We start from the raw sequence: 72,089 nt of genomic DNA on the forward strand, positions 1-72,089 counted from the left end.
CCCGCGGTGTTACTACGACGGCGTATGTCCGGTTTTACAGTGTTCTTCATGTTTTCAGGTTTTAAATCATTAAGTTAGCATATCATATAGATATAGAACATGTGTTCTAGTGATTACAAGTTTAAACCTTCGAATAAGATAGCTTTATATGTATGAATTGAATGATGTTATGAACATCATTACTACCTCAAGTTTTCTGGATAAAGCTACTGGAAATGAGAAAAATGGATCTAGCTTCAAAGGATCCTTGGATGGCTTGAAATTTCTTGAAGCAGAATCATGACATGAAAACAAGTTCAAGTAAGATTTCCACTCGAAATAAGATTGTTATAGTTATAGAAATTGAATCAAAGTTTGAATATGAGTATTACCTTGTATTAGAAAGATATCTTACTGTAAATAATAAATATTTCTTGAGGTTGGATGATCACTCTACAAGATTGGAAGTAAGCTAGCAAACTTGGAAGTATTCTTGATTTTATGAAACTAGAACTTGTAGAATTTATGAAGAACACTTAGAACTTGAAGATCGAACTTGAGAGAGATCAATTAGATGAAGAAAATTAAATAATGAAAGTGTTTGTAGCTATTTTTGGTCGTTGGTGTATGGATTAGATATAAAGGATATGTAATTTTGTTTTCATGTAAATAAGTCATGAATGATTACTCATATTTTTGTAATTTTATGAGATATTTCATGCTAGTTGCCAAATGATGGTTCCCACATATGTTAGGTGACTCACATGGGCTGCTAAGAGATGATCATTGGAGTGTATATACCAATAGTACATACATCTAAAAGTTGTGTATTGTACGCGTACAAATACGGGTGCATACGAGTAGAATTGTTGATGAAACTGAACGAGGATGTAATTGTAAGCATTTTTGTTAAGTAGAAGTATTTTGATAAGTGTCTTGAAGTCTTTCAAAAGTTTATGAATACATATTAAAACACTACATGTATATACATTTTAACTGAGTCGTTAAGTCATCGTTAGTCGTTACATGTAAGTGTTGTTTTGAAACCTTTAGGTTAACGATCTTGTTAAATGTTGTTAACCCATTGTTTATTAAATCAAATGAGATGTTAAATTATTACATTATCTTGATATCATGATGTATTAATATATCTTAATATGATATATATACATTAAATGTCGTTACACCGATAATCATTACATATATGTCTCGTTTCAAAATCATTAAGTTAGTATTCTTGTTTTTACATATGTAGTTCATTGTTAATATACTTAATGATATGTTTACTTATCATAATATCATGTTAACTATATATATATATATATATATATATATATATATATATATATATATATATATCCATATATATGTCATCATATAGTTTTTACAAGTTTTAACGTTCGTGAATCGCCGGTCAACTTGGGTGGTCAATTGTCTATATGAAACCTATTTCAATTAATCAAGTCTTAACAAGTTTGATTGCTTAACATGTTGGAAACATTTAATAATGTAAATATCAATTTCATTTAATATATAAAAACATGGAAAAGTTCGGGTCACTACATCATTAAAGGTTTATTTTCAAAGTTTCAAGTTCACAAAATGCATTTTAAGATTCGGGAATCCAATTCACACATGTGATATGCCGTTTTGAAGGTAATGAAACATACATTACAACTAAACACTTACTAATAACATTTCATGGCATTCAAAACATCGAAAGTTCGTTTTAAGTCTATCAAACCCTAACCAAAATTCACAAAAATCAATAATCATGTGTTTGAAGTTTTCTTAATCAACCTACGCATCAAAACGAAGCTAGTGATACTAGTAACACAATTAAAACATGAACTTTAACAATTTAACAACATTAACTCATCCAAAATCAAAGATTAAGCACATCCATTTTAAAGTTCATGCTAGTTACTCCAAAACAACAAATCGAGCAAACAAAACATATAATTATGTTAAACTTGAGCCATAGATACTAACTAACACCATTTCAAGTATATAAAACGACATTAGAGAAATCTAGTGTTTTAGAAACGTTACCCAAACGATATGAAATTGGTATCAAATTGTAGAGGATGAAGAGAGGATTCCAAATATGTAATTTGTTTTGTTGTAAGCCTCCTAGATCGAATTTAGATGACGAATGAATGATTTGAGTGTTTGAGATCAAAAATGGAAGAGAGAAAAGAGAGAAAGAGATGAGGGAAGAATGAGTAGTGGTAGTGGTGGGTTGACTAGTTGACCTAGTCAACTAGTTTGCCCACTTGACGCCAATAGTCCCTCGATTTTAAAAGCGGGTGCGTGAATTTACCAAACGAATTATTTTAAAATGCTAGATTAAACGAGAGATGTTATAATTAAATAATGGGAAATATTATGAACGTTAGTCACCGAAAGGTACGAATTTAGATAACGGAAGATATTATAAAAATAAAAGACGGTGTTAAAATAAATTTAACGAAAAAATGCGAGATGTTACACAATGCTTGAGACCGCGTTATGGTGCAGTGTACTGGTCAACACTAGCCGGGTTCCATGGCCTTACTTAGCAGAGGTACAGCTTACAACAACCGCTGTGCTTCAGCATGCACATACGAAGTTTATATGCTTGGTGACTACACTAGCATGGTCTATGTAATACCCCGTCAGAATCCACTAACGGCGTATTAACTCTGGTCCTAATGCTTGGCTTGACTTCTACATAACAGCAATGTTCTATAGCGGAAGCAACTAACACCTGAGATAAAACATGCAAAACGGATCAACATAAAGTTGAGTGAATCTACAGGTTTGAGTAAATAGTTCTCGTATATTTCATAAAATAGTTTCCATAAATTGTTTGTCGAAAATCATTTCTCAAAATCGTTTATCCAGAATAAACCGCTAAGGTTTAATCTCAAAAGTTGCATATAGCAAATAGTAAGTAATAAACTGTTTGTAAGATGTCAAGTTTTATCTGTGAGTGACATCAAAAAGTTCTTTTCGTTTCATTTGTTTGTAGACATTACCATGTCCAGTTTCAAGTTTGTAAACATCATGTTTAAGTAACATTCATCGTAAGTTAGGCCACGAGATTTCTGAAAAGCTTCGTAATAATATACACTTAACATGAGCACTTGATTATAAAGCTTTAACCTTTGCGTGAGCCGAGCACACGTCTTTAGTTTACCCTATACTGGCGATACACCGATCAAGTGTATGAGTAACAACTATATAAGCACCTGTTTAACGTTGCGGTGAGGTTTGTCAAACCTAACGGTACCGTCCCTATAAGTCGAGCTTACAAAGTAACTAATATAATCAAGCTAAGGGATTTTTGATCTGAACTCATATGTATATTCTTTGTAAGTTACTCGTGCCTAATATGTAATATAGTTGTAAAAATAGTTTAAGAAATAGTTTCAAAAGCAGCATGTATCTCATCCCAAAAATGTTAAAGAAAATGGGACTGTAGACTCACCTTAGCAAAATCACCTGAAATATCTTAGCAAAACGTACTGTAGTCGAACAATCTCGACCGAACAACGTAACCTAATCATGTAAGTCATCTTAATTTTACACATATAGGTCATACTATGTTAACCCATAGTGTACGCAAAGTCCTAGTGCTCAGACTGACTCAACGAATAAGTAAAAGTCAACTAATCCAAGCAAGTCAACCCTAAAGTCAACTCGGTCAAAGTGGTCAACTAAAGTCAAAAATCTCAGTAGGTCATTTAAACATGGTCAACAAGTTAAACCTAGGTCAAGTATCACTTTACAAGTCATAGTTAAGCAAATTGCACATTCGCAGTTTAAAGCATGCCTTCGAAAAACGTACATCGTATAAAGATTCAACTATAGCTCATAGCACATAAATCATAAAATTATGAAAAACTCCAGATAATAACTACACTTAAAATAGATTCCAAAAAGTCCGGCCAAAGCCTCATACGATAATTAAAAGTCAGAAGTCAGAAGGGGTCTAGTTACGGTTTACTAAATCAGTTTCAGCACGCGCATCAGTTTTGAAATATTTCTCAGAAAATATAGAAAATTGATTTTGATGAACGGCCATTTGGAGTCATCTCAAAACATTCCAAATTTTTAGTGGTAAAATAATCAAAGACATCTCTTTAGCCAATTCGTACAGTTTAATCAATATTTACAGACCTTCCAGTTTTGTTCATCAAACATACATATCACTTGGAAGAGCATATATCTCATGGTAAATCATGTTCTCGCAAGTTTACATACAAATGAAACATGTCAAGGAACACTTAAAATAACATATTACAGAATATCAAAGTTTCAATCAATTCCTAGTTCACTCTAGAAATTTTTATGTAACTTTGAAAACCGATTCAGCTCACTTTAAGAACCAAATCTTCGTTTTGACATAACGGGAGCATTATATAACCTTTTGACGCAAATCCTAAGTCCAAATTTCATAAATTTTCATAAGGAATACATTAGTATACTTTTTATAAGCTAAAACACAAAACATGCAACTCAGAAAATTCGGATTACATGTGAAACCCTAACGAAACTTCGATTAATCATAACTTAAGCATCCGGTAACGAAATCATGCAAATCCAAAGTCCAAATTTATTAACTTTTAGAGATCTATACATATAGATATATTATATGATCAGCACATAAACTCATTTAATCAGATTCATGACCAATCAATTCGTGGTTCACACAACATACAACAATCGCGCAAATTAACGACTAACAACGACTATAATTGCAATCAATTGAGCACTAGACTCTTGTACACCATGTAATTGATCAAAATCAGATCTTGTGACAACCTGGAAATTTCCAACCAAATTTAAACTTTAATCTTTATATGTTTTCGACACGATAAGCAATATTTGTTAAGTTAAATTTCAAGAATTTTAAACTATGTTCATACATTCATTCAACCTCGACCAAGTTCCAACGATTCACGAACCATTAAACGAATATGATTATATATGTATATGTGTATATATGTTATAACTTGACACGTAAACAAAATATTAGATTAAATACTTTATATGATTGTATCTGTTTCAAAATGTTTATCAATGGAATTAGAAGATAAGATCAAATGATTGAATTATCAGATATATTGAATTATGATTACAAGTCTCTGTTGAAAGGCCCACGTTGATTTGAGAAATCTTTCTATTTTAACAATATTTGGAAAATGGTAAAGTGATTTATAAATAAGAACAAATTGTCAATCATTGAGAACTAGACAAAGGATAGTGGAAGATTGAATCTCATAAAGACTCGATTGATCTATTTAGTTTCAAACGTACAAAAACGTTTTCAGTTTAAAAAGAACTTTATTATTAAAACGTATATAACTTTTATAAATATCTAGAACCACTTTTGACAACTCATTACTTAACTAGTATTATAAAGATAACGATATTTATATTTTATTTTATTAAATATATATAATGATTTAAATTAATATTATATATATTTATACGCGTATTATACGTACATAGTTTTATACTTTTACTATACTTAAACTTTACTTTTACTTTATTTTTACTTTACTTTAACTTTAATAATTCACTTTAATAATTCATACCTTAATAATTCACTTTAATAATTCATACTTTAATAATTCACTTTAATAATTCATACTTTAATAATTCACTTTAATAATTCGTACTTTAATAATTCACTTTAATAATTCAAAAATCTATTATAAATAGAATTCAATAGGTTTCATTATTTCATAGAAACTTGAAAATATTTTTCTCTAAACTCTCTCAATCGATTTACATATATATATTTACTCCGTATTATTTCAAGATATTATTAGTATACATAAAATATTACGACGAAGTGCTGTCCGAGTGATTTCGAAATTATTTTTCGAGTAGGATAGGATTAAGAAAATTATGGGTTATAGCTATGGAGGTGATTGAGTATGGTTCACGGGTATGCTCGTGAGGTCAATATAGTGTTTATCATTTTCGTTGAGTCTACGTACCTTTCCTGCAATATTGAATCGCAATATTGATACGTGAGTACTCATAATTTAACTTTTACATACTAATAGTGTATCCCTGACTAGTGCTCGAGTATTTAGGATTATGCATACTTGTACTTTTGATATTGCCCTTAGACAGGTTAGGTTGAATCTTGAATTAGTTACACTTGAGGTTGAGATAAGGTATAAGATATGCATGTCCTTGGAAAGCTAGCGAAAAATTAAGAACTTTTCCTTTAGATATCGAATGGTTTCGATGAACGGATTAGAAGTTATAATCAATTGAATTTTCGATATTTTTATTAAAAATGATTATTATTATTATCGTCGTTTTTATCGTCGTTCTAGTTTTATCTTATTATTATCATTATTATTATCTTTATCAATAAAAGGGATTTATCATTAAAAATTGTTATTTTTTTTATTACTATCGTTATTATCGTTAAATTTATAATTAGTATTATTATTATTATCCGATTATTATTATTATTATTATTATTATTATTATTATTATTATTGGTATTATTATTATTATTATCATTATTAATATATATATCATTATTTAAAAATATTCATTGTTATTGTTATTATTATTATTACTATATTATCATTAAGATAATTATTAGTATTATCGTTAATAATGTTATAGTAACTATCATTATTAATATTAGTGTAATTAAAACAAATATTTGTAACACCTAATTATTTTGATTACTATTATTATCATTATTATGAACACGATATAAAAGACGATTACAAGCTATTAAACGAAACGATTAGGAAATAATGGGTAAGAGTTTCATGATGAAATTAAAATATTATAAGATATTTATTTAGATAAAATTATCGTTCTTATTATTTTTATCATTACTATTATTATTAAAAGTATCGTTAGTATTAAAACTATCATTTTAACAAAAATTATCATTTTAATAGAAATGTCATTGTTACTATAAAATATCAGTATTATTATTATTTTAAATAGAATTATTATTTTAAAGATAATATTAAAAATTATCGTAAATATTAAAGTTATCATAATTAGAATTATCTTTTTATCATAATGTCATCTTGGTAATTATAAATATTGATATTTTTATAATAATTATTATTATTACAAAATAATATAACTTTTACTTACTATCATTATAGATATTATTTTATCAAATAAATATGTGATACAAACATATTTTACTACGTGTGATAACTTACTTTAATAATACCTATCATATTATCTTTATGATATTAAATGAACCCTATAAATTTTATTACTTAAATATATATAAAAGTATATTTTATTATATAAATTTAATATAAAATTTTATTTATTAATAAATAGATTATATTATTTACTCTAATAAATCTTTTAAAAATATTTAAAAATATAAAACGACGATATTTAAACTATATATTAATCATGTATAGATTTTTGGAAATTATTTTGAGTCAAATTTACTTTTGTTGACTTTTGCATATTAGTCTCGAGCATTAGGATTGTGGTACACTATGACTTGACCTAATTTGTTAGACAAATATTGACCAACACATAAATATATATAATTAATTTAGGTTCGTGAATCCGAGGCCAACCTTGCACTTGTTCAATGACGTTATATGTATTTTTACTACGAAATACAGTATGGTGAGTTTCATTTGCCTTTTTACCCTTTATATTTTTGGGACTGAGAATACATGCGCTTTTGTAAATGTTTGACGAAATAGACACAAGTAATTGAAACTACATTCAATGGTTGAATTATCGAAATCGAATATGCCCCTTTTTATTAAAGTCTGGTAATCTAAGAATTAGGGAATAGACACCCTAATTGACGCGAATCCTAAAGATAGATCTATTGGGCCTAACAAACCCCATCCAAAGTACCGGATGCTTTAGTACTTTGAAATTTATATCATGTCCGAAGGAGGATCCCGGAATGATAGGGGATATTCTTATATGTATCTAGTTAATGTCGGTTACCAGGTGTTCACCATATGAATGATTATTTTTGTCTCTATGCATGGGACGTATATTTATGAGAACTGGAAATGAAATTCTTGTGGTCTATTAAAATGATGGAAATAAATGATTATGATAAACTAATGAACTCACCAACCTTTTGGTTGACACTTTAAAGCATGTTTATTCTCAGGTGTTAAAAAAATCTTTCGCTGTGCATTTGCTCATTTTAAAGATATTACTTGGAGTCTTTCATAGCATATTTCGAAGAACGTTGCATTCGAGTCATTGAGTTCATCAAAGATTATTATTAAATCAATTTATAGTTGGATAGTGGATATTATGAAATGGTATGCATGCCTGTCAATTTTCGATGTAAAGAAAGATTGTCTTTTAGAAACGAATGCAATGTTTGTAAAATGTATCATATAGAGGTCAAATACCTCGCAATGTAATCAACTATTGTGAATCCTTTATAATGTATATGAATGGGTCCTTTCAGATCTAAAAAGATTAGGGTTGATGGTTTTATACCTTCAAATCACAAATTGCAAGTAGATACGTGTAGAGGAGAACGAGAGGAATACGATTATGTAAACGATTAAGCAAACGAGCAAGCAATTGATGGAGATTGAAGGAGATGAAGATGGTGACCTAGATGATGAAGATGGGGCTGCAAATCACGAATGGGGGCAGCTACAAGTCGTTCCCCTTCTTTTGTTATTATTATTTAGGGATTAAAAGGCTTAAAGGGCTTAACTAGTTGGGTTTTAACACTAACGGACCACGAAAATAACATATGGACCATGGAGGGTGAAGAATTTCGGCCAAAGGTCTATAAAAGGGAGTCCATGGGTTCTAAAATGTTGCTAGATGATTTTCTATGGGATCCCGTTAAGAGCCTTTAAGTGTCGTTAACCGAAAACGCAAACCGGAACGTTAAACGTCAATTTCTCGCGTTTTTAATCTATATAAATTCTAATAAATTGAAAGTACTTTTAAAACATAATAATTACATAAAATAATGATTAAAAGTGAAATACCATTCGTTTCGTTATTTTCTTGTACACGCGTGGTCCGTTTCGAGTGTCGTTAACCGTACCGGATCTCCGGAACGTTAACTAGTCGTTGAAACGAATTCACGGGATTTAATTTAATAAATAAATAATAAATTAAATAAGTTTTTCATAAAGTCAATAATTATTAGAAATAATTATTTTATCGTTTTTCTGAGTTCCTTAAACTGAAAAGCTTTCTAGGCGATTATCTTAATCGTGTCATTTTCTAGGTATTTCGCTATCCAAAACAAGTTCATCAATTAATATAACCATATTAATTCAAGTAATCCACTAGGATCAAGTATGCATTTAATTTTGTTAAACACATAAAGTTCTAAGTAATCACCGTTAAATATTTAACGGACAAGTAACGATAGTAACGGGACAAAGTCGGGTTGTTACATTACCCACCTGTTATGAAAAATTTCGTCCTGAAATTTTAGTGTACGTCTGCCGTAGTCGTCTCCTCGGGAAACAGTTGCGGATACTTTGGCCTTATATGATCTTCACGCACCCTCGTGAATTCTGGCCATCTACGGCGCGTTCCTCCGATCTTTTACAATCGGTATGTTGCTCAGCTTCATACGTTTGACCTTACAGTTCGTAATTTCAATAGGTTCCTCTACGAAATAAAGTCTACCATCAACTTGTATCTTTTCCAAAGGAATTACCAAACTTTCGACCGATAAGCATTTCTTTAGGTTAGAAACATGGAAAGTGTCATGAACTTCACTGAGTTCTTGTAGTAACTCTAGTATGTACGCTACCGGTCCAATATACCTCGAACTTAGCTTGCCTCGCTTATCAAAATGCACTACACCCTTCCAAGGTGATATCTTGAGCGTAACCTTATCTCCAACCTGAAATTCTAAATCGCGCCTTGTAACGTCGGTGTAACTCTTTTAACGACTTCGCGCTGTTTTTAGTTTCTCTTATATCTGCACGATCTTCTCGATTGTTTCGTGTATGATCTAAGGACCAGTTAATTGACTATTTCCTAACTCAGTCCAACATACGGGTGATCTACACTTTCTGCCATACAGTACTTCAAAAGGCGCTGCCTTTATACTTGTGTGATAACTATTGTTATAGGAGAATTCTACTAACGGTGGATGTCTATCCCATCCATTTCCGAAATCAATAACACATGCCTTTAACATGTCTTTTAGTGTTTGGATGGTTCTCTCGTTTTGACCATCTGTTTGCGGGTGATATGTTGTACTCATATCTAAACGAGTTCTCATTGCCTCTTGCAATGCTTGCCAGAATCTAGATGTAAATCTGCTATCACTGTCGAAAATAATGCATATCGGCACTCCATGTCGAGAAACCACTTATTTTAGGTAAACATGTGCCAACTTCTCCATCTTATCCGTTTCCCTAATCGGTAGGAAATAAGCAAACTTCGTAAGACGATCAACGATAACCCAAATCGTATCATGACCTCCTACAGTCTTGGGTAACTTAGTGATGAAATCCATAGTAATACATTCCCATTTCCACTGGGGAATCTATAGCTGTGTTAGTAGTCCTGACGGCTTCTGATGCTCTGCTTCTACTTAAGCACACGTTGAACAATTACTAACATAGGTAGCGATATCTGCTTTCATATTAGGCCACCAATACAGTGCCTTAAGATCTTGGTACATCTTGTCGGATCCAGGGTGAATAGAATACCTTGTCTTGTGTGCCTCTTCTAGCACTAGTTCCCTTAATTCGCCAAACTTCGGTACCCAAATTCTGTCGATGAAATATTGGGTTCCATCATCTCGAGTAATGAACTTCTTATCAATTCCTCGAAGCGATTCGGTAGCAAAATTCTCTCCTTTCAACGCCTCTAACTGTGTGTCATGTATCTGAGAAGTAAGGTTCCTTCGAATTGTCAAGTTCAATGCTCTAACTCGAATAGGCTTAACTCTATCCTTCCTACTCAAAGCATCTGCCACTACATTAGCCTTACCATGATGGTAGCTAATGTTGCAGTCGTAGTCGTTCAATAGTTCAATCCAACGTCTCTGTCTCATATTGAGGTGTTTCTGATAGAAAATATGCTGCAAACTCTTGTGATTCTTGAAAACAGTATACTCAGTACCATACAAGTAATGTCTCCACATCTTCAGCTCATGTACCAAGTTCTAAATCGTGAGTCGTGTAATTCAACTCATGTATCTTCAATTGTCGTGATCCATAGGCAATCACTTTCTTCCGTTGCATCAACACGTAACTAAAACCCTTTCGTGAAGCATCACAATAAATCACGAAGTCCTCGGTTCGTTCGGGCAAAGACAAAATCGGGGCAGTTGTTAATCTCTCTTTTAACAACTGAAATGCGGACTCATGCAGCTAAGTCCATTCATACTTCTTACCCTTGTGAGTCATTGTTGTCAACGGCCGGGCAATATTAGAATTCCTCAATGAATCTTCTATAATAACCGGCAAGACCTAAGAATTTCCGAACATGCGTTGGCGACTTAGGAGTCTCCCATTTCTTGACCGTTTCTATCTTCGTAGCCAAAAGTCACACTTCAAAAGCTTCGCATACATCTACTCCTTCTTGAGCTTCTCTAATATTAAACGGAGATGTTGTTCATGTTCTTCCTCGTTCTTAGAATATACCAGAATATCATCAATAAACACAATAACAAACTTATCCAGATATGACTTACACACATGGTTCATGAAATCCATGAACACTGCTGGTGTGTTCGTCAATTCAAACGGCATTACGGTAAATTCATGATGTCTGTAGCGTGTTCTAAACGTTGTCTTCGGTATATCTTTCTCTTTTACTCTCATTTGATGGTAACCTGACCTCGGATCATCTTAGAGTGACATGCTGATCCTTTCAATTAATCAAACAAATCATCAATCCTCGGTAACGGATATCAATTCTTAATAGTCAGCTTATTCGGTTTCTTGTAATCGATACAGAGTCTTATAGATCCATCCTTCTTCTTTACAAAAAGAACTGGAGCTCCCCATGGCGAAGAACTCGGTCGAATGAATCCTTTGTCTAAAAGCTCTCGTAACTAACTAGACAGCTCTTTCAATTCTGAAGGTGCAAGCCTATTCGGTGCACGTGCTACAGGCGCCACTTCCGGCATCAAGTCAATCCAAAATTCTACGTCTCTATGCGGTGGAATACATGGTAATTCTCTTGGAAGGACCTTAAGGGAAATTCTAATGGTTGGGACATCTTCGGGTCTCTTAACTGCTGATTCAACTTTGCTCACATGTGCCAGAATCACGAGACATCCTTATCTCATGTACTTATGGACCTCCGAGCAATTAATGTAACGCAACGGTGTACTGATCTTCTCTCCGTACATCATCATTGATTCATCTTCAGTAAAAGGAATTTGAATGGCCTTCTGGTTGCAACAGCCTCGGTTGTGTCATCAGATAACCAGTCCCTTCGAACCACAAGGTTAAATAAAGAGATATGGTAGTCCAAGTAAAATAATTTAACTCCAAACATCACTCATGTAGATTTCTATTGTAATGGCTCACCAATCGTCGGAAAAAGTAATGTTCGGTACGGAAGGTTGTTATGAGCTCAACAGTATGGGTCTTAGCTTATAATTTGCAAAGGATTAGGAGCAATCGTCGATTAAAGTTTGGGGTGAGTTTCGGATGAGAGACGTTTACGACGGAAGTGTACGATCAAACTTCTTAAAGCAGGACCTCCTTAAACCAAAATAGCATCAATCTTTATGCGTTTTCTTCCCAGTTGATAGTTCCATAGAGTTTGCGCTGTCTAGGGCAGATACTGGATTCTAAATGTTGTGACGAAATTCTTTAGTGATAAAGTTTCTATTAGCACCGGTGTCAGTAGGATATAAGCATTATGATTGTTGAGTAAGAATAAACTCGTAATGAACTTCATTGAATTTGATGTTGATAGCAGGGTGAGTTATCAGACTTGTCCCACGTCGGTGGGGGGAAGAACGGAATACCCTTCATGAGGGAAGGTGTGAATACCTCTTCCGGTAAACTAGTATTGGAAAGCAAATTTGTGAAACTACGGGTGGCGAAATGATAGGTAAGTCAAAAGTCAAGTAGACAATATCTATTACGGTTTGTGTGGGCTGTTACATGGACTTCACCCTTTAAGGATATATCAGAAATGAGCTGTGATTCATAGTGGCTAGTAGCAAATCGTAGAGGTGCTGGTACTGATGAGTAGTATTTCGTAGTGGTAAGTAGCAATGGGTGGCATCAAGTAGTAATTAGTGATTACAAACAGTGAGAAGTAGGTGATCGGTCGAGACTAGCATTGAGAGGTGGCGTTGTGTAGTAGTAAGCAACTATAAGTGGTGGTATGAGATGATGAGTATGTTCCAAGCAGTGTCCTCGTAGTGTCAAGTAGTGTTCGATGGTGACGGACAGTGTTAAGTAATGACGAGTTGTGACGTGATTACACGCTTCTTATAGGTTATACTAACAAATAAATTCGCACATTGTAATATTTCTACTCATAGTGGAGATTATACGGCTTATGCTATAAACGGTATCTATCCAAGTAACCTACTTGACTCGCTCCCCATTCCTTATTTTGCAATGTCGAAACTTCTATATGAATTACCGTAATGTAATCCAGGTCATTACATTACGCTATCTCACATATCTATTCGACATTACTCCATAAGTTCAAGATAGCATAGTCAACTTAATTCTCTTAAGTGTCACGTCGTGTGTACGTATGTGATTCGTGATAACATATATCTCGTCCAAGTCCATATCATTACGGGTATAGATGCGTATATGCATGTGATGTCTAATATGTAGCCCTACGGGTAGCATAGTAGAGCAAACAGTGCAAGCATGGCGTATAACAGTCATTCTAAGTTCACGGCTATAGACTAGACCCACTAATGCGCCCTACGGTTTGCACACTAATGTATCCTAGTTCCCTATAGCCAAAGCTCTGATACCAAATGTAATACCCCGTCAGAATCCACTAACGACGTATTAACTCTGGTCCTAATGCTTGACTTGACTTCTACATAACAGCAATGTTCTACAGCGGAAGCAACTAACACCTGAGATAAAACATGCAAAACGGATCAACATAAAGTTGAGTGAATCTACAGGTTTGAGTAAATAGTTCTCGTATATTTCATAAAACAGTTTCCATAAATCATTTGTCGAAAATCATTTCTCAAAATTGTTTATCCAGAATAAACCGCTAAGGTTTAATCTCAAAAGTTGCATATAGCAAATACTAAGTAATAAACTGTTTGTAAGATGTCAAGTTTTATCTGTGAGAGACATCAAAAAGTTCTTTTCGTTTCATTTGTTTGTAGACATTACCATGTCCAGTTTCAAGTTTGTAAACATCATGTTTAAGTAACATTCATCGTAAGTTAGGCCACGAGATTTCTGAAAGCTTCGTAATAATATACACTTAACATGATCACTTGATTATAAAGCTTTAACCTTTGCGTGAGCCGAGCACACATCTTTAGTTTACCCTATACTAGCGATACACTGATCAAGTGTACGAGTAACAACTATATAAGCACCTGTTTAACGTTGCGGTTAGGTTTGTTAAACCTAACGGTACCGTCCCTATAAGTCGAGCTTACAAAGTAACTAATATAATCAAGCTAAGGGATTTTTGATCTGAACTCATATGTATATTCTTTGTAAGTTACTCGTGCCTAATATGTAATATCGTTGTAAAAATAGTTTAAGAAATAGTTTCAAAAGCAGCATGTATCTCATCCCAAAAATGTTAAAGAAAATGGGTCTGTAGACTCACCTTAGCAAAAGCACCTGAAATATCTTAGCAAAATGTACTGTAGTCGAACAATCTCGACTGAACAATGCAACCTAATCACGTAAGTCATCTTAAGTTTACACATATAGGTCATACTATGTCAACCCATAGTGTACTCAAAGTCCTAGTGCTCAGACTGACTCAACGAATAAGTAAAAGTCAACTAATCCAAGCACGTCAACCCTAAAGTCAACTCGGTCAAAGTGGTCAACTAAAGTCAAATATCTCAGTAGGTCATGCAAACATGGTCAACAAGTCAAACCTAGGTCAAGTATCACTTTACAAGTCATAGTTAAGCAAATTGCACATTCGCAGTTTAAAGCATGCCTTCGAAAAACGTACATCGTATAAAGATTCAACTATAGCTCATAGCACATAAATCATAAAATTATGAACAACTCCAGATCATAACTAAACTTAAAATAGATTCAAAAAAGTCCGGCCAAAGCCTCATACGATAATTAAAAGTTAGAAGTCAGAAGGGGTCTAGTTACGGTTTACTAAATCAGTTTCAGCACACGCATCAGTTTTGAAATATTTCTCAGAAAATATAGAAAATCGATTTTGATGAACGGCCATTTGGAATCGTCTCAAAACATTCCAAAATTTTATTGGTAAAATAATCAAAGACATCTATTTAGCCAATTAGTACAGTTTAATCAATATTTACAGACCTTCCAGTTTTGTTCATCAAACAAACATATCACTTAGACGAGGATATCTCTCATGGAAAATCACGTTCTTGCAAGTTTACATACAAATGAAACATGTCAAGGAATACTTAAACTAACATATTCCAGAATATCAAAGTCTCAATCAATTCCTGATTCACTCTAGAAATTTTTATGTAACTTTGAAAACCGATTCAGCTCACTTTAAGAACCAAATCTTCGTTTTGACATAACGGGAGCATTATATAACCTTTCGAACCAAATCCTAAGTCCAAATTACATAACTTTTCATAAGGAATACAGTAGTATACTTTTTATAAGCTAAAACACAAAGAATGCAACTCAGAAAATTCGGATTACATGTGAAATCCTAACGAAACTTCGATTAATCATAACTTAAGTATCCGGTAACGAAATCATGCAAATCCAAAGTCCAAATTTATTAATTTTTTGAGATCTATACATCTAGATACATTATATGATCAGCACATAAACTTATTTAATCAGATTCATGACCAATCAATTCGTGGTTCACACAACATACAACAATCGCGCAAATTAACGACTAACAACGACTATAATTGCAATCAATTGAGAACTAGACTCTTGTACACCATGTAATTGATCAAAATCAGATCTAAAAAGATTAGGGTTGATTGTTTTATACCTTCAAATCACAAATTGCAAGTAGATACGTGTAGAGGAGAACGAGAGGAATACGATTATGTAAACGATTAAGCAAACGAGCAAGCAATTGATGGAGATTGAAGGAGATGAAGATGGCGACCTAGATGATGAAGATGGGGCTGCAAATCACGAATGGGGGCAGCTACAAGTCGTTCCCCTTCTTTTGTTATTATTATTTAGGGATTAAAAGGCTTAAAGGGCTTAACTAGTTGGGTTTTAACACTAACGGGCCACGAAAATAACATATGGACCATGGGGGGGTGAAGAATTTTGGCCAAAGGGATGTAAAAGGGAGTCCATGGGTTCTAAAATGTTGCTAGATGATTTTCTATGGGATCCCGTTAAGAGCCTTTAAGTGTCGTTAATCGAAAACGCAAATCGGAACGTTAAACGTCAATTTCTCGCGTTTTTAATCTATATAAATTCTAATAAATTGAAAGTACTTTTAAAACATAATAATTACATAAAATAATGATTAAAATTGAAATACCATTCGTTTCGTTATTTTCTTGTACGCGCGTGGTCCGTTTCGAGTGTCGTTAACCGTACCGGATCTCCGGAACGTTAACTAGTCGTTGAAACGAATTCACTGGATTTAATTTACTAAATAAATAATAAATTAAATAAGTTTTTCATAAAGTCAATAATTATTAGAAATAATTATTTTATCGTTTTTCTGAGTTCCTTAAACTGAAAAGCTTTCTAGGCGATTATCTTAATCGTGTCGTTTTCTAGGTATTTCGCTATCCGAAACAAGTTCATCAATTAATATAACCATATTAATTCAAGTAATCCACTAGGATCAAGTATGCATTTAATTCTGTTAAACACATAAAGTTCTAAGTAATCACCGTTAAATATTTAACGGACAAGTAACAATAGTAACGGGACAAAGTCGGGTTGTTACAGTCTAGGACCGACAATGTACTAAGGGTCTAGTCAGATGTTTCACTACGAAAGAGTCCTCAGTCAGAATCCAAAGCTCGATAGACTTACTACAACCGGTGTGCCTTAGTCGATCTTACGTTGTATTCGATAGACTTCTCTTACCAAGGGGTGACACAGATAGTGTACTCTGAATCGGGGTTCGCGATTTCCCAATAACAGATCCTATAACTACGTTCTATTAGTTGGAAAAGCGATTGAGTTTAAAGCATAATCGGAAATCATTTCAACAGCATACACAGACCATAATATTATTTTGGCATTATAACTGCTTACATCATAGCAAACACTAAAGATAACTACTCGCTAATCATGGCAACAATATCATAAAACATTATATAAGATAAAGGATAGAAGTACCAATAGATTAAACGAGTTCCGAATACAAAAGTGACAACTTCAAGACTCCAGACCGCTCCTAATACAATCTTCAGCGTTCTTCTCCGGGTACTAGGTTTCCCGCACGGAGTCGAAGGCCTTGACAGTATGACTAATATTGCACAAGAGAGAGAAAGAAGTGAATTGAAGTGTGTGTTGGAATGAATGACAAAGACCCTTTAAATAGACTAGGAATTTGCCAAAATACGGCTGGCAGGCCGTATGGCAGCCCGTTTGGTGGCCCGTATTTGGCAGGCCATTTTCCTGGCGGCCCGTATGGCAGGCCGCTTGGTGAGCCGTATTTGGCAAGCTGTTTACATACTGACATGCCATATGGCAGGCCATTTTTGATGCTGGTCAGCATTGATTCATTGGATCGTAACTTGATTTCTTGCCTTTCACCGTTTTCGCTCTAGAATCTTCGTTTTAGCTCCGATTCTCTTGATTCTTTTTGCACCGCCTTCGTAATTACTTGTTCTTTAATTCTAACTGACGAAGTGGGTATCTTACCAATAAAGTTCGAATCTTTCTTGTTTTTGGGCCTTAATACCGGGGTGAAAACGTGGCTTTTTAGCCGATATCATGAATCTTTAATTGTCTGGATGCATAAGCAATTACCTTCGTTCATTGCATTAGTACACAACCGAGACCTTACTTTAAGGCATCACAATAAATCACAAAATCATCATTCCCTTCAGGCAATGACAATATAGGTGCCGTAGTTAACTTTTACTTTAACAATTGAAATGCTCTTTCTTGTTCTTCCTTCCATTCAAATTTCTTCCCTTTATGCGTTAATGCGGTCAAGGGTTTTGCTATTTTGGAAAAATCTTGGATGAATCTTCTGTAGTAACTAGCCAATCCTAAAAATTAGCGTATTTGCGTCGGGGTTTTCGGTGTTTCCTACTTCTCAACGGTTTCAATCTTTGCCGGATCAACTTGAATACCTTCTTTGCTCACTATATGGCCGAGGAATTGAACTTCTTTCAACCAAAATGCACACTTTGAAAATTTAGCGTACAATTTTTCCTTCCTCAACAATTCTAGCACTTTTCTCAAATGTTCATCGTGCTCTTGATCATTCTTTGAGTAAATAAGTATGTCATCAATGAAAACAATGACAAACTTGTTAAGATATGGTCCACACACTCAGTTCATGAGGTCCATGAACACAGCTGGTGCGTTTGTTAATCCAAACGTTATAACCATAAACTCATAATGACCGTAACGTGTTCTAAAAGCAGTCTTCGGAATATCATCCTCCTTCACTGTAACATCCCGCATTTTTCCGTTAAATTATTTTAACGCCCGTCTTTTTATTTTGATAATATCGTCCGTATCTAGATTCGTATCCTCCATTAGCTAACGTTCTTAATATTTTCGTTATTAGATTATAACATCTTCCGTTTACTCTCGTGTATTTCAAAATATTCGTTCGGTTAATTCACGCACCCGCTTTTAAACTCGAGGGACTAATGTTGTCAAGTGGGCAAAGTGGTGACTAGTGAACTAGTCAAACTCACCTTCCACCATTCATTCACCTCCCACCTTCATCTTCATACTTCTACTTTTTCTCTCAAACCCCAACTACAAAGATTCATCATTCATTTTTGATCTAGCAAGCCAACATCAAAACAAATTATATATTTGGAATCCTTGCAACTTCCTCTTCGAATCCATACCGATTACATCTCATTTGGGTAACTTTCTAAAAACACTAGATTTTGTGTTCTTGATGATTTTGACTTATAAAAGCATTAATTAGTGTCTATGACTCAAGTCTAACATGAATATGTGATTTATATGTTCGATCTTGTTATTTTTTAGTAACTAGCATGAACTTGAAAGTTGGTGTGTTTGATTTGTGATTTGGTTGCTTAAATGTTGTTAAATGTTAAAAGTTCATGTATTAAATGTGTTACTAGCATCACTAGCTTCAATTTGATGTGTAGGTTGACCAAGAAAGACTCCATAAACTTAATTGCTTAATTTATGATTTTTGAGTTAGGGTTTGATAGAAGTAAAATAGATTTTTGATGCATTGAATGCTTTGCAATGTGGTTTGTAAGTATTTAGTAGTATTGTATGCGTAATTACCTACGAAACGGCGTATTATATGCGTGTATTAAGTTCCCGAATCATCTTATGCATTTTGTGAACTTGAAACCTTGATAATGAACCTTTAATGATCACTTGACAAGAATTTGGTTATTGTAAATGATATTTTTGTTTTATGAAAAGTATTTAGTTGTATTCCTAGTTAAATTACCTTTCCGACAATATAAGATACGTGTTTTGAATGTTTACGGTTCATTAGTTATGGTTGTTTGAAGTTGAATTCGTGCATTAAGTGTTCAAACTGCCCAGATTGCTGAACAGATACATGGAGCGGCGCTCCAATATCTTGAGCGGCGCTCCAAACCCGGCTGTCCAAAAGTGCACATTTTCGTTTAATTCTAACTATGCTACGCACCTCTGATTAACATGAAAGCTGTTCTAACATGCTCATATATGATTATTAGACTTAGAAAAATAGTTCGGGACCCGACCCGAACGTGTTGCCTTTTTCGTTGACTTTGACTTGACCAAAGTTGACTTTTGTTCAAACTTAACCAATACTTGTTTAAACCGTTCTAATCTTCTCGTATACTTGTATCTTGCATGAAACTTGACAACGTGATTCACATGATATATAATCGAGTCGTAACGAGCCATAGGACTAATTGAACACATTTCGCCCGACCTTGTGTCATAACCGGTAATTGATATAACTTATTTGTTTAGTTCAAGGTTAAGCAACTTTCATTGCACAACGTTTAATTACAAGTACTTTGGCACGCAACTACGGTGAGATCATAGTCTCACCTTTTCAACAACTTTTTTTTAAAATTATGGGATGAGAAACATATATGTATCATACTTTTATGCTTTGAACACAAGTACGAGAACAAACATTCCACGTGCGAGTTAGAACAAAAAGGCCTCAATTCAATTATCATTAGTTACACTTGCAGGGTGTAAACGGAAACTTATGTTGTGTGGATCCATACGGGCTTGACAAGCCCTCATTCGGACGGTTCGCTACCGTTAGCGGATGAAATATATTTTCGAGTATATAGTGTAGTTTAACAACCCATCAAAATCCATTAACGGTGATGTTAACTCTGGTCCCAGCGCTTGGCTTGACTTCTATGTAACAGCAAAGTTCTACAGCGGAAGCAAAAATACCTGAGAATAAACATGCTTTAAAGTGTCAACCAAAAGGTTGGTGAGTTCATAGGTTTATCATAAACAATGATTTTGATAATAATAATAATAATAGATAACAAGATTTCAATTTCCATAAATATCCTTACACCGCAGTGTAATAAAAAGATTCTACAACCATGGGCACCTGGTAACAGCCTTAACGATAATAATATAATAATGAATACCCCTATGTCTATAGAGCACCGAATCAAGTGCGATAAATACCCTCGAAGTACTAAACATCCGTTGACTGCTAGCGCGACTAGCCCTGATGGGGTTGTCAAACCTGATAGATCTATCAATAGGATTCGCGCCTATGGTACAGAGACCAATAGATTACGTTACCAAGCTAGGGGAATATTTGTGATTCTAACCCACGTAGAATTAAGTTTAGTACTTGTATCTATTTTGTAAAACAGATTATAAAACATTGCATATATTCTCAGCCCAAAAATATATATAAAAAGGGAACTATGAAAACTCACAATACTTTACGATATTTCGTAGTAAATATTTGTATGATGGCACTGAACAAGTGCAGAGTTGTCCTCGGATTCACGAACCTATATCAAGTATATATATTAACACATATACTCGTAATCGAACAAGTTTATATACATTATTTCAATTGTTATATATTTCTATATATATACTTTTATATATATTCTATATATAAGTATTTATTTGATAAAATAATATTAATAATGATAATGAATAAAGAGTTGTATTATTTTATAATAATAATAATAATAATCATAATGATAATGGTAATATCCATAAAAATAATAATAATGATACTACTAATAATATTCTTAATGATAATACTAAATAAATTGATAGATTTAAAAATAATGATACTTTTAGTATTACTGATATCAATAATAATACCAACAATAATAATAACTATATAAAAATAACCATTTCATTATTAATGATAATAATTTTAATAATAGTTCATTAATAATGATACTCATAATAATAATGATAATGTTAATAATAATAATTATATTAATATTAGTAATAATAATAATAAAAATAATAATAATAATAATAATAATAATAATAATAATAATAATAATAATAATACTTAGTAATGATAATAATATTAGTAATAATAATAATTACTAATAATAATAATACTAATGATAATAATAACTATAATAATAATAATAATAATAATAATAATAATAATAATAATAATAATAATAATAATAATAATAATAATAATAATGGAAATAAAAATATAACTACCTTAGGTTATCAAGCTTTAATAAAAATAAACGCCCTTGCCCGGGCTCGAACCCGCGACCTCTTGCTCACCCGCAAACACTCCAAACCAGCTGAGCTAGCCTATTTATCTGATATTATTCGGATTGCATTTATATTTAACCCGTATTGTTTTCTGTTTCCACCACTTCACAAATTCAAATCGAACAGGGAACCAATTAACCTAACAACTAATCTATTTGATCGATTTAAAACTTCTATTTGACCCAGAAACATTCCATGTTAGTATTTGAATCAATCAGTAAGCGAAAAATAAAAAAAAACAAAAAAAAAACTGCTGACTGCTACAGCAGTTCGCGTAACAAAGATAAAAAAATATTGATTTTAATTTTAAGATGGTTTTGGCTTTTGATTTCTACATGAAAAAAGTTTTAAATCATCCCTATAAACTTTATGGATCCTCAATTTTATCAGAAACATCAAAATAATTAGGAATTTTTATGAAGAATAAACGGTTGACTTTTTGAAATAAAACTTTGACTCGGAAATTGAAACTCGATAGAAAGAATTGGATTTTGAAACTTCGCAAATAGTTTACATAAAGGATTCCTAACACAACTACGTTATTACATTTTGAAGATTGATTCGAAATTGAAGCTTTTGAAAAATGAATTAAGAACGGTTCAGCTCTTTTTTTTTTTATCTTTCTGTTTTTGATTTTTGAATGGAAGCAGCAAGGAATTATATAGAGGGATTGAATGATAATTGCTGAGTCAGGAATTGATTGAGCTTTGTATTGTTATGAAGATAGTGGTCGATCGAGTAGGTGAAAAAAAATATAAAAAATATAAAAGCAGATTTGATTAATAAATATATAACTGTTAGTACATTTTTTTGACTTTTTATTTTATTTTTTAATTAATATTAATTATTAATAAATATATTAATAATAATAATTTAATAATATTATTAATAATAATAAAAGTAATAATAATGATAATAATAATAGAAATAATAATAATAAATTATTATAATGATAATGATAAATTATTATTTATGAAAATAATAATAAATGGTATTATTTTTATATTAATAATAATAAATATGTTAATTTTTTTTAATGATAATGGTAATAATAATTATGATAATAATATTAATAATCATAATAATAACTAAAGTCAAAATTTTACTACTAATCATAATAATATTAATATTAATAATGGTATTAATAACTATAAAAATAATAATGCTAATAATGTAATAATTTACATGTATATATACAAATATAGGGTGGTTGATATATATATATATATATATATATATATATATATATATATATATATATATATATATATATATATATATATATATATATATATACAAATAGTTATTCGTGAATCGTCAGAAACAGTCGAAGGATAATTGAATCCATATAAATAGTTCAATATTTTTGAGATTCGGGATAACAGACTTTGCTTATTGTCTGAATTATGAAATCATTTATAGATTTAAGTTAAAAATAAGACGAAATTTTTCGGGTCATTACAGTACCTACCCGTTAAAAGAAATTTCGTCCCGAAATTTGATTGTGGTCATCATGTCTAACAATAAAAATGTTTTCAAGACGAATATGAGTTGATAAATAGAGTTTTATCACCTTTGAATAATATGGATAAAATGATTCGATTATAGGAAGAGTATAAACGAAGCTATCGTAAAAGATTGAAATGAGGAAATAAAGATTCGTCTTGACTTTTGACGTAGTCACGGTTGATTTCCGTAATTTAAGGGATTTAAGGAAAATCTTAGTAATTTGTATAAGATTTGATTCTCCGGTAATTAAGGAAATTAGAATTTTCTTTGATTAAATTTGTAATCTGCCTTGATTACTATGTCTGATATTTCCACTATAAATTAACCTCTTCCGTTTTATTATTTTCACAACTCCTATACTTTCTTCCTCAATTCATACTTCCAAAGATGGTGAAAATGCTTAATCCAGTTATGATCCTTGATATGTTCCTAATTATCGCAACAATCATTCTTCTTTTCCAACTCCCACCGGAGGAATCTGTTTACTTCTATTTCGCTCTTGGGGTGGTGATTTTTATAATTCTTCCTTGTATATGTCTTTCCATAATTATCTACATCCAGGGTAAATGATCTCTCCTATTTTTTGTGATTTATACTCCTATTTATTTTTCAAAGCTCATGCTTTTTGTTTTCTCTTTTTGACTTTAAGTACAGCAAGTAATGGTCCAGAATTCGTAGGTATGGAGTTTCAAATGAACCTAATGTTTTAAGCAGAAAGGAACGTAATATCACGATTTAATTTGTTAAATTACCAGAATTACTGAGGATAGAACTATCAAGAATATATGTTCTTGATATGTGCAGAGGTTAAGTAGAATGTAAGAGTCGTGTAACATGGCAAATGATGACGGTATTATTTTACGAATCATCATCTTCCATTAGAAATTTTGCATGACTTACTGTAATATAATCACGTTGGCCTGACGTCATTATATTATACTAACTCATGCTTCAATTCCCAACACTTCTCCAGAATTCATTCATAATTTATACTTATGTTTTACAGAAGTTTCCAATATAATGTAATACAGATAGCACGAAAAGGTATATAATTTCGAACGAGAATATTTATGAAAATATCTTCAGAAATATCGAAGATATTTATGGTGATATTTTGGAATTTCTAAGTTCGAAAGTTGATGAAGAAAAATTTTCCACAAGCTTTCAACATGACTTCGGAGCAAGATATTCTCTAAAGATTTCATCGGATCCATAATTACATGGATTCTTTGAATATATGGTTTGGTCCTTGTATTTGTCCTTGGTCTCCTTCATGGTTAGCTCAATCCGTATTTCAGTTCCAAATCTAAGCTTTTTTCAATACGTCATTCTTTATCATCAAACTTTTGACCATTAAGACCATCTATTGCTTTTGTTGCTTCAACAGCATTATTAGGGTTAACGAATCTGAATCGTTGGTTATCAATCGGAGATGGTTTCAAGAAATTTTATTTTTTAGATGATTAAATGCTGATTGTAATCGTCAACGGATCTAATAGTTGACGAATAGGCGTTGTTGATTTCAAAAGTAATGAATGATAATTTCGGTGGTTTGATGTGATAATTCATCACAGAATACGAATGAATATAATTCATGAATGTAGTGATCTTTAGGAAATAACATCTGCTAAAGCTTTACTTGAATTCTGATATGTCAAAATCAGAATATGTAATTGAATTTGTATGAAAATGATTGTGTATTGCTATGAAGGTAGTGAGTATTGTTAATGATTTATGAATCGAAATTGAAGAATGTACAATGTGTTAATGTGAGATATAAATATTTCTCGGGTATTACCTACCCGTTAAAATATTTTCACAATTAACAGTTTGTACAAAAGAATATTTAATTACAATCTTTATGAAAATATACGTACATATATTTTCCTTCAGATGTAATCATGGATTTAATGAGTTAATATAATATTAAACTCATTTGACTTACGATTGAAACGAGAATAAATAATCTCCAAAACTTTAGAGATTACATAATCATCACGGAATATTTCTCTAATGAAGTTATGAATCAATACTTCATCGTTCATTGTTATTGATATACCTCGGTATATGATGTTGGTGCTCGTGGAATTCTTGTGAAATTTGCAAGGCACGAATGATGTTTTCTAGAAAGTTTCGAGTACATTGAAAATGAAAGTATACAATCAATCATGTATTTGAGTAATATACTTGGTTTATTATGAAATGGAGTTTATTGTGTTGAAGCAGTGATTAACGACTGTTAAGTCATTAACGAAGGATGTACATCATAGCATATTAGTGATATGAATTAACCAAGTAGTACATACTAGTTAAGATTCACACGTAATAGCTTAGTACGAAAAGATTTATTATTGTTCCAAACCATATATATAAAGTATACATATATAATTCTTCAGGAAGATTGAGTCAATACATCTTAACTCATTATTACTAATATTCCTTGGTATCTAGGGGCGTATGATGTTGATATTTGAGGTACAGATTGTGGTGTTGAGGCTTGCGATGTGGTTGTTGTTGTTGTTGGTGGTACTGGTGCTGTCAGTGCTGGTTATGTTGCTGATGCTGCTGATTCTCTTAGATTTTGCACCATATTCTCCAGAGCCACTATTCGAGCGCGAAGCTCGTTGACTTCTTCTATTACACCGGGATGATTGGCGGTTCGAACAAGCAGATGAATGAGATCTAGAATTTTTGATATTATATATTCATGACGGTATATCCTGGAAATGATGGTGAAAATGGTGTTCCGGATTGGTTCGCCGGTAAGTGCTTCAGGTTCTTCGCCAATAGGTGAATTCGGTTGGTGGAAGGGATCACCTTCTTCTTGTCTCCATTGATTAAGTCGACTACGAACCCATCCCCAATTCATCCAAAATAGATGATGGCTAATTGGTTCATTTGTTCCGGTTACGCTGCCATTGAAGCTCGAGGAACCAAGTGAGAATTCCATATTATGTGATTGGAATTAGGGTTTGATATGAAATGAGTGTTGAATACTGATTGGTATATTTGTCTCCTCGAATACGTATATATAGCAAAAAAAATTCCGCAATTTACGGTGAAATTTAGGAAAAGTATCAGACAAAGTCTATTGGTATAGATAATATATGATTTGTCTATACTCCATTTATGCAATAATTGCAGTATGACGTGTCTAGATTAAAAATGATAAGTATGTAATTAGATAATCTTTCGATTAAAGACTTTCAATTCGTAATGGCCTATTCAGGTCTAGGGGCTTGAGCTATAGGATCCTTTAAATTGGTAATCCAAACCCTTCCATTCTAGAGTTTCGTAGACGCCACCCGTCAAGAAAGTTCAATGATAAAAAATAACGAGAAAGCAAAGATTTTGAAAGTAATGAATGTGAATAGTGATGACATTATAATGTCTTGGAGTTATCAAGAATCTTTATGAGTCAATAATGACATTTTCCGGTTCGTAAACCAATGCACAAAGGCATAAGGGCACATAGGTACGTGATATAACAAGGAGGTTATATACGTATGAGTATAAGTAGTAACTGACATAGAAATTTCAAAAGTCATGGATGACATTTCATGTAATACATATGTAATACACAAAACCATGATAGATGACATAGGGATGTCAAGAATTTCATAAATCATGAGTGATATCCCTCGGTTTCACCAACTGAGGTGATCTTATAAAGATAATGCGCGTGAGTTATAGAATGTTTTGAATCACAATGGGAGTTCCTCCCGGAGTGACAGAATAAAAGATATGTATATATATAATGCAAGTAATAATATTTTAAAACTACAGGTCAGGCTGTAGACTAGACTTTAATGTACCCTATAAATCTGGGTTATTCATGAGAATTTCAGCCAGCATGGCCTAGATGACCCACTCATCAAAATTTGATTTTATAAATTGACCCGAACAATTAAACGAGCGCGATCCGAGAAAAATACCACTACGCAAATTAAATACGCGAGAAGAATAATAATTCAAGAAATAAAACATTGAAATATTTTATTAACTCATACGACATCGGAATATCGTATTAAAATAATTCGGATTTGGAAATCTCGAAAGTCTAATCGTTGGTTTGGAAACCGAGATGATTCATCGAATAAAAACGTTATACGTGGGAACGTACAAACACATAGTCACACCTTTTTATTTAATAAATAATATAGGAATATTAGAATATAATTTAGTCACATAAAATGACTTCATAAAACCTTTCAAAATTTTGAGACTCATAATAACAAGTTTGCTTATCGAGTCGAAAGCGTTCAATCATATAGAGAATTGACTTAAAAATAAGTTGAAATTTTCTGGCAAGAAATGATAAGTAAAATTTAAAATAAATACATACGGTCAAAGTCTAGACTCACTAATGCATCCTAACAACTACCGGTTAGACACACTAATGCAAATTCTAGTTCGCTAAGACCAACGCTCTGATACCAACTTTAACAACCCGTCAAAATCCATTAACGGCGATGTTAACTCTAGTCCCAGCGCTTGGCTTGACTTCTATGTAACAGCAAAGTTCTACAGCGGAAACAAAAATACCTGAGAATAAACATGCTTTAAAGTGTCAACCAAAAGGTTGGTGAGTTCATAGGTTTATCATAAACAATGATTTTGATAATAATAATAATAATAATAATAATAATAATAGATCACAAGATTTCAATTTCCATAAATATCCTTACACCGCAGTGTAATAAAAAGATTCTATAACCATGGGCACCTGGTAACAGCCTTAACAATAATAATATAATAATGAATACCCCTATGTCTACAGAGCACCGAATCAAGTGCGATAAATACCCTCGAAGTACTAAACATCCATTGACTGCTAGCGCGACTAGCCCGGATGGGGTTGTCAAACCCGATAGATCTATCAATAGGATTCGCGTCTATGGTACAGAGACCAATAGATTACATTACCATGCTAGGGGAATATTTGTGATTCTAACCCACGTAGAATTAAGTTTAGTACTTGTATCTATTTTATAAAACAGATTATAAAACATTGCTTGTATTCTCAGCTCAAAAATATATATAAAAAGGGAACTATGAAAACTCACAATACTGTACGATATTTCGTAGTAAATATTTGTATGATGGCACTGAACAAGTGCAGAGTTGTCCTCAGATTCACGAACCTATATCAAGTATATATATTAACACATATACTCGTAATCGAACAAATTTATATACATTATTTCAATTGTTATATATTTCTATATATATACTTTTATATATATTCTATATATAAGTATTTATTTGATAAAATAATATTAATAATGATAATGAATAAAGAGTTGTATTATTTTGTAGTAATAATAATAATATTCATAATGATAATGGTAATATCCATAAAAATAATAATAATGATACTACTAATAATATTCTTAATGATAATACTAAATAAATTGATAGATTTAAAAATAATAATACTTTTAGTATTACTGATATCAATAATAATAACTATATAAAAATAACCATTTCATTATTAATGATAATAATTTTAATAATAGTTCATTAATAATGATACTCATAATAATAATGATAATGTTAATAATAATAATTATATTAATATTAGCAATAATAATAATAATAATAATAATAATAATAATAATACTAAATGCTAATACTTAGTAATGATAATAATATTAGTAATAATAATAATTACTAATAATAATAATAATACTAATGATAATAATAACTATAACAATAATAATAATAATAATAATAATAATAATAATAATAATAATAATAATAATAATAATAATAATAATAATAATAATAATAATAATAATAATAATAATAATAATAATAATAATAATAATGGAAATAAAAATATAACTACCTTAGGTTATCAAGCTTTAAGAAAAATAAAAGCCCTTGCCCGGGCTCGAACTCGCGACCTCTTGCTCACCTGCAAACACTCCAAACCAGCTGAGCTAGCCTATTTATCTGATATTATTCGGATTGCATTTATATTTAACCCGTATTGTTTTCTGTTTCCACCACTTTACAAATTTAAATCGAACAGGGAACCAATTAACCTAACAACTAATCTATTTGATCGATTTAAAACTTGTATTTGACCCAGAAACGTTCCATGTTAGTATTTGAATCAATCAGTAAGCGAAAAATAAAAAAAAAATCAAAAAAAACTGCTGACTGCTACAGCAGTTCGCGTAACAAAGAAAAAAAATATTGATTTTGATTTTAAGATGGTTTTGGCTTTTGATTTCTACATGAAAAAGGTTTTAAATCATCCCTATAAACTTTCTGGATCCTCAATTTTATCAGAAACATCAAAATAATTACGAATTTTTATGAAGAACAAACGGTTGACTTTTTGAAATAAAACTTTGACTCAGAAATTGGAACTCGATATAAAGAATTGGATTTTGAAACTTTGCAGATAGTTTGCATAAAGGATTCCTAACACAACTACGTTATTACATTTTGAAGATTGATTTGAAATTGAAGCTTTTGAAAAATGAATTAAGAACGGTTCAGCTCTTTTTTTTTATCTTTCTGTTTTTGATTTTTGAATGGAAGTAGCAAGGAATTATATAGAGGGATTGAATGATAATTGCTGAGTCAGGAATTGATTGAGCTTTGTATTGTTGTGAAGATAGTGGTTGATCGAGCAGGTAAAAAAAATATAAAAAATATAAAAGCAGATTTGATTAATAAATATATAACTGTTAGTACATTTTTTTTGAATTTTTATTTTATTTTTTAATTGATATTAATTATTAATAAATATATTAATAATAATAATTTGATAATATTATTAATAATAATAAAAGTAATAATAATGATAATAATAATAGAAATAATAATAATAAATAATTATAATGATAATGATAAATTATTATTTATGATAATAATAATAAATGATATTATTTTTATATTAATAATAATAAATATGTTAATTTTTTTTAATGATAATGGTAATAATAATTATGATAATAATATTAATAATCATAATAATAACTAAAGTCAAAATTTTACTACTAATCATAATAATATTAATATTAATAATGGTATTAATAACTATAAAAATAATAATGCTAATAATATAATAATTTACATGTATATATACAAATATAGGGTAGTTGATATATATATATATATATATATATATATATATATATATATATATATATATATATATATATATATCTATTACAAATAGTTATTCGTGAATCGTTGGAAACAGTCGAAGGATAATTGAATCCATATAAATAGTTCAAAAATTTTTGAGATTCGGGATAACAGACTTTGCTTATTTTCTGAATTATGAAATCATTTATAGATTTAAGTTAAAAATAGGATGAAATTTTCCGAGTCATTACATGTAGGTTCTAACACAATGATAACGGGGTACGTGAACAGTTAAGTCTTGATAATTGGGTGCTCCACAAACGAATAACAAATTTGGAATGTAAACAATTTAGATAATCAATGTTATGGAAATACAAAATCTTGTGGTTCAAAAACAACGTTTACATATACACCTATGATTTCACCAACGTTTTTCGTTGACAGTTTTCTATATGTTTCTCAGGTTCTTGATTGGCTACTTGATACATACTTCCGCACACTTTGATTACTTGCTTTGGGGTCAAACATACATGCATACGCTAGTGATAGCACCTTTGGATTCACACTTAAAGCATACATACTTACGCTATTTATAGCAAATCGTGATTTTCAACTTATATTATGTCGCAAGTCATTTCATTTATACTTTAACTTATGTAAACTAACTTTATCAAACCGTTTGGTAACTTAAAACTTTGCAAGTCATACACGTTTCAAATGAATGCGACATAATTTTGGTCAAACGCGTCTCATTTAGGACTATGATCACGTAACGGGACCAAAGTTAACGGCGCCGTCAATGGCGATTTTGTCGGGTCGTTACAGATGGTATCAGAGCGTTGGTTGTAGGGATCTAGGATATGCATTAGTGTGCCTGACAGAGTCGTTAGGATGCATTAGTGAATCTAGACTACAACCGGATAGTTAATCATTGCATTCTGACTTGCATTTGCTATAGATAGCACTTACTTGACTATGTGTGCATTATACTTGAATCTTTCTTAGATGAACTTCTTAATTGTACCTAACTCTCGTCATGCAAACCCGTACTCTGCCGCTTACTGGCAACACACGTAAATTCAAGATTCATACGCGTAAGGATGACGACGACTTCATTAGTTACACTAGATTGGGAACTTTGTCTCCCAGGTTGTTATTCACCACTTTCCCAGCTTACTATCCACGAGTACTATAAAGTTCCCACCACTATGGCAATCACTAACCACTATCGATGTTACACCGGTAACCTTCACTATCTCCCACTTCTTGTTACTACCACCACTACTCTAGATGAGTAGCTAAGGCTCCTTATAGGTTAGCACCTTCTGAAATCAGAGAGATGATGTCTCAGATACAAGAATTATTACACAGAGGGTTTATAAGACCGAGTTCCTCGCCGTGGGGTGCACCGGTGTTGTTTGTAAAAAAGAAAGACGGTACTCTGAGAATGTGTATAGATTATCGAGAGTTAAATAAAAGGACGGTTAAGAACAAGTATCCTTTGCCTAGAATCGATGATCCGTTTGACCAGCTTCAGGGTGCATCGTACTTTTCGAAAATAGATCTTAGATCTGGGTATCATCAGGTTCGAGTTGCAGAATCAGATATACCAAAGACAGTTTTCAGAACGAGATATGGGCATTACGAGTTCTTGGTTATGCCATTTGGGTTGACAATGCTCCGGCAGTCTTCATGGATCTGATGAACAGGGTTTGTAAGCCGTATTTAGATCAGTTTATTATTGTATTTATCGATGATATATTGGTGTATTTAAAAATAGAGGCTGATCATGCGACACATCTTCGATTAGTGTTAGAGTTGTCAAAGAAAGAGCAGTTATATGCTAAGTTCTCGAAGTGTGAGTTTTGGCTTCGAGAGGTGGAGTTTCTGGGTCATGTTATCTGTGAGACAGGTATTAAAGTGGATCCGTCGAAAATAGAAGCGGTAATGGGTTGGAATTCGCCGAAGACGCCGACAGAAGTTTAGAGTTTCTTGGGTCTTGCGGGTTATTATCACCGGTTTATAAAAGATTTTTCTAAAATAGCGGGTTCGTTGACCAAATTGACCAGAAAGGATGTAAGTTTTCGATGGAGTTACCAACAGGAACATGCCTTTCAGACTCTGAAACAGTTGCTGTGTCAGGCTCTAGTGTTAGCATTACCAGAGGGTTCAGATGATTTTGTGGTTTATTGTGATGCGTCAATTGTCGATTTGGGGTGTGTACTGATGCAGATAGAGAAAGTTATCGCGTACACTTCTCTTCAGTTAAAGACACACGAACGTAATTATCCGGTTCATGATTTAGAAATGGCAGTTGTGGTATTTACAATGAAATTATGGAGACACTACTTATATGGTACAAAGTGTGTAATATGTACAGACCATAAGAGCCTCCAGTATATTTTCACATAGAAAGAATTGAATATGTGACAAAGACGTTGGATTGAGCTTATAAAAGACTACGATTGTGAAATAAAGTATCACCCGGGCAAAGCAAATGTTGTTACTGATGCTTTGAGTCATAAAAAGACCGTGGAGACTATAAATTTTTGAAAACCGAAATAGTTTCAGACCTTATTGAATAGATAAGACAGGTTCAAGCCCAAGCTTTATTGGAGAAGAATTTAAAGACTGAATTGATGACCAAAATAAAAGACCATTTAACTGACAATTCTTGTGGACTTAAAACGTCTAAGAACCGAATTTCGGTGCCTATGGTTGGAGATTTAAGGAAATTGATCTTAAATGAAGTGCAAAATCAAGGTTAATTATCCATCCGGGTAGTACCAAGATGTATAACGACTTGAAACCGATGTATTGGTGGCCAACGATGAAGAATGATATTGTAGAAAAATGTCATATTTGTGCTCAGGTTAAAGCTGAACATCAGAAACCCTATGGTTCGTTACAGCAGTTGAAGATTCCAGAGTGGAAATGGGATCATATTATGATGGATTTTGTGACGAAATTGCCCAAAACTCAGAGAGGTAATGATATGATTTGGGTAATTGTTGATCGACTGACAAAGAGTGCACACTTTCTAGCAACAAAACAGACAGTCTCGTTGAGTATTTTGGCAGAGTTGTACATAAAAGAAATAGTTAGTCAACATGGGGTTCCGTTGTCTATTGTATCCGACAGGGATTCTAGATTTGTGTCTAACTTCTGGAACAGTTTACAGAAAATTTTGGGAACGAGGGTAAATCTGAGTACAGCGTATCATCCACAGACCGACGGTCAGAGTAAGCGTACAATACAGACACTAGAGGATATGCTCAGGTCCCGCGTGTTAGAGTACGGTGGTCCGTGGGATATACATCTTCCTTTGATCGAGTTCGCTTACAACAATACTTATCATTCGAGTATTGGTATGCCGCCTTATAAAATGTTGTATGGTCGCAAGTGTAGAACGTCGACTTGTTGGTTAGAAGCCGGTGAGAAACAGTTTGCAGATCCAGAAATAGTTCAGATAACAGCAGAAAAGGTAGCGATAGCACGTGAAAAGTTAAAAGCGGCGCGTGATAGATAGAAAATGTATGCCGATCCACGTAGACATCCAGTAAATTTTGAGGTGGGATATCGTGTTTACTTGAAAGTTTCGTCGTGGAAAGGAGTTATTAGGTTTGGTAAGCGGGGTAAGTTGGCTCCAAGATACATTGGGCCGTTCAAGATTATTCAAAGGGTTAACGACCAGACAGTTGTGTTAGAACTTTCGGAAAAGTTGGCAGGGATTCATAACACATTCAATGTGTGCTACCTTAGGAAGTGTATGGTCGACAATGAAATGCAACTGGTTCCATTAAGCGATTTGAGGGTTGACTTGAATCAAAAGTTAGTTGAAGAACTGGTTAGGATTATTGATAGAAAGGTAACAAAGCTGAGAAAGAAGGAGATCCATATGGTGCTTGTTGAGTGGAAGCATAGTTTAGTATTGAACCTTACGTGGGAGACCGAAGAGCTAATGAAGGCTCGTTATCCATGCCTGTTTGACAATGACCAGATTTCGAGGACGAAATCTTCTTAAGGGGGTGGATTTGTAACATCCTCGAAGCGGGTGTAGATGTAAGATGACCTTTTTGCCCTTAAGCATAATTGTGTGGTTAATTATGCTTTTATTTCAATTAAATGTTTAGTGTTATTATATTATTTAGTTAAGATCAGTTTGTGACAAGGGTCATAGAACAAGTTCGTTTATTTAATTTGGACTCCGTTATGGCAGTCAAATTAAGTACGAAAGTTATCACATAACTGGTAAATACCCGTGTGTGATGGGGTATTATGTTTAACACTGGTATATAAGCTAGACACCAGCTTTCTTCTCTCATCTTCTTGAAGCTTCTATATCACCCCGTACATATTTTATTTCCTACTTGAAAACCCTATTTTCTTAATCTCGTTTGTGGATTAACAATTGTGTTGTTAAGATTGTTACTACTGATTTTATGATCATTTCAAGGTAACAACTCGTGATTTTCAGTTCCAAATTGCTAGATTTATGTGGTTTTAAGTTAGGTTTTGTCAAAAGTGGATTTTGAGTCAAATTTAGCCAAATTGGTGTTGTTAATATTTAAAACTAGAGGGTTTAAGTCCCTAAACATTTTCCAAACATGTTGTGTGTGGATTTTGGGTCAAAAACATGTCTAGAAACGAGATTGAGTGATTTTAGTTCGAAACCCGTCAGTTTCTGCTACTGCTGCATGAAGAACACAACCTTACGGTTTCATCCTGCAACCGCACGGGTAAATTGTGCAACCGTACGGGTGCATGTGCAACCGTACAGATGCAGTGGTATTTGTGCAATCGGGCTATGAGTGTGCAACCGTACGGATACATGATGTAACCGTATGGATGGACTTGCAACCGTACGGATGTATGTGCAACCGTACAGATGTAGATGAGTGTTGCATTGTTGTATAATTTGGCTGTTTTCTAGCCGTTATGCTGTCCGCGTGTCTTATGATAATCAGGATGTAAATTCTGAAAATGCATAAGTGTTAGGTGGACTTTTAGTGGCGCTTTTTGATACTAAATTGATGTATTGTGCTGTTTAGTGCTAACGGAGAGAAACTAACTTGATTTGCCTTATGTTCAGGTGATAAGGATAAGGAAGCCACTCAGTGATAGATTATCTGAGCTAGTTGCTGGTATTCGGTGAGTGGGTCTATCTCCGGATAGAGTATTAAGTAGCTGTCACGCTACTTGTTCAGACTCTTTACTCTTATGTTTATATCCTGTATGAATACCATGTGTAGTTAGATATTGTCATGCTAGTTAGGGATTGCATGAATGATTATCTGTGATCTTATGTGCGCACTGTTAGTTGGACACCAACCGAGGCGGCAAGGTTAGGAACCCACCTAGGCGACAAGGTAGGGTTTGTGTGAGGTCGACCGTGGTAGCCTGGTCGGGTTATGATGTTACTGATTGTTCAGTATAGCACAGAAGGACGCATGTGTTGCGTCTAGACGGTTATACAGTGTATTTATTAAAGCGGACTATCGGTAGACTGTAGCCTAATCAGCTAAGTCGTGTGCTCGTACAAGCCGCCGATCCTCATATTGTTAGTTGTTGTTATATGCTAGTTCAGGACGTTAGCATAATTGTGATCCTTGCATGTTCAGTTGCTTATGCTTGATCTATTAGATAGTCTCCATTCACTTAGCAGTTGTGCTAATTCCCCCACATTTTCACCCATTGCAGGTTTAGGTACTGCTGTAGTACGGGTGTTTCGGGCGGGTTAGAAGACATGTTTGAACTACGAGCTTAACTCTGATGTTTTATTATCCTGTACTGTTTCACGTAACACCAACGTTGTTTAAGTTGTAATGAATGTTGTGACGACCCGGAAATTTCCGACCAAGTTTAAACTTAATTCTTATTTGGTTTCGACAAGATAAGCAAAGTCTGTAATGTTGAGTCTCAAAAAGATTTGAAACTATATTCATGTAATCAATTACCCTTTTGACCGTGCTCAACGATTCACGAACAATTGTGAGTAAATAAATATGTAACTATATATATAAATAAATCAATATAAATATAAGTGTATAGATAATATTTTAATTTAACAAAGTACACTTAATCAATTGGAATTAAAAATGTAAAATAATAATTAGAATAATTAAGTTACTATTAAAATGATTATATATATATATATATATATATATATATATATATATATATATATATATATATATATATATATATATATATATATATATAATTTTTAATCTTTTAAGGAGATTATCCTTCCAATATGTAAAGCTTTTAGTTACTATTGCTTGAGGACAAGCAACGTTAAAGTTCTGTATTGCTTGAGGACAAGCAACGTTCAAGTGTGAGGATATTTGATAGTGCTCTAAATGAACATATATTTAGTATCAATATCCTTCCAATATGTAAAGCTTTTAGTTACTATTGTTCTATTTTTATGTAATAATCGTTTAAATAAATAAGTGCGAAGACAAAAGAAGAAAACGACGATTTGAAGACGCAAATGACCAAAAAGCTCAAATGTACAAGATACAATCCAAGTGGTTCAATTTATTGATGAGAAACGTCTAAAAATGACAAGAGTATAAGCCACGAAACGCAAAGTACAAGATATCTATGCGTACGAAAGGACGTTCAAAAATCTGGAACCGAGACATGAACCAACTATCAATGTGCGACTCAACGAAGCTAAAATCACAAATTAACTATGAACATAAATATAATATAATATATAATTAATTATGTAAATTATATATATATATATATATATATATATATATATATATATATATATATATATATATATATATATATAGTATCTATTAAAATGCTAAAATGATGACATCATAAATAAATATTTTTCAAACATAAAAATAAATTTTAAAAAAAAAGAAAATTTTCTAGCCACTCTTGCTGATGTCATAAAAAATTTACTTTAAAAAAAATACATTAATAAATCAATAACATAAGTAAAAAAACGCCACATACGCTTTTTTTCCTCCAAATCAAAGAAACCCTAGAGCCAAATACGCTTAGCTGCTTCTTCTTCTTCCTTTTAGGGTTTCTTCATCTTCAGCCATCATCTTTTTCATTAACTACTTGAAGTTCCATTCTTATCGTTTTCCTTTCATTTTTATCTCTGTCCCAGGTAATACCGAAATCTTCATTCAATTTTGGGGTTTTGCAATTCATCATTATGTGATTTATGCAGATCGAAACTCATGGTAAAATTGGACAAAAGGTGTCTTTTTGTCAAACCCTCTGGTACAAACAAATGGTTGAAGATAAAATTCAGGTAAGCATTGATTTAAAATATTGTCTTTGGTAAGGGTAATTGTGATCATTTTTTTTCTCCTGTAATAAGCTGTTTGATAAAATGCTTGAATGAAAACTTAATTTGTTAGTATTGTGTTTGGTTTAAGATCATATTAGTATCATTGTAGTGCATTTTATTGAGCCTAGAAGTAATGACATCTCATGGATTAAAGCTTTCCAACAATTGGATTAAAGGTAAGTATAATTAAATTTGAAGGTTCGGTAATTCAGGTTTGAAGGTTTGTTGAATTCTTGATGGGTTTTTGTTTTTATGTACAACTTATGATTGAATGCACTTCAACTGTTTGATAAAATTTCTATGTTAGAGGTTTGTGGCTATGGTATGTTTTTTCAACAAAAATCATTTTCCGTCTTTGATGGATCGTAAGGTTGTATTTTATGATTTTAATCTCATATGCATTTCGTTGATTTGTTAATTTTAGGATTTTGTTGATTTTGTATCCATATTTTGGGTTATAATTTTTTATAGATTTTATTTGCTTGAGGTTTGATGGATCGTAAGGCTATTTTTTGTATACATGTAATTCAATATCAGTGATTCTATGTAATGAGTTATAATCTTGATCTTGATTAAAGATTAAAACTTGCTTATTGTCGATGGGTCTCCTTCCTGAATTAAAGTATTGCAGACTTGTAGTATTCACAATGTAAATTCTCATGGAAAAGTTGAGTACATGTTTATGAAATGACTGATTAATATTTTATGGGGGTGGTAGCAATTAAGTTTGAATTTACACAAGTTTAGATTTTTTTTTTACCCACACACAAGTTTAGTATTGTATAAATAGATTACATACTTGGTGTATATTTTGACCCATACTATGTAAGAATAAAAATCTGCATATACCTTTGGTAGTTCAGTATGTTTCATTTTATGATAATATTTTGAACAATTATTTTGTTCAGATGATAACCATGAATGGTTTAACCATGGCTATCGTGTAGATTTAAGAACTTTACTGATCTGATACTTTTTATTTGTTCTACAGGTGCGCTGTTACATTTGCATTGAGCTTCTAACCCATTATATGCTAATGAAATTGATTGCTGGATGATTCCTTCTATCATGCACCATAGATGTTACTGGATGTGAAAAAATGGGATGATTGGAGAGTTGAGCTACAATAGAAACATGGTCAAACCAAGTCGCCCAGGCCCAACGATATGTCCTAAAGTATCCACACTTTGAACATAATTGGTAGCCTAATATTACATCTCTATTTACAAATGTCTATGTTGTCATTGATCAGGTATACACATCTAACAAATTCAGTTTTATTGTGTATTGAGTAATATAAGGTTTATTGTTGTATATTTGCAGACAAGTTTTTGGTGCTTTGTAGACCCAACGCTTATGTATTGAGTAATAATTGAATGATAATGTATTTTTAATGTAGACCCAACACATATGTACCCACACATATATTAGGTACATGTGAACTTGTGCTTCAGACTTTGCACAATGATAACTGATTACTAACCTAACAAAGAGTTTCTCTATTTTAAGTTTGTAAAATCAACAGATGGATCTGTTTCATTTAAATAAACCCGTGATTTCACGGGTCATTTCACTAGTATATATATATGTATATATATATATATATATATATATATATATATATATATATATATATATATATATATATATATATATATATATATATATATATATATATATATATTAAATAAATAAACGTCGGCAAGCTAGGATCCAATTTCTGCGTGAGCTGGAATTCGAAGCTCCGCACTCGCGGAGCTGTAAGGCACAAAACCTCCGCACTCGCGGAGCACACCGGGACCCAAATCCCACTATAAAAGGCGATGCAATTCGACGAAATATTTACACCTTTTTCCAATCTCTCAATCTCTATATGTAATATATTTATATTATAATTTTAATTTTAATTTAAGATTAATAATAAATTATGGTTTAGTTGGGTTATTGTAAGAAATATTTTACGGGTTTTAAGTCAGAACTCTGTCCGTGTAATGCTACGCGATAAATAATCACTGTAAGCTATGTTCTTCACTTTTAAATTAATGTCTCGTAACTAAGTTATTATTATGCTTATTTGAGCCGAAGTAATCGTGATGTTGGGCTAAATATTAAGACGGGGTTATTAGATTTTGTACCATAATTAAGGTTTGGACAAAAGACCGACACTTGTGAACATTGGACTATTGACTATTAATAGGTAGGGGTATTGTCTAATTGAACGACAACTCATTGGAACCTGTCGAACCTATCTTCAAATTATTTAAACTAATAATTATTAAATTGATTACGAATGTCATATTTAGTGACGTTTATACGACATCTTTTACGATCATTTAATTAATTATTCGGGTTGGGTAATTGATTATTCATTCTGATCAAGTGGGTAAATTAATATTCATATCTCATTAAAACAGGGGTGGATTACATACAAGGATAATTGGTGTAATTATTAACAAAGTATTAAAACCTTGGATTACACGCAGTCGATAATCTAGTGTAATCATTAAACAAAGTATTAAAACCTTGTTGCAGTTCGAATCCCTAATTAGTTGGAATATTTGACTTCGGGAATAAGGTTAATTTGACAATCATTTTATAATTATGACCGATGGACTATTATGGACAAAAACCAAATAGGTATCAAATAATCCAGGACAAAGGACAATTAACCCAGTGTAATAAATTAAAATTAAAACGTCAAACATCATGATTACGGAAGTTTAAAAAAACATAATACTTTTATTTATATCTCATCTTACTTTCATTTACTGTCATTTTATTTCTTATCGCAATTTTAATTATCGCAACTTTAAATATTGTTATTTATTTTACGCATTTTAATTATCGTCATTTATCTTTACACTTTATTTAAAATCGACAAACCGGTCATTAAACGGTAAAACCCCTCTTTTATAATAATATTACTATATATAATTATATATATTTTATATAAATATAGTTGTTAAAAATATAGTACGTAATCACTAGCTCCCTGTGGAACAAACCGGACTTACTAAAAACTACAATACTCTACGATTAGGTACACTGCCTATAAGTGTTGTAGCAAGGTTTAGGTATATCCATTCTATAAATAATTAAAACTTGTGTAAATTGTATCGTATTTCGTAGTAAACAATAATAGTATTTCGTATACACCGCTACACACATCAGCGGCCCTTCAAGGACTTAGCAATGACATATTGCTAGCAATGGAGTCTTCAATCACATTGGCTTTCATTGAGCCAAGGGCGTTCGATATTAGTAGTCTTAGTAACTCAGAATCTTCTATAGTAATATTCTATTTTTAATTTTTTTAGATTTTCCCAGTAAGACTGTTAATAATGTACATAAGTTCATTGTATTGTACATGATATTTACATGATAATTTTAAAGTAGGCTTAACAAATATACAATACATTATAATATTCTATTTTTAATTTTTTTTAGATTTTCCCAGTAAGACTGTTAATAATGTACATAAGTTCATTGTATTGTACATGATATTTACATGATAATTTTAAAGTAGGCTTAACAAATATACAATACATTATGTATTTTAGCAAAAACTCTAAAAATTATTAAAAAATTCTTATTTTTAATTTTAATTTATGCTCCATCCAGTTGAATTTTATTGTCTATTCTTATTATTCTTTTGTATATTGTCTCATATTTCATTGTTCACTTTTATAAATAGATATTAATAAAGACGTAAGCTTTATTATACTCTTAATGTATGCATGCAAAGCAAATAAATAAGTAAAAAGTTAATGGTAAAACTGAAAAGTTACAAAAAACACCGTGTCATAACGATATTTTTTTAAATTAATTTGTGTATTTTATGATCGAGAATAATAAATCTTGATGAAAGTAGATAAATTGTAAGTTTTATATTTGTATTTAGTTTCAGTGACCACGTTGGCTGAATTCCACGGAGGTGTTCGTGCTCGCTGGATCTGAGTTGGTTTGATTTCTCTTGTTATAGGAATTATCGTTTGACATCCTCTCGATCTTCTTGGTGACCAGATTGTTGAATCTTCTTTGGATCTGGGTTTGTGTCAGATTTTTGATGTGGCTGTTTGTTCGCCGAATTTGTTGTGTTTGGTCATTTCCTTCTTGCTCGTCTGTCTTGTCTGTTCAAGTTCCAGGAGACGCGTACCTCTTTTGTCACTCTAGTTCTTGTTGATGGTCATATTAGGAGCTTTTCTTGTTAGTAATCGAATTTTTTGGCGTTTTCTGGTGGTAGTTGCCGATATTATTTTTCGCCTGAAGTTCTTTTTTCTTTCAGGTGTTGGCAGTTGAATTCTTGGTTCACTTGTAGTCGGGCTTCTCTGAAACACTTTCTTGCCTTGAATCTTGGTCGTGCCCTGTTCTTCGTTGGTGGTTGAGTCTCTATTTGCGACTGTTTTATTCTATAGCTGACCGGTGGACTGAATTTGGCTTTGTTAAATTGACGAGCGGTGTTCTCACGCTTGTATCCTTGTTAGTTTTCGATTCTCGTAGGTTTGGAGGCCTCGAAGTTTTTTCTATTAGCTTTTAGATCCATAGGAATGGTCAAGTATAGCCGGTATTTAAATTTTCAATTTGTTATACTTTTAGCCAGTTTTATTTTTCTTGTCAAACACATTTTCACCTTATTAGTTAATCCATTTGTTTAGGTGTTTTAGTTGTCTATAGGACTCATTTGTTGGTTTACTTCGGTATCGGTGGTACATGTTGATCTTCAGAGCGTTTTAATGTTATAATGTATGGTTGAAACTATAAATAAGTCATATACTTTCACTTTTGTCTTATTGTAGGCTATATACTCCAAATAATCTCACTTTAGGTTATAAACTTTAAAAAAGTGTATTCAAGTCAACAAATATTACATGTTATCGGTTGTACCGGTAAATTAATTACGTGACATTTTTACTTTTCGTTTAAAAATGACATTGGATGGATATAATTAAAGGTTAAAGCTGTAAATAGGCTATATTATTATTTTTTTTTCCAAATGTAGGCTATATATATATATATATATATATATATATATATATATATATATATATATATATATATATATATATATATATATATATATATATATATATACTCAAAAATATTTTTACTATAGGGGATGTAAATACCAACTCTAATCCTACGTGGAATGACAGCTCAATGCCAAATATGATGACACATCATCACGTGTTTTTGTTTCAGTTTAAAAAATTTAGTCGTTTATATTAATACATTATTTGAAAGTTTATAACTTACAACTAGATTATTTGGGGTATATAGTTTTAAATGAGACAAAGGTGAAATATATAACTTATTTGAGCTTTAAGCCTATAATGTATTATCACAAAAAATGTAAATTTATAGTTTTTTAGTGGTTATTTTTTATAAGTAAATTAAATTATTTTTGCAAAAATAAATAAAATAAAAAATTAGAGAGTTAAAAATGGAACGGAGGAGTAAGTCATGCTAAATGGGTTTTGTGACATGATATAATTTATCCACATTTTCTTCCATTTAAATATAGTATTAATTTTATTTTATTGTTCAATCCTTCTAATTTCTAAGAATATCAATGAACACCCTAAGTTTGAAGTAGCTTATCATTAAACTTTTATATCACTTTGATGCGTCCAGTCCTTTAATTTTTTAAGAACGACCCAGTTCTTTAATAGTTCAATTGACAAATATCAAAGATGACTCTCTGAATGATGATATGATATTATTCTCTTTGAAATACGCATAGACCCTTAATTGGATAGAGTGTGCGACAATTCAGTGTATTCAAATTTCTCATGTTATATATAATTTTTGCACTTCATGTATGACATCAGTTGCTTGCACCGGCGGGAAGTATGTGTACGCTGATGACCCTAATGACTAATTTTTTTTATGTTTACATATACTCTCTTTTTTTTTTCTTAAACTCTTTTAAAAAGCAAACCTTTATTGAAATATACGATAATTACAGTGAAGTTATGGTACACTGAAATATATAACACCAGACTACACTATACTAAAGTTCAAAGGAAAGATACATTCAGGTATATATGTTAATGCTCGATCAATATCCAGGTGAGATTAGCCAATTTCTTTTTTGTTTGTGATGGGGCTATCATATGTCAACTGATTTGATAGCCAAGTTAGCCAATCGAGGTTTGATTTTTTTTCCCTCAACACGAAATCCATTCGAAGCTTTTTAATTGTATCTTATTTAGCATTGATGCGCTATTTGCCCGATCTTTTCCAAATATGTAAGCATTGTAATTTTTTCCAGATTGTTTATCCGGTTAACTATGTTATAGCTTGCCAGAGTGCTGATCCATGTTGTGTTTTTATCCCAAAATTTGAACCTTTGAAAGCTTCAGTGATGTTCGAGATTTGGTCTTGATCTAGATTCTACCATTTTCAAACTCTTTTCCTTGTTTCAGTAGCAATTTTGCATGATAATAATGTATGACTGATAGTCTCGATATCATCATTACATATGTGACATCTTACCGAATGTAAATCTATATCAAGGTTTTTTAATTCTAACCTTACAGGGAGTTTATTTTATGTCAACATATACTGAGTGTTTTACTTTCATTTATGACACCAATTTCATGCAAAATGGATAAATAGAATCTCAAATGGAGTCTACACATACTTGCCCCTTCATTTCGAATATTCACTCTAGGAAAATAAAAAATAATAAAACGAAAGAAACAACACAATAATATAAGGTAGTGATAATTCCACCATCATTTTTTTTCTATATAAATTCATTATGAATATAAATGTGCATTATCATATTGTGCATTAAAACAATAATCCATGTGTTTTATTCGAAATTATATTGATAATTCTTATCTATTATAAGTTACACTGATCATCCCGACGTACTCAAAATTGCAAGTCTTATAATTCTTACCTCTAATAAAAACTCTATTAAATCTTAACAATTTGCAAAAGTACAAACTTATAAAAATAAATTTTCAACATAGAAGATATTGTTATCCAGGTATGTGTTCATACTAGATACCAGTTAGTGCAACCTACCATTTTGTTGGCGAACTTTATAAAATTTGTTTAACCTGATTGAAAAATGTCATTACTGAACATCAATAATACCAAAGAATAAGGATAAGCAATCAAAGCAATATTTGTAAGTTCGAGCATTTCCAATTGATAACCTGCGAAATGATACTTTTTTCGTCTCATTATAAGTGTCTACTATTAACTTTCGAAAGCTTCTTTTTTTTTTCCTTTCAATTTTGACTTTAAATTTCTTTTTATGTGTAATTAATATCTGATAGATGTTATATTAATGATAGCACAAGTAAAAACCGATTAATTCATATAACTTTTATTAAATAACACAAATAAAAATTTTAAAGTCAAAGATGTGAAAGAATGACTTTGAAAAATCAATAATGAACACTTATAATGATACAGATGCAATTTATTTTTTGCCTTTTGAAGATAGAATTCAATCTTTTTCTTTGATTTTTTAGTCGAAACACAATAAATACGATCTTGAACGATGTTTTTAAAAGATCTTCTACGATGAAAAAATCGACTAAGGATTGTAGTAAAATTGATCCTAGTAGACTTGTGATTATTTGACAGGTGAATACTTGGAGAGTATTTGTTTTAAATTGTTCATTGCTGTTATTGTCTTCGGTTCAGTTTGAAGACTTGATTTTGCTATTTTAAATTAATCAACTTATTGTCGTAAAATAGTAGTACATTTTTAAATTTACGAGTTTTTGCACATTGTTAGATTTAACGTACGTTAAATATAGTGATCTTAGAAATGCACTTTTGAGTATGTAAGAGATGATCAGTATAGTTTTTAAGAGTCAAAGATTGTCATTATAATTTGATGTAAAGTACTATCGATATTATTTATTTTATTAGTGATGATTGTGAAATTACTATCAATAAAGGGAGATGGTCAATGGCAAGTTCAAAAAGGCGGGTCCTTTGTTTGTTTTCGTTTGTACGTGGTTTATTTTGTGGTAGCTTAACTTTTGTTCTCTGTTATGTTAGTTTGGTTTGCGGTTGTCTCTAGTTCTTTTTTAGGATCATTGTTTTTTACGAGTTGTAGTGTTGTGGTTGAGGTTCGGTTTTAGATAACGTATGATTGTTCTATTCTGTAGCTTTCTAGTTGTGATCCTCATATCTGTCCTCTCTTGTACTTCCCAGTTGAAATCTTTTTCTTTGGAAAACGTATTCATTTTTATATGAGTTTCCGTCTTTTTAGCAAAACAAAAAGATCAATGCTATTATAATTTAAAATCGTAACTCGTAATAATGCAATAAAATAAGAAAGTATATAAATTAGAAAACATTATATGTAAAAGGACTAGATATGACAAATACACAAATTACCTTACGGCGCAATCAACAAGCAAACTTGAAATCACCAGAAAAATAATAATGTTATGCTCTTTGTAGAGAGAGAAACACAAAGAACCGTCGTTGTGAAGCCAAGGTCAAACTCATCAACAACAACACACAAACTTTGACAATCATTGACCAAACTTATCTCCGATTAATTCTCCGGCGAACTTCCATCATTTGATGCCATATTCTGCCGTCGATTATATCCAACGCTCGGCGGTCAGTGGTGGTGGTGGTATTGCCGGTGGTCATAACTACAATTAGTCAATTTTTATTGTATTATGAGGGGAAACCAAAATAAAGCTAATAATAATAATAATAAAATTGATAATAATAATGATAACAATAATAGCAGTGATAATCGTGGTTCTATAATTCCTAATTCGTTTAGATTCATTTCTTCTTATATAAAAACCGTTAGGTCCGCCGGAGCATCCGTTTCCGGTGACTCTTCCGATGAACTTCCTAAAGATCAGGTTTAATTTTTTTTTTAATCATTTATGTTATTCAATTTGATTACGTTTATTTATTTTAAAGTATGTTTTGAAGGTTTTTACTGCTCCTGTTATTATAATGATGACGTGTTTGAAGTTAATTTGATGTGTATGTTTACTTATTTTCATTTATTGTTGTAGGAAATTGTGTTCATTATATTATATATTTAATATTTAATTGTTATAGAAATATTATAGGATGAAAAAATGTTGTTATTGGTGAATAATTAGATGCAAGTGGATGATATACATTCCTAAATTTAGGTTTTATTTAGTTTGTTATGTTCGTGCGTATGGATTGTAAACAATAGATTTTGTAAGTGGATATGGAAGTTAGGAACCAATTGGGGAACATTTGGATATATATATAAAAAAATTATTCCAGAAGAAAAAAAGACAAAAGTTTTTATTAATTCTGTTTAAAAATTGGAACTTGCAACCTACATATGAGAGACAATGAGGAAATAATGAACTGAGGTGATTAAATTTGGGGTTACCTTTTAGGCTTTTACTCTTCACAAGTTGAAGTATTCGAGAACTGTAACGAAGCGTGAGACGTTATTTTTCAGAAGTTAGTCTCATTGTTGGTGTGTGTACTGTGTTTGATAAGTGAATGGGACGTGGGTGCCATTTTATCTGCGGTCCTCCAAAATTTCTATATGCTACGTGATATTTGGGATGTGCAGGGTAAGTCACATGTGTATGTTTTTGTATTCTTACGGGGAAAAAGTAAATGTAGATAAGGGAGTTTTTAGATTTTACTTACTAGACAGTATCGTACATGCCTTGAATGATAAATATTTCGATACCAAAGTCTGAAGAGTTAGGTATAAGTTAATTCTATATTTCTATAGTTGTTGTTGGAACAACAAATATCTTTCTATTCTAGTTTATCATCTGTTTACATTGTTGATAATTGTATTTTATTTGTCACATTAGTAACCTATACTATTTAACGAGTTAGGAACAAATCAATTGGTTAGAAATATGTCATAACTTAACAAGATTTTATCAATGAAAATCTAAATGGTTGTTAGTTATGAGTTTGGTCATTTAAATGATTTTTTCATTGCTTGGAATATGACACATTCCTTTCTTCCAAACTTGGACAAGTTTAGATCGGAGTTCTAACTTGTCACGTAACTTGGGGAATTGTGTTAATTAGCGACACATAGGATTACAATTAGGAATACAGAAGGTAGATTATGTATCTTCTTTTTCATCATATGTATTTGGCAAGTTTATAATGCTTTTATTAGCTTTCAATTGACCATTTTTTGTTAATCAGGTTATAGGCCAAGAGTGATCTTCTTTAGATGACTTTTATTCTTCTATATCTTCAACTTTAAAACAACCCCTAAGAGTGTTTTATGTGTAAGAACAGTTAACAGTGTTAATTCTATACACGTAATTATGACATCATACAATATAGCCCCCATAAGATTGCATATGCTTCGTTTTGTGCATATACATTTATTATCATGTCATACGAACGACCTACACTCTTTATATCCAGAATTCCTATATTTTTTATTTATATCCGTCTGACTTTTGAACTCCTTAAAGGTTCAACACCGTGCTATTTTTGTGTTTTTCATTTATTTTTCTCAAAATTTTATTTCAAGTTTAGAACCTGTTTTTCATGATTGATATGTATGATGAAACTCGAGGAGGCTTTTTAGAAAATAAATATACTAAGTATCAGGCTCAGTCTTAGGCTGTTTCAGTGGTTTAGTCACAATAAACCCAAATTTTCTTAATAGACTACATTTTATTTTTTACTGTATATTGCTATTGTTTTATATAAATGTTTTTCCTTTATAAATACTAGCTTTCCTTTATCAATAATTGTTTTCTATTCTGTCATGCTCACTTCATAATCATATGCTGACTCGAACAGGTTCTGTATTCCTGCTTTGATAAACTAGAGCTCAGTTCATCAATTATCAAACATGTCCTCTTACTTGGTTACTCCAACGGCTTTCAAGTTCTCGATGTCGACGATGGCTCTAATTTTCGAGAACTCGTTTCAACTCGTGATGATCCAGTCACATTTTTACAAATTCAGCCTACACCTGAAGAAAACAAGGGTCATGAGGGATTCAAAATGTCACACCCTTTGCTTTTGGTTGTGGCTAGTGAAGAGACAAACCTTTCAGGCCCTTCACACAATGAACGAGACGAATCTCAAATAGAAAGTTCCATCTCTTCTAGAGCTGTTCGGTTTTACTCATTAAAGTCGCACAGTTATGTTCATGTCTTGCGGTTCCGTTCAAATGTGTATATGGTTAGATGCAGTCAACGCATAGTAGCTGTAGGTCTTGCCTCACAAGTAAGTATTCATCTACTTTGATTGCTAATTTGTGTTGTTTTGTGTTTAATTCATTATAAAACTTGTTTGAGAATGGAGGTGTACTGAGTCTATACTTCACTTTTGGTTAAGTTAATGATGCCATAAAGTAGAGGTGACAAATTTGGGAACTTTTTTTAGCTCACAAATTTTTTATTTTTTTTTATTTTTCTTTTAATAGAACTACGGACGACTATTAACACTGTTGACTCATTTCTCTTTAAGATCTTAGTTTATTTTACGTGTTTGACCCATCAGAGATATAACGTAACTTGGATCGATCTATTCATGAATAGATGGGTTAAAATTGTCACATAGAGGATACTTAACGTGGAACCATGAAAATGTGTGTTTGTTCCTTTTTGTTTTATTTTATTTTATTTATTTACAATTGAAAACGGAATAGAACATTATATCACCGTAGAGGTGTCGACCAGTTTTTTCTGCCACATTGATGTTAGGTGGCTACAAGACACTTTTATATACAACTACAATGTCAGATTATTTTGGAATACGGGTTTCTAATGGATTATACGTTTCTTTTTTCATGGCAGATATATTGTTTTGATGCTCTTACTCTTGAAAGTAAGTTTAGTGTCCTCACATATCCAATATCTCAGTTGGGAGGACAAGGACTGTCTGGGATTAATATCGGCTATGGACCAATGGCTGTGGGGCCTAGGTGGCTGGCTTATGCTTCCAACAACCCATTAATGTTAAATACAGGACGATTAAGTCCTCAAAATTTAAGTTCTTCTCCAGGTGTTAGTCCTTCAACCTCACCAGGCAGTGGAAGTTTGATTGCTCGATACGCCATGGAGTCCAGTAAGCAGTTGGCTACTGGGCTCATTAATCTGGCCAACAAGAAATCTGGTAGGGCCGTGGCTCATACAACTGAAAATGCTAATGCTGGAATGGTAAGAATTTCGTTTATTGATGCTCAAGTAACCTCATTATTAATTTATATCCAAGTATACTATGCAAGTGTTTGTGTTTTTTTCATCCTATTTTTAAATGGGCTTGGGATTTTCGTGTGCACTAGAGCAATGCCAGACAAAAAGGTCAAAAGAAGTCAACTTTTGACCCACTTTGATCGACTTTTTCCGACTTTGACCCAGCGTTAGACCGACTAATTAGACATTTTTGGGCGAAACGGGACGGGCTAGTCACCAAACCACCAACGGCCACCACAACAGCTGTTTGCAACCATGACTTTAATTCAAATTCACTACTCCCTAGTTTTGTACAATTATTTTCCGATTCAAAATTTCCGTGCAATTGGATGTGGATAATGAGGGTTTGAGATTTCAGTGAATGGTTTGAATTATCCATGCGCTAAAAGTTCTGTAAATCATATCGGTGCAGGTTGTGATTAAAGATTTTGTATCAAAAGAGGTTATTTCTCAATTTAGGGCCCACACAAGTCCCATATCTGCACTTTGTTTTGACCCGAGTGGGACTCTTCTGGTGACTGCATCAGTACACGGTAACAATATCAATATATTCCGAATTCTTCCATCGTCCTCGCAAAACGAATCAGGCAACCAAACCTTCAACTGGAACTCTGCTCATGTTCATCTTTACAAACTCCACCGTGGCATGACATCAGCTGTGTGTTCCTCTTTCTCTCTTCTAATATTCCGTTTTATTTAATCTAATTTTTTTTTTTTTTGGTGATTATGCTTATCTGTTTCTGTAACAGGTGATACAAGATATTTGTTTTAGTCAATATAGTCAATGGATATCCATTGTTTCATCTAGAGGCACATGCCATATTTTCTTATTATCTCCTTTTGGTGGGGAGACAAGTATTCAGTTACATAACTCTAAAGTTAACAGACGTGCACTTTCGGCATTTGTAACCGTACCTTGGTGGTTTACATCGTCTTTTACGAAAGATCAATCGTTGTCACCACCACCACCAGCCGCCATCACTTTATCTGTCGTTAGCAGAATAAAAAATGTCAATTGGATTAATACGGTAAGCAGTGTTGCATCTGGAAAGACATCTGTGCCACCAGGCGCCATTGCCGCCACATTTCACAGTTCGTGTCGAAATTCGGAACCTGCGGTCTTAAATGCGGATACGTTAGAACATCTGCTCGTGTATACACCATCTGGCTATGTAATCCAGTATGAGCTATTGCCATCTATAGGAGATCAAGGTGAATCTTCTTTGAGGATGGGAAACGCTTCACAGGCCCAAGCCCAGGCCCAAGATGAAGAGATGCGAGTGAAAGTTGACCCGCTTCAGTGGTGGGATGTTTGCCGAAGAACAGATTGGCCAGAAAAAGAAGAGTTTATTGGTGGGGCGGGTCCCAATAGACACGGTCTTCCAGAAACTGTTTTTACTAATTCTGATGATGACGATACTAAACATCAGGAACGATCCCGTTGGTATCTTTCTCATGCTGAGGTGCAAATAAGGTCCGGGAGAGTTCCTGTATGGCAAAATTCCAAGGTAAATGTAAGTTTGTGATGTTCAATATTGTTTATGTAAAAAAATACTTACGATAACATTATGTTATGCAGGTACATTTTTATGTGATGTCCCCACAGTTATGCGAAGAGATTAGTGACGGTGGAGAGGTTGATATTGAAGCAATACCGGTGAACGAAGTTGAAGTCAAGCAGAAAGATTTACTGCCTGTTTTTGACAGCTCTCTTCTTGTTCATCCTGGTTGGACCGATGACCGGTATAAATAGAAATATATAAATTCTTTGCAATACATTGATTGCCATTTATATATACTTGTGCTTCCTAAGATTAGATTGTTTTTTCTGAGTTTCTAATATGGTTCGTATTTTTTTGAAGAGTCTTTGCTGCTGGTAGATATTTTGCTTCGTCTTCCAATGTTGGTAGCAATGACGAAAAGATTCCTCAAAATTCTTCAGTCTCTCGTGGTTAGACGTTTTTTTTTTTTTTTTTTTTTTTTTTTTTTGTTCTGGTTATGCAAGTTACCTGTTTTTAGAGGTGGAGAATGGGTGGGTCGGATGGGGTTTGTAACTACTAACTACCCATATTTGGAAAAAAGTTGGGTTGGGTTGGGTTGATCCACGATCTATTTCGTTTTATTTATATATATTTTTCAAACCATCATTTATAATTAATTGTGCTAGTTATATGTACAAAAGTTACGTTGTTACAATATTGATCTAGAGTTTTGAATCGCTGTTGACACATAAAATGGCTCAACTTTTTGACACATTTGAGTTGAAATACAGCCCAAATTTGACACTTTTAAATTAGTCGAACTGCCACCGCTGCTTCTTTTTGATGTAATTCTCATCTTACAGCCATTTTTTTTATTCAGGTTCATCACTGGTAGCTGCACACTTGCAAAACTTAGAGCAGACAGAACCAAAACTATCTTATCCTATTCTCGCTTCAGCTGTAAATAATAACTATGGGGTGAATAGGCTAAGTTCTGTTACTGGAGTTGACGATACGTTATCGTCTAGTCTTGATGACATCATGAATTCGCCATCTCCCATTGACGGCTCAATTGCTCCTGCTAGAGTAGTTCTATCTTCAGAAAGCATTGTGACTAGTGACACCTCGAACCCAGGTTCTAACCGTTCTGATTTGAGTATGAATATCGTTGATGAAGTTCCAATGCATGAAGATATGTTAGAATTTGGTCATGATTTTCAAGAAGAATATTGCAAACTACCGACTAAGGAAAAAACTTATGTTGATGGCAACGATAGCCTCCATCAGAGGAACGAATCCGAGAAAGATGGTGATAGTGATGATATGCTTGGAGGTGTGTTTGAGTTTTCTGAAGAATGTAAGAATTTCGTAACTCAATTTAATAATTTGAATTTTTTGTACTCTTCCCCACTCGAGCAGAAACAATATACGACCTGAAACTTGAATCTGTGTCATGTGATTCCAGGTTGATCGACACGTCAAATCATGTGATGATCTATTGAAGTATGAAGTGCAACTAATTGATTGATTTGATTTGATTTGAGAGGTGAACTGTTTGTTGTTTCTTGGTGCTTTGTGGTCGAGCTCGAGCGACAATTGTTAGTTTTCTCTGTTCTAATTCTTGTGTACATGTTGTATAGTAGTACCCCCATACTGAATCATTTGTGTAACATTACCTTACCTGTTCTTTTAAAGTGAAGAAGAACAAATCTGGACATTCTTTTATGTGATTGGTGTTTTACTTTGTTCAAATGCTCATTCATCCACTATTTATTTGCAAGACTTTGTTAATAGTTGTAACAGATTCATAAACCTGGAATGTAACTGTAATGCTTGTGTTGTGATGGACTGTAATATTGATATCAGGGGGTGCCAAAGTTAATGTAGTAATTGTTGGTCACATGAAATACTTGGTTCGTGCCACTAATGATAAATGTCCGCGCCGTGAACACTGGTCAAAAACCTAACCTATTGAGTAAAAGCTCAATCTACATAATTGAAATCATTTTAGGTATTGAAGTCTGTAGATTTCAGGATGGTAGTCTCAATGACATAGACTACAAATATTATTTTACAGACTGAAGATTAAGACAGATTTTTCAAGTTTAATCTTCAGTTGGACTTCATCTAATTATGAATATTATGCGTAACAAATATTCAATACGAATATTTGATTTTATCGAAGATGAACGTAATCGAACGCAAAGAAACATATTCCTAATGGATAATAAGCCAACTCATTTGAAGGCTACGAAACATCGGATTCGAGTTCTCAATTAAAAGACAGTCACTAGGAATTTGTAATTTACATTTTGTCTTCTAGGATATGTATAAATATATAAATATAAAATATAATGATTAGAGATTACGATATAGTTATAACATTTGATCGATTATTTTGAAATAAAACATACAATACAATGTAGTTATGATGTATGTTCACTTAGTTTATAGATTGAAAACATATAAATTACAATTTGGAAAACACACGTAACTTATTATCTTTAGTGGCAGATCCAGAAATTCATTTCAATGGGGGCAAAATTTTTTTTACTATAAACTTGATATTAGAAAAATGGTACGAAACTTCGTTAAATTGTTACTCCCTCCGTTCCACTTCAAATGTCCACCTTTCTATTTTGGGACGTCCCATATCAAATGTCCACTTTGTATATTAACCAATGAAAAGATGTTATTCTGGAGAGAGAAGATTTCTGATTAGTGAAGAATGAAGTTAGTGAGATTTCCTAAAACTGTGTGTAAAAAGTAAGTGGACACTTGTAATGGGACGGAGGTAGTAATAAACAACAAAATAGCTTAAAATGACCAATTTTTACACATTTATTTTTTCTTATTATTTATAGTTTTAAAACAAACTAGTTTTCAAATCTATGTAAGTCTAGAATATTACTCTTTTTTTTTTTTTTTAAGAAAACTATATAATTATATAATAAAACATCATATTACATTTTTTCAGAAAATCCAATGAATGGATTTACGAGTTGTAAGTCTAAAGCACAAAAATAATACTCCGTAATCGCTTATATAAGAGTAAGAGTTATATTAATATTAATGCCCAAAATATATTTGTTTTATAAATTTAACAACAATCATTTTGAAAAGGGTTTATGTTTAAATTTGATCATCATTTGGTAGCAAAAGATGAGTATGGTTCGTTTCTATAGTATTTTTTTGTTGTTGAAGGAAATACTCAAGAATGGGACGGCAGTGGTTCGCCGGCAAGCTTGTTCTGATCTTGCACGCACGTAGGTTAAAATACTTACCTTTTTAAAGTTAAAGATTGGATGGTTATTCTTGTCATAAATGAAGGGGTTAAATGATAAATCTTTTGAAAAAGTATAAAGTTACATTTGTATCCACACATTTTACTCATCTTTTTCTTTATAATTTTTTGTACGTCATCTTCCTCACAGCTCACTCATTTCCTCCATTGTTCTTCAAATTTTATGCTTATCATCTTCACATTTTAACATTAAACTCAAAAAATATATATAAAAGAAGATTCAGATCGTCGGGGGCGGCTGACCCCGCTTGCCCGACACTAGATCCGCCCCTGATCATCTTGATTATTGTTGTTTTGCATCGATGTAACACCACGTCAAAATGCGGTTTGACGTGGCATGTTATCAAGAGGTCAAAGTCCAGTCTTTGTAATCTATATGCTTTAATCCTTAGTTTCTATGCTTGACCTCTAACATTTCTTTTATTGCAGAAGCATAGCAAAAGTAGATTACCTGCGCATAACATGCTAAAAAAGTTTAAGTTTAACTGTATGAGCATAGACCACAAGTTTGTTTTCATGCTCGCAAGCATCGTTAATAAGTTCAAAAAAATTCCACAAGTTTTGAACACCCGGTAACTAAGTTTAACGCATATATAAAGTATCCATGTTTTTAAATACACTTAACCAATATGTACATACTCAAATAGTATACGTCCGTTTTGTGCTAGCGCGACTAGCCCGGACGGGGATGTCAAGCCCTATGTGAAACGACCCGTCCATATTACTATAAACGTAGTACGTTATTCATTGGTCTCATAGCGAGGTATTTGACCTCTATATGATACGTTTTAGAAAATATTGCATTCGTTTCATAAAAAGCACACCATTATTATACATAATGCATGTTTTAAACAATTGGGCGATTATTTAAGGAATAATCCCCATAATACATCGGTTTTCAAATACTACACACGTGACATAACAGTCGAATATAATACATGACAAAGGTTTTATTGAATGCAACACTTTATTTAATTAAAAGCATGAGACTCCATGCACAGCTTGCTCAGATAATGCAACAGCGGAAGACTTTCTTAAGGACCTGAGAATAAACATGCTTAAACAGTCAACACAAAGGTTGGTGAGATATATAGGTTTAAAGCTATCATCGATATAAATATAGACCACAAGATTTCATAGTTATAAATATTTCAATAAAGATATTATATAAGTTGTTGAGCGCTTCGGTAACCATACTTAACCATAAATGTAGCATATTTCCTTTATTATGAAATCTCCCTACACTGTACCAAGTGTAGTAAAAACGAAGTACTATGCAACCGTTTACGATACTAGAGCAACTAGCCCGGTTGGGGTTGTCAAACCCGATAGATCTATCAATGAAATGTCCCGTTCTTATTGATTAAAAACGTTCCATATTAATTGATTTCGTTGCGAGGTTTTGACCTCTATATGAGACGTTTTTCAAAGACTGCATTCATTTTAAAACAAACCATAACCTTTATTTCATCAATAAAGGTTTAAAAGTTTTACGTAGATTATCAAATAATGATAATCTAAAATATCCTGTTTACACACGACCATTACATAATGGTTTACAATACAAATATGTTACAACAAAATAAGTTTCTTGAATGCAGTTTTTACACAATATCATACAAGCATGGACTCCAAATCTCGTCCTTATTTAAGTATGCGACAGCGGAAGCTCTTAATAATCACCTGAGAATAAACATGCTTTAAAACGTCAACAAAAATGTTGGTGAGTTATAGGTTTAACCTATATATATCAAATCATAATAATAGACCACAAGATTTCATATTTCAATACATATCCCATACATAGAGATAAAAATCATTCATATGGTGAACACCTGGTAACCGACATTAACAAGATGCATATATAAGAATATCCCCATCATTCCGGGACACCCTTCGGATATGATATAAATTTCGAAGTACTAAAGCATCCGGTACTTTGGATGGGGTTTGTTAAGCCCAATAGATCTATCTTTAGGATTCGCGTCAATTAGGGTGTCTGTTCCCTAATTCTTAGATTACCAGACTTAATAAAAAGGGGCATATTCGATTTCGATAATTCAACCATAGAATGTAGTTTCACGTACTTGTGTCTATTTTGTAAATCATTTATAAAACCTGCATGTATTCTCATCCCAAAAATATTAGATTTTAAAAGTGGGACTATAACTCACTTTCACAGATTTTTACTTCGTTGAGAAGTAAGACTTGGCCACTGTTGATTCACGAACCTATAACAATATATACATATATATTAAAGTATGTTCAAAATATATTTACAACACTTTTAATATATTTTGATGTTTTAAGTTTATTAAGTCAGCTGTCCTCGTTAGTAACCTACAACTAGTTGTCCACAGTTAGATGTACAGAAATAAATCAATAAATATTATCTTGAATCAATCCACGACCCAGTGTATACGTATCTCAGTATTGATCACAACTCAAACTATATATATTTTGGAATCAACCTCAACCCTGTATAGCTAACTCCAACATTCACATATAGAGTGTCTATGGTTGTTCCGAAATATATATAGATGTGTCGACATGATAGGTCGAAACATTGTATACGTGTCTATGGTATCTCAAGATTACATAATATACAATACAAGTTGATTAAGTTATGGTTGGAATAGATTTGTTACCAATTTTCACGTAGCTAAAATGAGAAAAATTATCCAATCTTGTTTTACCCATAACTTCTTCATTTTAAATCCGTTTTGAATGAATCAAATTGCTATGGTTTCATATTGAACTGTATTTTATGAATCTAAACAGAAAAGTATAGGTTTATAGTCGGAAAAATAAGTTACAAGTCGTTTTTGTAAAGGTAGTCATTTCAGTCGAAAGAACGACGTCTAGATGACCATTTTAGAAAACATACTTCCACTTTGAGTTTAACCATAATTTTTGGATATAGTTTCATGTTCATAATAAAAATCATTTTCTCAGAATAACAACTTTTAAATCAAAGTTTATCATAATTTTTAATTAACTAACCCAAAACAGCCCGCGGTGTTACTACGACGGCGTAAATCCGGTTTTACGGTGTTTTTCGTGTTTCCAGGTTTTAAATCATTAAGTTAGCATATCATATAGATATAGAACATGTGTTTAGTTAATTTTAAAAGTCAAGTTAGAAGGATTAACTTTTGTTTGCGAACAAGTTTAGAATTAACTAAACTATGTTCTAGTGATTACGAGTTTAAACCTTCGAATAAGATAGTTTTATATATATGAATCGAATGATGTTATGAACATCATTACTACCTCAAGTTTAGTAGGTAAACCTACTGGAAGTGACAAGAAATGATCTAGCTTCAAAGGATCTTGGATGGCTTGAAAGTTTTTGAAGTAGGATCATGACACAAAAACAAGTTCAAGTAAGATTTTTACTCGAATTAAGATAGTTTATAGTTATAGAAATTGAATCAAAGTTTGAATATGAATATTACCTTGAATAAGAAAGATAACCTACTGTATATAACAAAGGTTTCTTGATCTTAGATGATTACTTGGAATGGATTAGAAAGCTTGGAAGTAAATTAGTAAACTTGAAGGGATTTTTGAAGTATTCTTGAAGTGTTCTTCCTATGATGATTATAGCTTGATTCTTGAAGTGATTTTTGATGAAGATGATGATTAACTACTGGAAAAATACGTTCATAATAGTGTGGGTGTGTTGAGAGAGAATTAGAAAGAGATTTGGAAGTGAAATGGAGTGAATGATGAGTGTTAATTGGTGAGTGGTGAGTGGGGTTAAAAGGAGTTCTAGTTAGTTGACTAGCTCATGGTAGAAGTTAAAATTGATTAGTCATACATGACATAATCAAGAGTGGAATCCCATGCTAGTTCCTATTGGTATATACCCATAGTAAGTACGTTTTGAAGCTGTGTATAATACGGGTAAGAATACGACTAGAATTCTTGATGAAAGAAAAGAATGGGAAAGTAACTGTAACCATTTTCGTTAAGTATGAGTGTTTTGATATATGTCTTGAAGTCTTCCAAAAGTATTTTAATACATCTAAATACACTACATGTATATACATTTTAACGGAGTCGTTAAGTCATCGTTAGTCGTTACATGTAAGTGTTGTTTTGAAACCTTTAAGTTAACGATCTCAATTAATGTTGTTAACCCATTGTTTATTATATCTAATGAGATGTTAAATTATTATATTATCATGATATTATGATATATTAATATATCTTAATATGATATATATACATTTAAATGTCGTTACAACGATAATCGTTACATATATGTCTCGTTTCGAAATCCTTAAGTTAGTAGTCTTGTTTATATGTATATAACTCATTGTTAATATACTTATGGAGATACTTACTTATCATAATCTCATGTTAACCATATGTATATCCATATACATATCGTCAAGTCGTTTTTACAAGTTTTAACGTTCGTGAATCGCTGGTCAACTTGGGTGGTCAATTGTCTATATGAAACATATTTCAATTAATCAAGTCTTAACAAGTTTGATTGCTTAACATGTTGGAAACATTTAATCATGTAAATATCAATCTCAATTAATATATATAAACATGGAAAAGTTCGGGTCACTACAGTACCTACCCGTTAAATAAATTTCGTCCCGAAATTTTAAGCTGTTGAAGGTGTTGACGAATCTTCTGGAAATAGATGCGGGTATTTCTTCTTCATCTGATCTTCACGCTCCCAGGTGAACTCGGGTCCTCTACGAGCATTCCATCTAACCTTAACAATTGGTATCTTGTTTTGCTTAAGTCTTTTAACCTCACGATCCATTATTTCGACGGGTTCTTCGATGAATTGGAGTTTTTCATTGATTTGGATTTCATCTAACGGAATAGTGAGATCTTCTTTAGCAAAACATTTCTTCAAATTCGAGACGTGGAAAGTGTTATGTACAGCCGCGAGTTGTTGAGGTAACTCAAGTCGATAAGCTACTGGTCCGACACGATCAATAATCTTGAATGGTCCAATATACCTTGGATTTAATTTCCCTCGTTTACCAAATCGAACAACGCCTTTCCAAGGTGCAACTTTAAGCATGACCATCTCTCCAATTTCAAATTCTATATCTTTTCTTTTAATGTCAGCGTAGCTCTTTTGTCGACTTTGGGCGGTTTTCAACCGTTGTTGAATTTGGATGATCTTCTCGGTAGTTTCTTGTATAATCTCCGGACCCGTAATCTGTCTATCCCCCACTTCACTCCAACAAATCGGAGACCTGCACTTTCTACCATAAAGTGCTTCAAACGGCGCCATCTCAATGCTTGAATGGTAGCTGTTGTTGTAGGAAAATTCTGCTAACGGTAGATGTCGATCCCAACTGTTTCCGAAATCAATAACACATGCTCGTAGCATGTCTTCAAGCGTTTGTATCGTCCTTTCGCTCTGCCCATCAGTTTGTGGATGATAGGCAGTACTCATGTCTAGACGAGTTCCTAATGCTTGCTGTAATGTCTGCCAGAATCTTGAAATAAATCTGCCATCCCTATCAGAGATAATAGAGATTGGTATTCCATGTCTGGAGACGACTTCCTTCAAATACAGTCGTGCTAACTTCTCCATCTTGTCATCTTCTCTTATTGGCAGAAAGTGTGCTGATTTGGTGAGATGATCAACTATTACCCAAATAGTATCAAAACCACTTGCAGTCCTTGGCAATTTAGTGATGAAATCCATGGTAATGTTTTCCCATTTCCATTCTGGGATTTCGGGTTGTTGAAGTAGACCTGATGGTTTCTGATGCTCAGCTTTGACCTTAGAACACGTCAAACATTCTCCTACATATTTAGCAACATCGGCTTTCATACCCGGCCACCAAAAATGTTTCTTGAGATCCTTGTACATCTTCCCCGTTCCAGGATGTATTGAGTATCTGGTTTTATGAGCTTCTCTAAGTACCATTTCTCTCATATCTCCAAATCTTGGTACCCAAATCCTTTCAGCCCTATACCGGGTTCCGTCTTCCCGAATATTAAGATGCTTCTCCGATCCTTTGGGTATTTCATCCTTTAAATTTCCTTCTTTTAAAACTCCTTGTTGCGCCTCCTTTATTTGAGTAGTAAGGTTATTATGAATCATTATATTCATAGATTTTACTCGAATGGGTTCTCTGTCCTTCCTGCTCAAGGCATCGGCTACCACATTTGCCTTTCCCGGGTGGTAACGAATCTCAAAGTCGTAATCATTCAATAATTCAATCCACCTACGCTGCCTCATATTCAGTTGTTTCTGATTAAATATGTGTTGAAGACTTTTGTGGTCGGTATATATAATACTTTTGACCCCATATAAGTAGTGCCTCCAAGTCTTTAATGCAAAAACAACCGCGCCTAATTCCAAATCATGCGTCGTATAATTTTGTTCGTGAATCTTCAATTGTCTAGACGCATAAGCAATCACCTTCGTTCGTTGCATTAATACACAACCGAGACCTTGCTTTGATGCGTCACAATAAATCACAAAATCATCATTCCCTTCAGGCAATGACAATATAGGTGCCGTAGTTAGCTTTTTCTTCAATAACTGAAACGCTTTCTCTTGTTCATCATTCCATTCAAATTTCTTCCCTTTATGCGTTAATGCAGTCAAGGGTTTTGCTATTCTGGAAAAGTCTTGGATGAACCTTCTGTAGTAACCAGCTAGTCCTAAAAACTGGCGTATGTGTTTCGGAGTTTTCGGGGTTTCCCACTTTTCAACAGTTTCTATCTTTGCCGGATCCACCTTAATACCTTCTTTGTTCACTATGTGACCGAGGAATTGAACTTCTTCCAACCAAAATGCACACTTTGAAAACTTAGCGTACAATTCTTCCTTCCTCAATACTTCTAACACCTTTCTCAAATGTTCACCGTGTTCTTGGTCATTCTTTGAGTAAATAAGTATGTCATCAATGAAAACAATGACAAACTTGTCAAGGTATGGTCCACACACTCGGTTCATAAGGTCCATGAACACAGCTGGTGCATTAGTTAAACCAAACGGCATGACCATAAACTCGTAATGACCGTAACGTGTTCTGAAAGCAGTCTTTGGAATATCATCTTCTTTCACCCGCATTTGATGATACCCGGAACGTAAGTCAATCTTTGAATAAACAGACGAGCCTTGTAGTTGATCAAATAAGTCGTCGATTCTCGGTAGTGGGTAGCGGTTCTTGATGGTAAGTTTGTTCAACTCTCGGTAGTCGATACACAACCTGAATGTACCATCTTTCTTCTTGACAAACAAAACAGGAGCTCCCCACGGTGATGTGCTTGGTCGAATGAAACCACGCTCTAAAAGTTCTTGTAATTGGCTTTGCAGTTCTTTCATCTCGCTGGGTGCGAGTCTGTAAGGAGCACGAGCTATTGGTGCAGCTCCTGGTACAAGATCTATTTGAAATTCAACGGATCGCTGTGGGGGTAATCCCGGTAATTCTTTCGGAAATACATCGGGAAATTCTTTTGCAATGGGAACATCATTGATGCTCTTTTCTTCAGTTTGTACTTTCTCGACGTGTGCTAGAACAGCATAGCAACCTTTTCTTATTAGTTTTTGTGCCTTCAAATTACTAATAAGATGTAGCTTCGTGTTGCCCTTTTCTCCGTACACCATTAAGGGTTTTCCTTTTTCTCGTATAATGCGAATTGCATTTTTGTAACAAACGATCTCTGCTTTCACTTCTTTCAACCAGTCCATACCGATTATCACATCAAAACTCCCTAACTCTACTGGTATCAAATCAATCTTAAATGTTTCGCTAACCAGTTTAATTTCTCGATTCCGACATATATTATCTGCTGAAATTAATTTACCATTTGCTAATTCGAGTAAAAATTTACTATCCAAAGGCGTCAATGGACAACTTAATTTAGCACAAAAATCTCTACTCATATAGCTTCTATCCGCACCCGAATCAAATAAAACGTAAGCAGATTTATTGTCAATAAGAAACGTACCCGTAACAAGCTCCGGGTCTTCCTGTGCCTCTGCCGCATTAATATTGAAAACTCTTCCGCGGCCTTGTCCATTCGTGTTCTCCTGGTTCGGGCAATTTCTAATAATGTGGCCCGGTTTTCCACATTTATAACAAACTACATTGGCATAACTTGCTCCGACACTACTTGCTCCGCCATTACTTGTTCCGACACCATTTGTTCCTTTCGTTCTGTTAACCCCTGGTCCGTAGACATCACACTTCGCCGCGCTATGACCATTTCTTTTACACTTGTTGCAAAATTTGGTGCAGAACCCCGAGTGATACTTTTCACACCTTTGGCATAGCTGCTTCTGATTGTTGTTGTTGTTGCGGTTATTATTGTTGTTAAGATGATTGTTGTGGTTGCTGTTGTTGTTGTTGTTGTTGTTGTTGGGCCGTTTGTTGTAGTTGCGATTGATGTTGCGATTGTTAGGATAGTTGTTGCGATTATTGTTATAATTGCTGTTGTTATTGTATTGGTGATTCTTATCACCGTTTTCCTCCCACTTTCTTTTGACTTGCTTCACATTGGCCTCTTCAGCAGTCTGTTCTTTAATTCTTTCTTCAATCTGGTTCACTAGTTTGTGAACCATTCTACATGCCTGTTGTATGGAGGCGGGCTCGTGTGAACTTATATCTTCTTGGATTCTTTCTGGTAATCCTTTCACAAACGCGTCGATCTTCTCTTCCTCATCTTCGAATGCTCCCGGACACAATAGGCACAATTCTGTGAATCGTCTTTCATACGTGGTAATATCAAATCCTTGGGTTCGTAACCCTCTAAGTTCTGTCTTGAGCTTATTGACCTCGGTTCTGGGACGGTACTTCTCGTTCATCAAGTGCTTGAATGCTGACCACGGTAGTGCGTACGCATCATCTTGTCCCACTTGCTCTAGATAGGTATTCCACCATGTTAACGCAGAACCTGTAAAGGTATGCGTAGCGTACTTCACTTTGTCCTCTTCAGTACACTTACTTATGGCAAACACCGATTCGACCTTCTCGGTCCACCGTTTCAATCCGATCGGTCCTTCGGTTCCATCAAATTCCAAAGGTTTGCAGGCAGTGAATTCTTTGTAGGTGCATCCTACACGATTTCCTGTACTGCCAGATCCAAGGTTATTGTTGGTATATAGCGCAGCCTGTACTGCGGCTATGTTTGAAGCTAGAAAAGTACGGAATTCCTCTTCATTCATATTCACGGTGTGTCGAGTAGTCGGTGCCATTTCCTTCAAAATAGTTAATTGGAACAAGTTAATCATACAGAATATTAAGAGTAGTTAATAGTATTTCGTAGCATAATATGAACTCATTTATAAAAGCTTTTTCTTCATATTAGCGTTTTATAAGTTTAAATTCGGGTAGTACCTACCCGTTAAGTTCATACTTAGTAGCTAATATACAATTCAACTACTACAATTCTATATGAAAAACTGATTGTAATAATATTTCGCGTTCAAACTTTTACACAATATTTTACAAACTTACAATACCGCTTATTTTACATATAGCATGAAATATAGCACACAATAAATTTGATACAAGATGGTTGTGAAGATAATTCTAGCTAGTACACAAGTCGTTCAGCAAAGGCAATAAAGACACGTAATTCATACGTCCAGAAACAAGTCATGCATTCTGGTTTTACTAGGATTACTTCCCATCCTTGGTCTTGTGGAACATAACCGTTATGGCCGTTGATAAGACAGCGTGTTGTAACGTCGTCAAAGGGACGAGGGTTACGTAATGATCAACAGTCTCGTAATAACCTAAAAACCTCATTTCTTACCCCAATTACCGACTCCGTCACTTGAGGGAACGTTTTGTTTAATAGTTGTAGCCCGATGTTCTTGTTCTCACTTTGGTGAGAAGCGAACATTACTAACCCGTAAGCATAACATGCTTCTTTATGTTGCATGTTAGCCGCTTTTTCTAAGTCACGAAGTCCTATATTTGGATATACTGAGTCAAAATAATTTCTTAACCCGTTGCGTAAAATAGCATTTGGGTTCCCCGCAATATATGCATCAAAGTAAACACATCGTAACTTATGGATTTCCCAATGTGATATCCCCCATCTTCCGAACGAAAGCCTTTTATAAACCAAATCATTCTTGGAACATTCTTTGAATGTCTTACAAACTGATCTCGCCTTAAATAGTTGTGCCGAGGAATTCTGACCGACTCTAGACAAGATTTCATCAATCATGTCTCCGGGTAGGTCTCTTAAAATATTGGGTTGTCTATCCATTTTGTGTTTTTATACTGTAAAATAGACAAGAGTTAGATTCATAAAAAAATACTTATTAATACAAGCAATTTTTACATATATCATAAAGCATAAGCACACTATATTACATATATTACACCACACGAATACAACTATCTTATTCCGACTCGCTTGTTTCTTCTTCTTTGGTTTTGGTTCGTTTTCCCAAGTTTCTAGGGATATATGATATTCCCCTAATACGAGCCGTTATTTTCCACATTGGTTTAGAAAAACCTGGTGGTTTAGAGGTTCCCGGGTCATTGTTACAACTTAAGGACTTCGGGGGTTGACGATACATATAAAGTTCATCGGGGTTGGAATTAGATTTCTCTATTTTTATGCCCTTTCCCTTATTATTTTCTTTTGCCTTTTTAAATTCAGTTGGGGTAATTTCTATAACATCATCGGAATTCTCGTCGGAATCCGATTCATCGGAGAATTGGTAATCCTCCCAATATTTTGCTTCCTTAGCGGAAACACCATTGACCATAATTAACCTTGGTCGGTTGGTTGAGGATTTTCTTTTACTTAACCGTTTTATTATTTCCCCCACCGGTTCTATTTCTTCATCCGGTTCCGATTCTTCTTCCGATTCCGATTCTTCTTCTGGTTCCGACTCTTCTTCCGGTTCCTCTTCGGGAACTTGTGAATCAGTCCACGAATCATTCCAATTTACATTTGACTCTTCATTATTATTAGGTGAGTCAATGGGACTTGTTCTAGAGGTAGACATCTATCACATAATATCAAACGCGTTAAGAGATTAATATATCACATAATACTCACATGTTAAAAATATATAGTTTCCAACAAAATTTGTTAAGCAATCATTTTTCAAGTAAACACGGTCGAAGTCCAGACTCACTAATGCATCCTAACAAACTACATAAGACACACTAATGCAAAATTCTGGTTCTCTAAGACCAACGCTCTGATACCAACTGAAATGTCCCGTTCTTATTGATTAAAAACGTTCCATATTAATTGATTTCGTTGCGAGGTTTTGACCTCTATATGAGACGTTTTTCAAAGACTGCATTCATTTTAAAACAAACCATAACCTTTATTTCATCAATAAAGGTTTAAAAGTTTTACGTAGATTATCAAATAATGATAATCTAAAATATCCTGTTTACACACGACCATTACATAATGGTTTACAATACAAATATGTTACAACAAAATAAGTTTCTTGAATGCAGTTTTTACACAATATCATACAAGCATGGACTCCAAATCTCGTCCTTATTTAAGTATGCGACAGCGGAAGCTCTTAATAATCACCTGAGAATAAACATGCTTTAAAACGTCAACAAAAATGTTGGTGAGTTATAGGTTTAACCTATATATATCAAATCATAATAATAGACCACAAGATTTCATATTTCAATACATATCCCATACATAGAGATAAAAATCATTCATATGGTGAACACCTGGTAACCGACATTAACAAGATGCATATATAAGAATATCCCCATCATTCCGGGACACCCTTCGGATATGATATAAATTTCGAAGTACTAAAGCATCCGGTACTTTGGATGGGGTTTGTTAAGCCCAATAGATCTATCTTTAGGATTCGCGTCAATTAGGGTGTCTGTTCCCTAATTCTTAGATTACCAGACTTAATAAAAAGGGGCATATTCGATTTCGATAATTCAACCATAGAATGTAGTTTCACGTACTTGTGTCTATTTTGTAAATCATTTATAAAACCTGCATGTATTCTCATCCCAAAAATATTAGATTTTAAAAGTGGGACTATAACTCACTTTCACAGATTTTTACTTCGTTGAGAAGTAAGACTTGGCCACTGTTGATTCACGAACCTATAACAATATATACATATATATTAAAGTATGTTCAAAATATATTTACAACACTTTTAATATATTTTGATGTTTTAAGTTTATTAAGTCAGCTGTCCTCGTTAGTAACCTACAACTAGTTGTCCACAGTTAGATGTACAGAAATAAATCAATAAATATTATCTTGAATCAATCCACGACCCAGTGTATACGTATCTCAGTATTGATCACAACTCAAACTATATATATTTTGGAATCAACCTCAACCCTGTATAGCTAACTCCAACATTCACATATAGAGTGTCTATGGTTGTTCCGAAATATATATAGATGTGTCGACATGATAGGTCGAAACATTGTATACGTGTCTATGGTATCTCAAGATTACATAATATACAATACAAGTTGATTAAGTTATGGTTGGAATAGATTTGTTACCAATTTTCACGTAGCTAAAATGAGAAAAATTATCCAATCTTGTTTTACCCATAACTTCTTCATTTTAAATCCGTTTTGAATGAATCAAATTGCTATGGTTTCATATTGAACTGTATTTTATGAATCTAAACAGAAAAGTATAGGTTTATAGTCGGAAAAATAAGTTACAAGTCGTTTTTGTAAAGGTAGTCATTTCAGTCGAAAGAACGACGTCTAGATGACCATTTTAGAAAACATACTTCCACTTTGAGTTTAACCATAATTTTTGGATATAGTTTCATGTTCATAATAAAAATCATTTTCTCAGAATAACAACTTTTAAATCAAAGTTTATCATAATTTTTAATTAACTAACCCAAAACAGCCCGCGGTGTTACTACGACGGCGTAAATCCGGTTTTACGGTGTTTTTCGTGTTTCCAGGTTTTAAATCATTAAGTTAGCATATCATATAGATATAGAACATGTGTTTAGTTAATTTTAAAAGTCAAGTTAGAAGGATTAACTTTTGTTTGCGAACAAGTTTAGAATTAACTAAACTATGTTCTAGTGATTACGAGTTTAAACCTTCGAATAAGATAGTTTTATATATATGAATCGAATGATGTTATGAACATCATTACTACCTCAAGTTTAGTAGGTAAACCTACTGGAAGTGACAAGAAATGATCTAGCTTCAAAGGATCTTGGATGGCTTGAAAGTTTTTGAAGTAGGATCATGACACAAAAACAAGTTCAAGTAAGATTTTTACTCGAATTAAGATAGTTTATAGTTATAGAAATTGAATCAAAGTTTGAATATGAATATTACCTTGAATAAGAAAGATAACCTACTGTATATAACAAAGGTTTCTTGATCTTAGATGATTACTTGGAATGGATTAGAAAGCTTGGAAGTAAATTAGTAAACTTGAAGGGATTTTTGAAGTATTCTTGAAGTGTTCTTCCTATGATGATTATAGCTTGATTCTTGAAGTGATTTTTGATGAAGATGATGATTAACTACTGGAAAAATACGTTCATAATAGTGTGGGTGTGTTGAGAGAGAATTAGAAAGAGATTTGGAAGTGAAATGGAGTGAATGATGAGTGTTAATTGGTGAGTGGTGAGTGGGGTTAAAAGGAGTTCTAGTTAGTTGACTAGCTCATGGTAGAAGTTAAAATTGATTAGTCATACATGACATAATCAAGAGTGGAATCCCATGCTAGTTCCTATTGGTATATACCCATAGTAAGTACGTTTTGAAGCTGTGTATAATACGGGTAAGAATACGACTAGAATTCTTGATGAAAGAAAAGAATGGGAAAGTAACTGTAACCATTTTCGTTAAGTATGAGTGTTTTGATATATGTCTTGAAGTCTTCCAAAAGTATTTTAATACATCTAAATACACTACATGTATATACATTTTAACGGAGTCGTTAAGTCATCGTTAGTCGTTACATGTAAGTGTTGTTTTGAAACCTTTAAGTTAACGATCTCAATTAATGTTGTTAACCCATTGTTTATTATATCTAATGAGATGTTAAATTATTATATTATCATGATATTATGATATATTAATATATCTTAATATGATATATATACATTTAAATGTCGTTACAACGATAATCGTTACATATATGTCTCGTTTCGAAATCCTTAAGTTAGTAGTCTTGTTTATATGTATATAACTCATTGTTAATATACTTATGGAGATACTTACTTATCATAATCTCATGTTAACCATATGTATATCCATATATATATCGTCAAGTCGTTTTTACAAGTTTTAACGTTCGTGAATCGCTGGTCAACTTGGGTGGTCAATTGTCTATATGAAACATATTTCAATTAATCAAGTCTTAACAAGTTTGATTGCTTAACATGTTGGAAACATTTAATCATGTAAATATCAATCTCAATTAATATATATAAACATGGAAAAGTTCGGGTCACTACAATCAATAGGATTCGCGCTTACATATTCTTACAACATGTAAATATTAGTTACCAAGCTATTAGGGAAGATATGCAATGTGGTACAACTCAACGTAGAATATATTTTAAGTACTTGTGTCCATGGCGTAAAACATAAAATGCATGTATTCTCATCCCAAAATATTTTTAGAGTTTAAAAATGGGACTATATACTCACGGTAGTAAAAGTATATTAATAATAAGTTTTCAACTTATTAAAAATATGGCCGTCGTCCTTGGATTCACGAACCTGTAACAAATATATATGTATATCAAAATGTAATACAACTATTATTCATATCATATCTTCAATCAGATGTGATTGTTTAAGTTCATATTTTCAATCACATGTAATTGTTTAAGTTGTCAAGTTAGCAGTCCAACGTTAGTAGTCCACAATTAGTAATCCACAGTTAGTAGTCCACAATTAGTAGTACATAGTATACACGTGTTGTATAAGACTCAATCATGACCCACCATACCGCTATTGTAGTTACACATATTGTGTATGTGGTGTCTTTTGATTTATCCGACGTATTGTGTAACCATGACATGTTAGAATACATGTATAATACAAGAAAAGTTAGCTAGGATATGGTTAGTATAGATTTTAATGAATTAATCTCGTAATCAGATTATCCATTTCTAACCAATATTGTTTTGCCCATAATTTCTTCGTTATAAATCCGTTTTGAGTGAATCAAATTGCTATGGTTTCATAACGAACTGTAATTTGTGAAACTAAACTGAAAAAGTGTTGGTTTATAGTTGGAGTTACAAGTTATAATCCATATTTGAAAGAGGTAGTCATTTCCGTCGAAAGAACGACATCTTGATGACCATTTTGAAAAACATACTTCAATTTTGAGTTTAACCATGATTTTTGGATATAGTATCATGTTCATATGAAATATCATTTTTCCAGAAGAACAACTTTTAAATCATAGATTATGATAGTTTTTAATTATCCAACCCAAAACAGCCCCCGGTTTTACTACGTCGGCGTATGTCCGGTTTTACGGTGTTCTTCGTGTTTCCAAGTTTTAACTCATTTAGTTAGTATATCATATAGATATAAAACATGTGTTAAGTTATTTTTAAAAGTCAAGTTAGAAGGATTAACTTTGTTTGCGAACAAGTTTAGAATTAACTAAACTATGTTCTAGTTTATAAACTCTTATATAGATAGCTATAGACATATGAATTGAACAAGAGTTGAAGTAGAGTTTTTACCTCAAGTTTAGAATATAAAGTTTCTGGAAAGAAGTAGTAGAACAAAACTTGAAAGAGTTCTTGCAAGTGTGTGTGAAAATTGGAAGTAAAATTTGGAAAATGAATGTGTAAAAATGAGTTAGAAATGGTGCTTACTTATAGGCTTGAAAATTTGGTTTTTAGTGAAAATATCTAAGATAAGTTAAAATGTATCAAGTCATGGATAATATATTAAATTGATTAGGTCATGGATGAAATATTACACAAATAATTGCAGATTTCTATTGTTATATACCAATAGTAAATACTTCTAGAAGCTGTGTATAATACGGGTAAAAATACCGTATGAATGCGAGTAGAATTCTTGAGAAAATTGAACGAAAATACGAGTATAGCTATCCTTTATATATATTGGTATATTATAAAGTGTATTTAATACTTGTAAGGATGTATTTACACTCGTAATACTTTATATGTAAATACATTTTAACATAAGTTAATTACGTCATTTAAATAGTAACATATATATTGTTCAAAAACTCTTTAAATTAGTAGTATGAAATATATATATATATATATATATATATATATATATATAATATTTTGTTAATATACATAATGAGATATTTAATTATCATATTTTCAAGTTAAATATATATAAATCCATATATATACACAATAATTACACAATTAAACAATTAAATCAAATTATGACGTTCGTGAATCGTCAGAATAAAAGGGTGACTAAAAGCTTGTGTAAAACTCTTTCCGGAGGTTCAAGACTTATTAAAATTCATTGCTTATCAAGTCGAAATAATTAAATCATGTAAATAGTATAATCAAGTAGTCGGAAAAATCCGGGTTGTTACAGTACCTACCCGTTAAAGAAATTTCGTCCCGAAATTTGATCGAGATCGTCATGGCTGACAATAAGTATGTTTTCATGACGAATACGAGTTGAAAATTAGAGTTTTATCATCAGTGAGTAATATGGATAAAAAAATTCGATTATGTGAAGTGTATGAGTGAAGCTATCGCAAAATAGTGAAATGAGGAAAGTAAAGATTCGTCTTAACTTTTGACGTCGTCACGGTTGATTTCCGGATTAAAGAAAATCTTTGTAGTCTTAATAAGATTTGATTCTTCGGTAATTAAGGAAATTAAAATTTTCTTCGATTAGGTGCGTAATCTGCCTTGATTGCTATGTCCGATATTTCGCTATAAATTAACACCCCCCCTTCGTTTCCTTATTTCCACATCTCTCATCTTCTATACTTTCTTCCTTAATTCATACTTCCAAAACATTCGTCAATATGCTCCATCCAGTTCTGATTCTTGATATACTCCTAACTTTCATATATGTCATTCTTCTTTTTCATCTACCACCAGAGGAATTTATTTACTTTTACTATTACCTTGGGGTTATAGTGTTTTTAATTCTCCCGTGCCTTTACGTTGCAATACGTATTGATATGCACGGTTTGTAATTTATGTATTGTTGTCGGGCTTTA

The 72,089-nt window shown here is 32.6% G+C and overlaps 2 protein-coding genes across 2 annotated transcripts; both read left to right on the top strand.

The window, feature by feature from the left end:
* The first annotated feature begins 34,158 nt into the window (after positions 1-34,158).
* On the top strand, positions 34,159-38,967 carry LOC139859631 (uncharacterized). The gene is made up of 4 exons (XM_071848410.1): positions 34,159-34,494; positions 37,831-37,914; positions 38,063-38,129; positions 38,945-38,967. The coding sequence occupies exons 1-4, from the start codon at positions 34,159-34,161 to the stop codon at positions 38,965-38,967; spliced, it is 510 nt and encodes a 169-aa protein (XP_071704511.1).
* A 7,402-nt stretch (positions 38,968-46,369) lies between these two features.
* On the top strand, positions 46,370-53,404 carry LOC139856908 (autophagy-related protein 18h-like). The gene is made up of 9 exons (XM_071845619.1): positions 46,370-46,811; positions 48,730-49,161; positions 49,734-50,096; positions 50,545-50,790; positions 50,882-51,640; positions 51,712-51,875; positions 51,995-52,083; positions 52,494-52,970; positions 53,079-53,404. The coding sequence occupies exons 1-9, from the start codon at positions 46,617-46,619 to the stop codon at positions 53,081-53,083; spliced, it is 2,730 nt and encodes a 909-aa protein (XP_071701720.1). The 5' UTR covers positions 46,370-46,616; the 3' UTR covers positions 53,084-53,404.
* Positions 53,405-72,089: the final 18,685 nt, after the last annotated feature.

Source organism: Rutidosis leptorrhynchoides, chromosome 7 (genome assembly GCF_046630445.1).
Source record: "Rutidosis leptorrhynchoides isolate AG116_Rl617_1_P2 chromosome 7, CSIRO_AGI_Rlap_v1, whole genome shotgun sequence".
NCBI classification, from domain to species: domain Eukaryota; kingdom Viridiplantae; phylum Streptophyta; class Magnoliopsida; order Asterales; family Asteraceae; genus Rutidosis; species Rutidosis leptorrhynchoides.

Bases quoted from the DNA above. Each gene is read 5' to 3' on its own strand.
- LOC139856908 (XM_071845619.1), top strand. From the start codon at position 46,617: ATGAGGGGAAACCAAAATAAAGCTAATAATAATAATAATAAAATTGAT. The intron at 50,097-50,544 runs GTAAGAATTTCG...ATATCGGTGCAG, and splicing joins AAAATGCTAATGCTGGAATG to GTTGTGATTAAAGATTTTGT. The intron at 52,084-52,493 runs GTTAGACGTTTT...TTTTTTATTCAG, and splicing joins AAATTCTTCAGTCTCTCGTG to GTTCATCACTGGTAGCTGCA.
- LOC139859631 (XM_071848410.1), top strand. From the start codon at position 34,159: ATGTATGCCGATCCACGTAGACATCCAGTAAATTTTGAGGTGGGATAT. The intron at 34,495-37,830 runs GTAACAAAGCTG...TGATTTATGCAG, and splicing joins TTAGGATTATTGATAGAAAG to ATCGAAACTCATGGTAAAAT. The intron at 37,915-38,062 runs GTAAGCATTGAT...GTATCATTGTAG, and splicing joins TGGTTGAAGATAAAATTCAG to TGCATTTTATTGAGCCTAGA.